Here is a 72,089-nt window from a genome sequence, read left to right as displayed (position 1 = left end):
AAAGTTGTAGATTTTGATCCAATGAACAACTTTGTCACATATAATTTTTTTTCATAAGATCAACCATTTAAGAGATATGGAGCTTCAAAGTTGGTATCTTTTGAAAACTTCACTTAAAACTTCATTTTCTTCAAAGTTCATGGATCTTTTTCACCCACTTCCTTAAGGATCTTGAAGAAACTTTCAACTAGGGTTTTGAAGTATGTAATATGAGCTTTCCAAAATGTCCAAGAGCATGAAAAAATATGGAGTGTAGCTATGGTTTTGAATTTTGACATTAGTGACCATTTCACTTGAAATTTCAAGCCATTTTTGCAAAGTTATGAACCAATTTGCCAAATAATGCAAGTAATGACACACCAAAGCAATGATTGAATGATATTTTTCTGATTTAAGATCAGATAGGAAAGAGATAAGAAGCTTGGCCAAAATAACCATGGTTTAGTTACTTTTAACCATTGCATTAAATGTGAAAGATTCCTTTCTATCCCTTAAGCCAAATCATCACTTCTTGAAGCAAGTTGCAAAGCTCTGAGTTCAGACTCTTTGGCCTATAAATAGAGGTCATTACCTCATTCAAAATCACACCAAAACCTCACAAAGCATAGGTTTTCTCTTTCTTTCTTGAATTGCAAGTTTCATGTTTCAAAGTGAGGTAGAAATCCCAACCTCCAAATCCTTGAAGCTATGGCCAAAGTGATGATTCTAGCAAACCATAAACATCATATGGGATGTGTTTGAATCATTCATGCACCCAAAAACACCTCAAATCTCAGAATCACTACCTCACTTCCACATGAACCAAAATTAAGCCTTATCATGCCAAAATCCATTCAAGATCATTTCTGTCCAAACTAACACTTCCAACACCTCATATATGTCACATATGAACTATCCCAACACTCATCATCAATCAAAAACTTCAGAATCATCAGGCTCGATTCACACTTGGTTCTACTGCAGATCGGGTTCCATGGAATGATCCAGATGTTTTTAATCCACTCCAAGCATCCAGACATGTTCTATAATCATCATTGAAGCTGTTCAGATCGAGCAACAACTTCTGTAACACCTCTACTGAAGAATTCAATCTCCACTTTGGCCGTTTTTGAAGGTAAGTCTCATGAACTTCAAACTCTATCATGCACGCATCATAAATGAAATATTGATATACCATCTTGTTTCTGCACACATGGGGATCATTAACCCTCAATCAATTGCATCATAACTTGCACATACATCATTTCACGATCAAATTCAGTTTTAGGGTTCTTCATGTTCATGTGAAAATTGATAACCTTAGAGCAAAAATAAATGAAATTAAACGCTACCATCATGTTCCTCGTCCAAAACCGAGCAAGATAGACCCTTCACTTGATCAATTTGGTTCAGTTTCAAAGAATTTCAAAATCCAGTTAGGGTGTGTTCTTGGCGCCAGATTTTGTTCAAAGTTTTCAAATATTTGTTTTAAAATATAATTGAATGGACGCGTGTGAATAACAAGCTGCACGCGCAGCTCAGTTGGTTGTTGTTTTGGCTGGTAAGTATAAGGGCGTGGGTTCAAACCCTTGTGAAGACAAACCATTTTTTTTAACACTATTTTCTTTCATTTTTCTTCACAACTTTAATTAATCATTTAACTAACCAAATCAATTCATTTTTGCTTCATTTTTTAAACACTATTCATTTAATATATATATATTTTAAGAATATCAAAAAAAATCATCAAAAAATATTTATTTGATACATTTTTAAATAGGTTTAAAATGACTTATTTTTAAGTATTTTTAATACTTTAAATATTGTTTTTTTCATTTAATTTTTAACCTAATCACTTGTAAATATTTTTTGAATAAACCCTAATCATCTAAGTGTTAATTGAACACAATCTTTTTGTTTATCTTGATTAATTTGACTCCTTTCAAAATTCAAATCGTTTTAAAACAAGCGATCACGATTCATTTCAAAGACAATAAACCATTTCTTTTTGAAAATATTGATTAAATCTTTTTAATTGATCAATTGATTTTCAAAATGATGTGGGGCCTCTCGAATATTAGAGAGTATAAGACCCACTCCTTTTTTCCTTTTTTACAGTTTTTCTTTATACAGAAAACTCTTTCAAAACAAAAACTTTCAAACAGTTTTTCAAACGACGCGTCTGTAAATAGAACAATCAACCATGTTTTATACCACGGGCCTCCATGTAGGTATAAGTCCCAAGCCCCTTTTGTATATACCTGTACATGAAATTAGGTATTTCATTGTACACACACATTTTTGTACATATCTCAATCTGTTTTTCTAAACTTTGAATAACAAACCAAAAATGAAGGTTTTCTTTAAATCTTCCCAAAAATATACCACGGGCCTCCATGTAGGTATAAGTCCCAAGCCCCTTTGTAAATACCTGTTTACATAGCTTTGAATAAACTCAAGTGGACTTCTCCCCGAGTATAAGTCCCGAGCCCTGTGTATACAAATGGATCATGCTTACAGGTATATTTCCTTCATAAACTCCATTATATACACACACTTTGTCATATATGTATAACTGTTCATATTTGTTCATGTACTTGTTCATGTTTGTTCGTACTTGTTCATACTTGTGATTGTGTTATATATACTTGTTCAACTTAGTACAACACTAGGTTCCCCATAGCCTCCTATTGGGCTTCGTGCAAAGAATCTCCCTAGTTTAGGTTAGGACATAGAGTATGGTTTCCCGGTGAAATCGCTCTAAGAGCTCAAACCAACTATACCACGCCTCCCCTTGGGCTTTGTACAAACGAGTGTCCCTCCCATAGCCTCCTCTTGGGCTTACAATGCAAGGACCCTGGATTGTCCCTCCCATAGCCTCCTCTTGGGCTTACAATGCAAGGACCCTCGGATAGCCTCCTCTTGGGCTTCGTACAAGGACCCACAGGCTTCTTATAAGCATCCCCAATATCCAAATCAAATACCCTAGGAGATTAGACATTTTTCATCTCTATGCTAGGAGTATCTCTTCTATATCATCACAAACAATCAATCAATCAAAATCAAACTTTTTTGCCACAAGGCTGGCTAATCAATCAAACTTCTTTTTGCCACAAGGCTGGCTAATCAATCAAACCGTTTCGCCACCATACTGGCTGATTAATCAAATTTTTTGTCACAAGGCTGACTTCATTGAAACTTTTGCCACGAGGCTGGCTGATTAATCAAAACTTTTTGTCACAAGGCTGACTTCATTGAAAGTTTTTGCCACAAGGCTGGTTAAACAAAAAAAAATCAAACAGATGTATGTGATGATATAGATTAGATACTGTCATACCCCAAAATTTGCCCATGCTATTTTTCATACACAAAACCAAATCAAAAGACAAAGCTCTAAAACACAGTCTCCCACACAGAAGTTCTAAACTAGGGTTTGAATAATTCAGAGGAAAATCATTGAATCAATGGCTCAAGGTGGCTCCATAGGGTCACCAACATCCCAAAGAATCTCTGTGCAAAGTTTCAAGTCAAACAGAGCAAATTTAGTCCCTCAAATCCTGATTAGGTCAACAGTCGACTCTCAAGGGCAAAACAGTCATTTCAAGTCAAAATACAGTCAAAGTTCAAGATATTTGGTCAACAACATCCTCATAACCCTAAAATCATCATTTGATCAAGGGTTGATCATGATGATGCAAGGAAAGATCAGAGAAGTCAAAAGTCAAAAGTTACTATTTTGGGCATGAACTAAAAAAGTCAACCAAACTTTGAAAATTCACCAAATATTCATACTTCATCAGAAAAATCCCCACCAAAGCTCATTTTGAAGGGAATTAATTCCTCTATCCAATGGTCCAAGAATCAGAGCCCATAGGTCGATGGTCTAAGAGATATGGCTTCATACATTACAGGTCCTTTTCGAGAGTCAACAAAAAGACATGTTTTTCAAAAGGTCATAAAATAAGAATGGAAAATGATTTTGATATGAGACCAAAGACACTGGTTAGAGGACTCCCTAAGGTTTCCAAAAAGTTCACAATCTTGAAAAAATATTGAGACATGGAGAAATGGCGTGGTATACAAGTTCACTTATTTTTCAGATGGGTACAAAGAGGAAAAAGCCTAAAATTCCAAATATTTCTAAATGGACCCATTTTATTTCCATCCAAACCTCATCTTAGGCCCATGCATGCCCCAAAATATATATTCTTATATTTTTATTGATATTTATGGTTTTTTATTTATTAAAAACTATAATTTAATCATGAAAATATTAAAAATAAAATATATGATTTGTTTCTTCAATTATGAGCCAAAGATTCAAGCAAATATTCTCCAAAAGTCAATCAATTTTCGTGCACATAATAATTGGGAAGATATTGGATCATTTAAGCCAAATTTGGAAGGATTCCATAAAAAAAATTTCAATCAAATTTCTCAAAAATTCAATCAAAGATTCAACAAAGATTTGTTTGGTTTTATAACCCTAAATCATTCTCCTATAAATACATAACAAGATCAGAGGGCAAGGGTTAGGTTTTTGCAGCCAGAGGATATCAAACCCGAGCCGAAAGTTTCACAAAAAAACTCAAGAGTCAAATTGGAATTCTGAGCCAATTCGAGCATTGCAATTGACCAAGATTTGTTCCTTGATCATCACTGAACAATTACAGACCATTATCGAGTCTCAAAACACCACCAATCTTCTCCTATTTGCCAAGGTATGAGTTTCTGAAAATCCCTTCGATTTGCATCATATGAGCATCCACACTTGAAATTAATTGCATATTATTATTTACTTTAGTGTGTTTATCGTTTCTGGATAACTTGGTACGTTATTATGCTGTTTCGAGCAAGATGCCATGGTTAGGGTTCTTGGCTCGATTTGGGGTTTTTGTACACAGGTAAAATCAGGCTTGACCAACACCATGGTTAAGATCGCAAGCATCAGACGAGTCTGTTGGTGGTGGTGCGCCAAATTTATGTAGTCATTTGGTCGTATTCGCTATTTTCTAGTTTTAGTATACAGGGCCTATTATAGCGCATCAAGCAAAAGAGCGCTGTAGAATGTATTTTGCAGGTAGCCTCTTGAAGAAGACGACTGCGTGGCGCAGTCTGATTGGCTAGGTTTGAATGAGTTTGCGCGCGCAAACACTTAGCCCCCTGGGAAATCCAGTGCGTTAAGAAACACAGCATACCGTGCGCCCTCATCATCATGATCGTCCATCTCATCAAGCTGCAGACCCAATGCGCCAGATCCTGCCAGTCCACCATGTTCTCACGCGCGCGTCCACACAGGATAAAAGTTAAGTATTTTCTAATTTTTTTTTTTATTGCACAACCATTTATTTTATTTATAATATACCTATATATATTGTTTTAAATCATTTTTTTCCCTTAATAATAATAAACTAAATATAATTTGTTATAAAAAAAAAACTTTTTTTTGTTATGTAAATAATATATTTATATTTATTTTAATTTATTTTAATTACATATTTATTTAATTATATATTTATTCCATTACTTAAATATTTTCAAAATTCATATATATATTATTTAATTCACAAAAATTCCTAAAAAATATATTTCACACTCGATTTATTTTTTTATCACGATTAAATTAATTAGGTCGCAAGACTAATAATTAATTAAATCAATTCATCATTATACTCTATTTGAATCTCAACCAGGATTGATAATACACTGAGTTGTTTTCTTTTCTGTGTTTGATCAGGGTTAGTAACATGATTCGTCCCGACTACGCGCCTGATTCGAAAACCCAAAGTTAAGTATTCTACTTAATTTAATTTTACTTCCTATTTGGTTTATTTTATATACGGATTTGTTTCGCCTTCATATTTTGTCTGCCTTGTTTCTTTTCAGGGTTAACCTTAAAGGGCGCCCTATCAACCATATCAGATCAAATACAAAGCTAAGTACCCTCATTTTTTTTTACTATTATTTTTATATTTGTTTATTCTTTATTTTAGGTTATTCTCGTTTGCCTCCGAACTGATAATGCACTCACCCATCTGTTTATTCTTTCTTTTCCAATTTTCAGGGTTTGTCGACTGCCAAAGCTACGTGTATTGGTAACCCTAAACCTTAACTCTAATATTTTCTGTTTTAATTTTTAATTATATCCCGCTGGTTTCAATTCCCCTCTCCTCCGCTGGTTACAATTTCCCTTCCCCATTACTATTGTTATATTATTGTGTGGTTAGTAATTTAGGGAGTGCAACTCGTTAATTGAATTAGAATAACTAATTAAAAGATAAATATCTGAATATGATCACGTGATTGTTGCACACACGCACGCTTTTGGGGTAACCTCTCTGTTGCCTTGTTGCCTTATTGCCTGTTGCCTTGTTGCCTTGTGTTTTTGCAGAATAAGCCCCGTCCCTCGAATATGAGGATACCTCAGCCATGTTGCCTCGAATACTAAAGGTCATACGACCCTAAATGATGCTGCCTTCGATACACAATATGACCTCGACCCTCGGAAGTTGCCTACGAAGAAAGGCTGAGGTATCTTCTGGTTGCCTAACGAAAATGGCTTATTCTGATCCTTGCCTTAGACTACCTGCCTCTCTATGGCATGGGACAGTCTTATGGCAAAGGATGCTTCGACGACCCTTCAACCTCCAAACGAAAGGCTTCCTGCCCTCTTATGGCAAGGATAGACCCTTTCATTCTGAAAGGCTAAAAAGAGACCTATCATCTGAGTTTAAGGTAATTGCCCCTAATTGCCTTGCAATGCTCAAACTTTTATTATATTCGTTCTCATAATTTTTCAAAAGGGGAATGCTTATTCACAAGCTAAAGTCCCTATCTCTTTCATCTACATTTTCTAAACAAATGAGCAAGCAAAGCAATTAAGAGCCCATGGAAAACCATGGATGCAAAGGGTGCCTTACACCTTCCCTTTGCATAAATTACCCCCCGAACTCAGATTTTCTTAAAAGGTTTTTTTTCTGTTTCTTTTTGCCTTTCTGAATTTGTTTGGATAAAATAAAAGTCGGTGGCGACTCATGCTTAACCGCGACATTTTCGATTATTAAAAAGTCAGTTCACCGTATTACAGATACATCTAGCATTTAGACGACATTTGTCTATTTTCCTTTGCTTCCACTAGCATAAGTGGGAACTACGATTGCTCTGACTTTCTCAACATCCCTTTGAGAATACGTAGGCACAAGGTCGATCCTTGGCGAGCAAAACAAAACAAAAAAAAACCATTCAAACCTTAGCACCCGTAGACCCCGAGCTACAGATGCTCTGATTCCCTCTAAGGGATATGTATGCAGAGGATCGCGATGATCTTTGCGAGCATAATCAAACAAACACCTTAGGTCCCACCTATTTCACAAGAACCTCTCAATAACATGGAATGAAAAACAAAGCAAAGAAACCTATAGAGTACTATAGATACGTTGGGTGCTAATACCTTCCCTTCGTATAACCAACCCTCTTACCCAAGATCTCTCCCCCCCACTTTTAGGTTATTGCAGCTTTTTTCCTTTTCCTCCTTTGGAAATAATAAAAAGTTTGGTCGAAACAAAGAAAAATCATTTTTATGAGCACTCGAGCCCAAAGAAGGCATCAGGTGTCTCATCCCACAAAAAGAGGAACAAAACGATTTTTCGCCCGCGACAGGGGCGTTTTGGGTACTTCCAACCAACCTAAGTGAGTCTGCACTATTTAGAAGAGTTTTAACGATGAATTGGAGGACTTTTTGGCTAGGAGAAGACACGATTGAAGATTGGAGAAAACAAGGGTTTGGGAGAGAAGAAGGTCTTCATGAACGGAAGCGATTGAAGATCAACTTTCATTTCAATTCTTGTAATGTATCTATTTTATAATTTGTTTTCTTTGAATAATATGAGTAATTAAACCCTAATGCTAGGGGGTGTCCCTGATTTGACTCTGTAATGATTTTGAATTCATGAGTTTATCAATAGATTTGTTTTCTTATTTAATTTAATTGTACAAGGTTTTTATGTTTTCTTTGTCGGACCAACAAGATTGATTTACGGTTAACAACCAGCTGGACAGCGGTTGTTAAGGTTTTTGTACGATTAGACTATAGTAGATATCACCTAGGACTAGGGATACCCTATAGCTACCGGTTAACTCTTGATAACATAAAGGCTTGATTTCATCATAATTCTCGAAGGACTTAGGAGTTAGGATGAATGTTCAAAGGTTTTCCCACTAAGGACTTAGGGGAAAATAATCTAAAGGGCGGTAATTAAAGGTTATGAACTTGTTGAAGAGATCTAAATCCAAGGTTATTACAGGAACAATCACACACTACACCCCTAGCATAATACTCATATTTGTCAAAAAGCCAATTTACTTTTCTGCTTATTTTAATTATTGTTTAGTGACAATTTGCAAACAAAACCCCAATATTAGTTTTTGTTTAATTGATCTATAATTTGAACTCGATATTACTACGCAGTCCTTGAGATCGACATTCGGGGAATTTCCCTATTATTACTACAGAGGCAAAATAGTACACTTGCTATTTTACCGATCAAGTTTTTGGCGCCGTTGTCGGGGACTGCCAAAATATAGAGTTTTGATTTTAGTTCAATTGAAATTTTGTTACTCGTTAACTAAAAATTTGTTTTCAGTTTTTGTTTATTTGGATTTGATTTTATTATAAAAAAAAAGAAAAAAAAAAGTCAGATTATTTTATCTTCATGAATTCTTCTATACTTTGCTACTAACAAATTGTCTGAGTTTTGTAGCTATGTATTGTTTTGATACATTGCCACCTGTATCTCCTGCATGTTGGTCCCCTGATTCGGGAGTCACCTTGGAAGAGGCGACTAAAATTTTTAAAGCATATAAGAAAGAGGTAAGAATCCTTATGAATGAATGTAAGGAAGCTAACTTTTATCCAGATAGGTTTATTTGGAGAAACTTAGAGTTGGAAGAAAAATATGTGGAACCAGAAGAAAAATGCATAACATCAGATGAAGAGGATGCAGTAAGAATAGAAGAATTTGAGGTAAAAAAGAAATATGGGGAAGAAGAAATAAGGAAACTTGAAGATGATCGAGTTTTGGATAAAACCACAAATTTAACAATTTGTGAAGATATGGACATCCCACAAGAAAATCTTCAACAAAAGAGTATCCCCAAAAACTATTTTTATAACAAGGCAGATGAAAGACAAGAAATTGACAAAGTATTGGAATACATTTATGCCTTGTTCAATAAAATCAAGCTAAAAAGGATTTTGCAGCAACATCATCAATACTTTAAGTTCATGGGATTGCTACCAAACAAAAGAAAGAAAAAATATGATTTGTTCTTTGTGTCATATATGCCACCCTAACAAGAGGAATTGACCGTCGAGCCATGCGACGTTAAACGGAGCGCTTAGTGGGAGGCAACCCATGCTTTTAATAACTTAGTTTTCTTTTTGTGTTTGTTTGTTTTTTTTCCAGGAAATAAAAAGGGGGCCTTTTTGGTGAATGCTAGGAAGCTGCAGTTAGAGTTGCACTACCCTCTGTGAGTCACCCCTCTCGGGCTTGTTCTGAAACATTGGGGCAATGTTTAGTTCAAGTTTGGGGGAGGATTTACTCTTGCATTTTTCTTTTTATGTTTTTGTTATGATGTGTAAAACCAAGCATTGAGTTTTTCCCAAATTTTGACCGAAATTTTAATTTTTGTTGAAGAGTTTTGATCTTAAAAAGCGATCGGGAATAGTATATAGAGATGAAGGGAGGATTGTTTGAGGACAGGAAGTTCGGAATAATGTGACAAGAAGAGGTTTGTTTAAACACCCTTGGTTCCCTAAAAGAAATACGAGTCTAACATGTAGATTTGCACCATAGTACTTGTCTCCTGAGAAGTACTCCTCGAGTAGTTTATTAATACAGTCTGGCATAATTCAGATTCACATGCATGATGACTGGTTGAGAAAAAAAATTGATAAAGTTGGCACCAGATGATGAAAAGGCGGTAAAAGGCAACCGGCTCGCTAAGTTGGGTAACCCTCACCCGGTTATTCAGCCCAAAGGAGGTTGATCCCCAAACGTCGTCCAAAAAGGACAATATATAACTGCAAAGTTTGAAAATTTCATCGGTAATTAAAAGTAGCAAATGTTGCTCGTTTGGTGCCAGAAAAAGAAAATAAAAAGCCTTGATTCGTCTTATGCATGTGATGATCATTATAAGAAATGCAGTGCCTTAATGTGATTGTCTGAATGAAAGAGGAGGAAAATCGGAAAGAGACTTAAGTGCAAAGCATAGTTGGAGAGGTATCCGAAAGGGGAGCTTAAGGTTTAATGTTCTAGCAGAAACTCGTCGCGTCATGTGAATACCAGACCAACTGTTTCTTGATCAATACAAACGAATATCTCACGTATGAACACCGGTGTGCCTGGAAGGTCATTTTCTCTTGTAATTGTCGCTTGAGGTCAAGCAACAGTTAAAGTTTGGGGGAGTTTGATCAGTGGTTTTTACACGCTTATTTACCGTTGATTTTAGTCATCTTTGCTTTATATTGTCAAGCGTTTTGCTTCATTCTTCTACATTTTATGCTTTGGTTGTGTATTGTACTGTTTGCAGGCTCAAAGGAATAAATCGAGAAAAATCAATGCAAAAAAGTACAAAAAGGGGAGTTTCGAAGGAAGTGAAAAATCATGCTACATGAAGCTTGACATGACCACTTGTGTCACCTAAAATAGACCGTGTTAGGATGAAGTGTGGCCAAGAAAATTCAACAGAGATGAAAGTCAGGGGGCTGATACGGCCCGTGTTAGCAAGCGTGAGATCTGGAAATTTTCAGCATGTTTTTCATCGTGACAGGTGTGTAGTATTTTGATCATAACTAGAGCTTCAAAACTCCGAATGACGCGGTTCCGGTGGCAAAAGTTCGCTTACGAAAAGGGCTACAACTTTGATGTTGAAGTCAAAGCCAAATTCTGAAGTTATGGTCTGACACGGGCCGTGTTACCTGACACGGGCACCCGTGTCAGGAGGCCTGGGAGAAAAAAATCAAGTTTTAAGATGACAGAAGTCTGACACGGGTGCCCGTGTTGTCTGACACGGCCCGTGTCAGCATGTGACACTGATTTTATGATTTTTTCATATTTTTTCCACGGGTTAAGTTGTTGGGGCGTTTTGGGTACTTCCAACCAACCTAAGTGAGTCTGCACTATTTAGAAGAGTTTTAACGATGAATTGGAGGACTTTTTGGCTAGGAGAAGACACGATTGAAGATTGGAGAAAACAAGGGTTTGGGAGAGAAGAAGGTCTTCATGAACGGAAGCGATTGAAGATCAACTTTCATTTCAATTCTTGTAATGTATCTATTTTATAATTTGTTTTCTTTGAATAATATGAGTAATTAAACCCTAATGCTAGGGGGTGTCCCTGATTTGACTCTGTAATGATTTTGAATTCATGAGTTTATCAATAGATTTGTTTTCTTATTTAATTTAATTGTACAAGGTTTTTATGTTTTCTTTGTCGGACCAACAAGATTGATTTACGGTTAACAACCAGCTGGACAGCGGTTGTTAAGGTTTTTGTACGATTAGACTATAGTAGATATCACCTAGGACTAGGGATACCCTATAGCTACCGGTTAACTCTTAATAACATAAAGGCTTGATTTCATCATAATTCTCGAAGGACTTAGGAGTTAGGATGAATGTTCAAAGGTTTTCCCACTAAGGACTTAGGGGAAAATAATCTAAAGGGCGGTAATTAAAGGTTATGAACTTGTTGAAGAGATCTAAATCCAAGGTTATTACAGGAACAATCACACACTACACCCCTAGCATAATACTCATATTTGTCAAAAAGCCAATTTACTTTTCTGCTTATTTTAATTATTGTTTAGTGACAATTTGCAAACAAAACCCCAATATTAGTTTTTGTTTAATTGATCTATAATTTGAACTCGATATTACTACGCAGTCCTTGAGATCGACATTCGGGGAATTTCCCTATTATTACTACAGAGGCAAAATAGTACACTTGCTATTTTACCGATCAAGTTTTTGGCGCCGTTGTCGGGGACTGCCAAAATATAGAGTTTTGATTTTAGTTCAATTGAAATTTTGTTACTCGTTAACTAAAAATTTGTTTTCAGTTTTTGTTTATTTGGATTTGATTTTATTATAAAAAAAAAGAAAAAAAAAAGTCAGATTATTTTATCTTCATGAATTCTTCTATACTTTGCTACTAACAAATTGTCTGAGTTTTGTAGCTATGTATTGTTTTGATACATTGCCACCTGTATCTCCTGCATGTTGGTCCCCTGATTCGGGAGTCACCTTGGAAGAGGCGACTAAAATTTTTAAAGCATATAAGAAAGAGGTAAGAATCCTTATGAATGAATGTAAGGAAGCTAACTTTTATCCAGATAGGTTTATTTGGAGAAACTTAGAGTTGGAAGAAAAATATGTGGAACCAGAAGAAAAATGCATAACATCAGATGAAGAGGATGCAGTAAGAATAGAAGAATTTGAGGTAAAAAAGAAATATGGGGAAGAAGAAATAAGGAAACTTGAAGATGATCGAGTTTTGGATAAAACCACAAATTTAACAATTTGTGAAGATATGGACATCCCACAAGAAAATCTTCAACAAAAGAGTATCCCCAAAAACTATTTTTATAACAAGGCAGATGAAAGACAAGAAATTGACAAAGTATTGGAATACATTTATGCCTTGTTCAATAAAATCAAGCTAAAAAGGATTTTGCAGCAACATCATCAATACTTTAAGTTCATGGGATTGCTACCAAACAAAAGAAAGAAAAAATATGATTTGTTCTTTGTGTCATATATGCCACCCTAACAAGAGGAATTGACCGTCGAGCCATGCGACGTTAAACGGAGCGCTTAGTGGGAGGCAACCCATGCTTTTAATAACTTAGTTTTCTTTTTGTGTTTGTTTGTTTTTTTTCCAGGAAATAAAAAGGGGGCCTTTTTGGTGAATGCTAGGAAGCTGCAGTTAGAGTTGCACTACCCTCTGTGAGTCACCCCTCTCGGGCTTGTTCTGAAACATTGGGGCAATGTTTAGTTCAAGTTTGGGGGAGGATTTACTCTTGCATTTTTCTTTTTATGTTTTTGTTATGATGTGTAAAACCAAGCATTGAGTTTTTCCCAAATTTTGACCGAAATTTTAATTTTTGTTGAAGAGTTTTGATCTTAAAAAGCGATCGGGAATAGTATATAGAGATGAAGGGAGGATTGTTTGAGGACAGGAAGTTCGGAATAATGTGACAAGAAGAGGTTTGTTTAAACACCCTTGGTTCCCTAAAAGAAATACGAGTCTAACATGTAGATTTGCACCATAGTACTTGTCTCCTGAGAAGTACTCCTCGAGTAGTTTATTAATACAGTCTGGCATAATTCAGATTCACATGCATGATGACTGGTTGAGAAAAAAAATTGATAAAGTTGGCACCAGATGATGAAAAGGCGGTAAAAGGCAACCGGCTCGCTAAGTTGGGTAACCCTCACCCGGTTATTCAGCCCAAAGGAGGTTGATCCCCAAACGTCGTCCAAAAAGGACAATATATAACTGCAAAGTTTGAAAATTTCATCGGTAATTAAAAGTAGCAAATGTTGCTCGTTTGGTGCCAGAAAAAGAAAATAAAAAGCCTTGATTCGTCTTATGCATGTGATGATCATTATAAGAAATGCAGTGCCTTAATGTGATTGTCTGAATGAAAGAGGAGGAAAATCGGAAAGAGACTTAAGTGCAAAGCATAGTTGGAGAGGTATCCGAAAGGGGAGCTTAAGGTTTAATGTTCTAGCAGAAACTCGTCGTGTCATGTGAATACCAGACCAACTGTTTCTTGATCAATACAAACGAATATCTCACGTATGAACACCGGTGTGCCTGGAAGGTCATTTTCTCTTGTAATTGTCGCTTGAGGTCAAGCAACAGTTAAAGTTTGGGGGAGTTTGATCAGTGGTTTTTACACGCTTATTTACCGTTGATTTTAGTCATCTTTGCTTTATATTGTCAAGCGTTTTGCTTCATTCTTCTACATTATATGCTTTGGTTGTGTATTGTACTGTTTGCAGGCTCAAAGGAATAAATCGAGAAAAATCAATGCAAAAAAGTACAAAAAGGGGAGTTTCGAAGGAAGTGAAAAATCATGCTACATGAAGCTTGACATGACCACTTGTGTCACCTAAAATAGACCGTGTTAGGATGAAGTGTGGCCAAGAAAATTCAACAGAGATGAAAGTCAGGGGGCTGATACGGCCCGTGTTAGCAAGTGTGAGATCTGGAAATTTTCAGCATGTTTTTCATCGTGACAGGTGTGTAGTATTTTGATCATAACTAGAGCTTCGTATCTCCGAATGATGCGGTTCCGGTGGCAAAATTTCGCTAACGAAAAGGGCTACAACTTTGATGTTGAAGTCAAAGCCAAATTCTGAAGTTATGGTCTGACACGGGCCGTGTTACCTGACACGGGCACCCGTGTCAGGAGGCCTGTGAGAAAAAATCAAGTTTTAAGATGACAGAAGTCTGACACGGGTGCCCGTGTTGTCTGAAACGGCCCGTGTCAGCATGTGACACTGATTTTATGATTTTTTTCATATTTTTTCCACGGGTTAAGCTGTGGGGGCGTTTTGGGTACTTCCAACCAACCTAAGTGAGTCTGCACTATTTAGAAGAGTTTTAACGATGAATTGGAGGACTTTTTGGCTAGGAGAAGACACGATTGAAGATTGGAGAAAACAAGGGTTTGGGAGAGAAGAAGGTCTTCATGAACGGAAGCGATTGAAGATCAACTTTCATCTCAATTCTTGTAATGTATCTATTTTATAATTTGTTTTCTTTGAATAATATGAGTAATTAAACCCTAATGCTAGGGGGTGTCCCTGATTTGACTCTGTAATGATTTTGAATTCCTGAGTTTATCAATAGATTTGTTTTCTTATTTAATTTAATTGTACAAGGTTTTTATGCTTTCTTTGTCGGACCAACAAGATTGATTTACGGTTAACAACCAGCTGGACAGCGGTTGTTAAGGTTTTTGTACGATTAGACTATAGTAGATATCATCTAGGACTAGGGATACCCTATAGTTACCGGTTAACTCTTGATAACATAAAGGCTTGATTTCATCATAATTCTCTAAGGACTTAGGAGTTAGGATGAATGTTCAAAGGTTTTCCCACTAAGGACTTAGGGGAAAATAATCTAAAGGGCGGTAATTAAAGGTTATGAACTTGTTGAAGAGATCTAAATCCAAGGTTATTACAGGAACAATCACACACTACACCCCTAGCATAATACTCATATTTGTCAAAAAGCCAATTTACTTTTCTGCTTATTTTAATTATTGTTTAGTGACAATTTGCAAACAAAACCCCAATATTAGTTTTTGTTTAATTGATCTATAATTTGAACTCGATATTACTACGCAATCCTTGAGATCGACATTCGGGGAATTTCCCTATTATTACTACAGAGGCAAAATAGTACACTTGCTATTTTACCGATCACTAACCTTTGTGCTTCAAAGACCATCAAACTTATGCCCAGAGAATCACCGTATTTGAAGCTAGAAGGTATACTTCTGCCTAAGTGAATAAGTACTACTCTTTGAACCTTATCCAAACCATCTTTGTTTCCGAGTGGAACATAACCAACACACCAAGGAATTTGATGTTTTGCAGCTATTTGAGAAGTCCAAGGAATACAAAAATAAGAGATAATGCAACTTGATCTTGGTGACAATTTGTCAAACAGTTCTTGTGCAGGTTTGTGGAGTAAGGCAACTCGGTGTGAACACAAACATTTTAAAACTGAAGTGATTGACAGAAGCTTCATATACCTGGAGAAACATTTCTGATTCTTCTTCAGCGTCATTAGTTTCGCAAAGGCTTCATAATCAGGAGGTGTTGGTGGAACTTTGTAATCAGTATCATCAGAGGGTGCAAGGTTGTGGGTAGCTGCGCAAATCTGAAGTTTGGAATCCGTTGAGATTAGCAGCGACCAATTGTCTGGAAGATCCCTTGTAGAAATCAGCTTTGTGGATGTGATTGGAGGTTTGGGTGGTGCTAGGTCATATGGTTCGGTGATAGCGATCAAGGCATCCGCCGTAGTGTTTGATTGTATTGCATTTGTCGGCAACAACAATAACTCGTCGTCAACTTCATAAGAGTTAAAGTGGACTGGTTTTGATGGCGGTGGCGAGGTGAAACATTGCTTCAACTCTGAATCTGACTGTGATCGGGGATGGGTTATTTTTATTGCATCGTGGGATTTCACGATCATCTTTGAAACGGATAGATCTGGAGGTTTTGGTGGAATCGTAAAATCTCCATTATCGTGATACTCGACGTCACTGAAGGGAGCCTCGATGTTGAGCAGTAATGAAGGATTGAAGTATGGTTGTTGGGTTTTGTTAACAGATCTTGGCAAAGAAAGGTATGGCGTGGAAAATGTTAATGAGGGATGTTGAAGGCAATTTGGGAAGGTAGGGTTTGGAACAGAAGAGGGTGGCTTGTGTAAAGTTTCATGTGTGAAATTGCTAATATTGGAAGAGACTATAGCTGAAGTATTTAACATTATAGGCAACTCACCTTTGTAACTTATATCAGCAACATGTTCTTCTTCCTCGTGTTCTGTATGTTCCGAATGTAAGAGTTGAAGTGCCAAGTTTATTTCCTCTTCTTCTTCATCTATCGGTAAAATTTCTCGCCATTCAGGTTTAAAATGCCAAAGGAACACACTGGTAAAAGTGTCCCAACAAGATGGTGGATGAAGCTGACACCTCCAAAGCCACCATTGTCGAGCAGGGCCTTGCAATCCGGTCACAGCTTCTGGCAGCTTCATTTTTTCTGGCGTTCTTTGTTCTTTGAAATATTTTTCAATAGATAGCACCCACCAATACGAATCTTCTTCTTCATTTCCATAAAACACTAGAATAGCCATATAATTTGGGAGAATGAGATCGAAATGAGAGCACCAATTGTTAGGATGCAAAATGCTAACCCTAACAAGACTTACAAAACTAAGAGAAACAAGTAAACAAACTAAGAAAATAGAATTAAAAGATAACTTTGATTTTCATTGATTGATTTTCAAGTGTCAAAGACACTACATATATATAATAATACTAATGGATAATAAACTAAAGGCCTAAACACTAAAAGCCCACTTAAATGATAATTGAAAAGTCCAACTAAAATATAATAAAAGTACCACTAATAAACTAACTTAAATCATACAATATAATAAAGCAAGATGAGTTCTTTGGGAAGTTTGTCAAGTGTCATCTTCTTAGAAGCTTTACCATTTTAAAACTTGCTATTAATAGTAATTTTACTATAATTAACTTTAATTATTTTATTATTATTTAATTAACTATTTCACTAATTTTTAATTATTTTATTACAATTTCAATTTTTATTGGGTCACGTTTTAGAATCAATTTTATCTTAGTATTTTGTAACAACCAATGCTATGTCGGTTCATATTCTCTCGAAAGATGCATAGTTGCTCAAAAAAAAAACAAAGACAACAAATTCATTTGGTTTCTTAATACAAACCCTTCAATTCTAATTTCTCTCCTCCCCAATCTAATTTTTCTTTTCCCAATCCCTTCTCATCAATGTTACTTCTTCTCCCAATTTATATACAATGGAACAAACAAGAGGACAGAGGAAGTCGAACCAGAACCGTCCCCTTCTTAACCCTAACCCCTAAACAGCAAAATACTAATTTCACAAAACTATTGTGCTCGTCTTCTTCGTCAGCTAATCTTCTAACTGGTTTGTTTTCAAACTCCAATTCTATCCTAATTTTTCTTAATTGAATCTATGCACCATCAATCTCATCCACTTAATTTCAAAGCATACAATTTAATGCATGTATTCGCTTCAATTTAGATTTCAGATTTCACGTCATGATTTTAGATTCAATCATCAATCTTATATACTAAATTGAATTTGATTTTTCACTGCAGAGTGAAATAATTGAAGGGGAATCGGTGGTGATGGAAGGTAACACTCAAGATTCGTCGCCTCAGTCTTTTGGAAAGGCTAATAGAGTTTTGTGGCGAGCGGTTATCATTTATGAGCAATTATTCAAATTTCGTCAAGCTTTATAAACCACTTACCTCCTGGTCTAACTGTGATGTTGAGGAATTCATCGCTTTTGATCCTGTTCATGGACTTGTGGTAACGATTCTTTTACTTTTTCATCTATGTTTCTGTCTTTTCATGTCATTTTGTGTGATTTGATTGATTCCCTTCAATGCATTTGGTTCTCCCTAATTGTCGCATTATATCCTGATCTTGATTTCATTTAAATTTTCCATTTATAATTGTATTTTCCATAAAAGAAATTCATTTTAACAAGTTCTAAACTATTGTTATCTATAATTACGACAACTTCAAAGTAATCAAAGAGTTGATTTTAAATAAAGGTTTTGGATGGCTGTTATGATAAGTTTTGCTCTTGGAGGTGTAAATGGTTTGCTTGGACTAATGAAGGTATCATCAATCAACACCCTACATCTATTTCATTAATCTTTATTGAATATTATTGTTGTTGATTTTGATTGATAAATTTGAACTATAAAGAAACTAAAATTTTAAGATGCTCTTAGGATTTCATTAGTTGGAAGAAAGATATGTGAATTATATTTATGCTAAGTGAATTATTTTCTGATTGTTTGAGGTAAGATATGTGAATGATGATGAAGATATTAGGAAATACTTTAATGCCTTCCATCTATTTGATAAATTTCCTGATGCAGTTATAATTAATGATTTCAATAAACATGTTTTGTTTGTTTTCTAATTCGTCTTTTGGTTTTGAATTCTGCTATGTAAAGGGTCTGTCAACAACGGTATTCTAATGCCCGCGGACGAGAGGACAAAATATAGTCACCACTAGGATCTTTGTCAACAGGATCCCTTGGAAGCTTGAACGACGATGATTCATCTGAGGTAGCTACGCTTCTTGAATTAGTTGAGGGAGCAATAAAGTAGAGGAAGAGAAATTAAAGGTTTCTCTGTTACATTTATGTATTATTTTATACATAAGCACTTATAAGATAAGCGGTTTTCCCATGTAATTGCATATTACAGAAGGAGTTAATAGTTCTCATGGTATGTCTCTCTTTGCTTTAATCGTCATCATCGTTGTCATCACTATCATTTGAATTCTTTCAAAAATGAATAAGGGTTGATTTGATTGTAAAATGTGTTACTTTTTTGCTGCAGATGAGTGGAGGAGATTTTAGAGTATCGGTTTTTCCCGTTGCGAAGAGTATTTTTACTTGGATAAAGGCTATACTGGTGTGTGTGATACATTCAAAATACATTTGGTTTCCTTATAATGTCAAAGAGCTTGCTCATGTTGTTCCATGTGCATTTAAAGTTTTAAACCATTATATAAATTGCTAGCTTTGGTATATTTGCTACCCCATTCTTTTGCTTTATCTCATGATTTAAAAATAGCCAAATTAGGCTTGCAATGCTAAGCGACTCCCAACTGTTGCATTAAACTTAATTTTTATAGTTTCTTCATTCTTCTGTTGCTTCGTAGTTATACTTTGCCATCATTTTGAGAGTTATACTGTTGCTTCGTAGTTATTCTTCTGTTTCTTCATTCTTTATAATGGCTTTATAATGGCTTTCACCATTTCAGTGGTGAATATAAAATTACCATTTCAGTGGTGAATATAAAGTTACCATTTCAATAATAGAAAACTCACTTGCTACTTAAAATTTTGCAGATGAATTTCATTGTGTTTGATAAGACAAGAACTCCTATTGTTGGAAAGCCAATGGTTGTAACTTCAAAAACATGTCAGTTAGAGATTTCTATAAATTTGTGGCTTCTGAGCAAAGGGTTAAGATAAAAACAATAACCAGAACTCTATGATATTTCTTTATTACATTTTATCTTCATTGAACTAATTTCTGATTTTTCTGATAGGTTGCTTCACTATTGAGTACTTGCTTCATTATATTTGTAACCTGACTTTGCTATATGTTGTGAATGATCTTTTAAACAATAATATGAATCTTTTACAACCATGTTTCCCAACATAACAATTGAGCTTTCGATTTCTTACTATTGTTTATTAATGTTCTAAATTTATGATCAACACAGAATTATATTTCTAACTAGAATTTGATCAAGCAAAAGTTCACTATAATTTGTTTTGTACAGTAGTAATTATTTTCAATAATCTAGGACACTACAATATATATTCACCACTGTCTAAACTTGAAAGTACTAAAAATTTTATACCTAAATTTTTTAATAATATTTAACCATTTAAAATTTTGAAAGGAAACCTAGACAGTCCACAAATCTTGACAATTTTAAGTTGATTGGTCTGCAACTTTTCCTCTTACAACGAGTTCTATAACTTTTCTACTACACACGGCAATAGATGTTAATCATTTTGGATATAAATAATGCATGTATCATTTTTGGATATAGACTTTTCATCTCATATTTCTAATCTCTAGAGTTTAATCAAACATGAGTTTTTTCTATTATAAAGGGTCACTGCTTTATTTTGCTAGATCAATTAATTTATACTCATTGGTTTATGTTAGTTATAAATTATTTAATCAATTCCTAATTACTATTTTTTATTGTTTATTACTATTACTTTCAATTCGTAGTCATTCTACTTGAACAAGTTTCCATTCTGTAATGTAGTTGTGATGAAAGCATATCAAAATAACACAATCTCCATCCCCCTCTTTTAATTTTCACTTTAATTTCAAATCAATTTTGATTATCAATTTTGTTATAATAGAATTTTGGCTTAATTGCAACTTTGATCCCCCTATTTTATATTTTCCTCGATTTTAGTCCCCTCTATTTTTAAAACCACGATTTTGATCCCTTTTTGAGTTTTCTATTAAAAAAAAGACAGGAATATGGACTAATTTTGCAGAAAAAAGCAAAATAGGGGGACGAAAATTGCACAGAAAACTTAAAAAGGACTAAAATAGTGATTTTTAAAATAGAGGGATCAAAATAAAAAATAGAAAAAGACAAAATAGGGGAAACTAAAGTTGCAATTAAGCCTAGAATTTAAAAATTAATAATTTATTCAAATTGTTCTGATTTTTTTAACAAAAATATTTATCTTCTTTATGTTGCAAGTAATTGGCAATCAAGGCTTGCGAGAATTTATCAATTGTATAGTAGTTAAAAATTGTAAAATAGATATATAATATATTGTATGAGTTAAGTTATTTTATTATTTACAAGTTTGTAAGTATTCTTTTGAATATAATGAATTGAATTGCACTACAATCATTTTATTGGTGAAAATGTATTCAATGTGTTTGTTATATGGGATAGTTTTATAATTCTTATTTTGCCTTTTAGAATATTTCATTTAAATTGATCTAAATATTATTAATGAAAACATAATACTCTTTTCATTATATTTAAATTTTTTTACAAAAGTTGTTCATTATATACATTAAATTCTAGCAGAAGAAAAAATTTAAAACAAGAACAAAATATGACTTTAATAATGAGAAAAAATTTATAATCATTTAATATAATAAAGCATAAGGAGTACTTTGGCAAGTTTGCAAGTGTCACTCCCTTATGCATTCTAACATTTTTTTCATTCTATTTATAGTAAATTTTATTACTTCTTTATTTATTTATTTTATTTTATTTATTTAATTATTTAATTATATTTACTTAATTATTTATATAACAAAAATTGTTTGAAACACGTGAAGTTGTTATTATTAGTTTCACTATTGGAAATCTCAACAATCCCTTATTAACTATACTTTGTTTTTATTTTTCACGTGAAATAAGGAGTGGTTGGACCATTGAAAAAATTAAACATCGCTCATTCTGTTTTGATTCTCACGTTTGGAATTTATTGGGCCAAAAATTAATCAATGCAAAGTTGCCCAAATTCACTAATTCCTCATGCTATAAAACCATACCTTCACTTCCTTGAAGTCATCTACCATTCTCATGACAAACCTCTGCCAAAATCCTCCATCAACCAATCCAAGTCCACTCAACCAATCACCATAAATCCTCTTTTTGTTGTTGCAGGAAACCTCACCACAACATCATCACAAAAACAACATCAAGAAGATAGAGAAATTAAGAAGACATAACTAAATTTTTTTTCTTTTTGTTTTCTTTGATTTTGTTGTTTTATTTTAAATTTTTTTCATCCACATCAAGCCATGTAATTGTAACAGTAAAATTTTATAATAGATTGGGGTTAGGGTTTATGTGGGTTGAGGGTATTTTACTTATGTTTTGATTGTTAAATCGTATAGAGAAAAAGGCAGAGAATCAGAGGAAATGGGCACGCGACACATTACAAACAGAGGATTTTTTTAAAATTGGTATAAAAGCAAAAAATTAATATTTATTTTATTATGTTGTTCCAATTAATTTAATTTAACAATTATTTTAATGGGAAATTGTCCATTATCAACTTAATGGGAAATTTATAAAATAAAATTGGATGGAAAATTTTAATTATTTGGAGGAAAACTATTTGTAATGATTTCCCTCTATTTTTTATCGGTAAAACAAACAAACTAATTTTTCAATGTATCTTTTTGGCATTCTATGAATTATGACAATATTTAAATATTAATGAAAGTTATAAAAATTAAAAGAATAATAAATAAAACAAGGGTAATATAACAAAAAGAAGTTCTATTTCTTCTTTTTATCACATTTTCGGATTGAATAATAAATAATTTTAATATTAAAGCAGCATATTAGTTATTTATTTAGTAAAATATTTTTCTATCATTTATTATTTACGTTAAAAAATTATAAGATAATTTAATTTCAAATTCATATAACTTATTAAAGTTTTTGCTATGGTAATAGAGGAAATAAACTTTTTTTGACTAACCATTTTTCGTGTAAAAGTCATTATTATTTGTCCGGTCATATAAAAAAAATTGTCTAAGGAAGTAATAATGATGAAGTCAATTTTATCTTTTTAATTTAAATAGTAGATAATAGAATGCAAAACATAAAAATAAATCAATATAGATTAAAAACAAATAATGCACTTATTTAAGAAAGTATATTATTAATTTTAACGTTAATGTTGTATTAAATTTGGCAATGGTAATTTTATAATTAGTATTAAACAAAAATGTATACTGATTAATAGAAACAAAAATATATGATACAAAAAGATCTCATTTTATTTAATACAAACTGAATAATTTTTTTTACGATTGTTTAAGATACACAAAAAATGACTAAAAAGTTGAGAAATTTTTAAACGAAAGTTTACCAGTTATTTATAAAAAGATCTGAATTTAATTTTGTTACACTGACAGATTAGCCCATAGATTTAATAAAATAAATATGATTGTAATAGTAAATTACTTTATTACCATTATTATATATTATTATTTATAATAAAATATAGTTAAAAAATCAAACTCAACGAGAAGAGATTTAAAAATAACGTGGATATTCTAAGATGCATGGGTCCTCTAAAATGGTAACATTTATAAGTTGATATAATATTCGTTTTAACAAAAAATGTAAGATAATATGATGTATAGAAATCACAACTTTTTCTTATGAAAAAAACAAATAGAGAATTATATATATAATTTATTTTATTATTTTATTATGTATTAAATATTTATAAGAAAGATGAATAAATGTAAATGTATAATATATGAATTTTATATTCGCATGATATTTTTGTTAATGTAAATTCATACTATATGAATCTTATGTATCTTTGTTAAAAACAATTCGTAATTTTAAAACTTGAGTCAATAAATAAAAATTATTTTTAATATTTGAAATTTTTTATCTCAAAAGTCAATATTTTCGAAAAATAAATGAATTATCAAATACTTTTTATTAAATGTTTAAAATGAGAGTAAATGTTTTTATTATGTATAAAGTTTTATTGAATCTTTTTATCTCGTGCCTTGCACGGAGACAATCAAAAGCCATGAATATACTAATCATTATATGGTTATTTTGAATTTCGTTATAGTCATACTAATCGAAATCAATCATACTAAATTTAAACCCGTGCCTCGCACGGGTAAACTAACTTAAATAATACTAATTATAATATTAAAATACTAACTAATATTTAATAACCACACACTATCAAGTTCGAACCATTTAGACTAGTTTTTTATTTAAATGAATTATTTTACAAAAATTGCCAAAATGTTTCAATAAATAAATGAACCGCTTGGTGTGCAGTCATCTAAATTGAATCAAATGCACTAACAACTATTGATGTGATGCCATTACAGGTTAATTAATCAAATCTTACAAGTCCATTTTTTGAATTATCATCAAAACAGTTGTGATGAAAAATAATAGTTATATGTTGTTTAATCATTATTTTTTATTTATAGAAATTTATATAGTTATATTTTATTTTTTAATAAAAATTTAAAAAATTACTAGTAAGTTTAGAATTATTTCTATTTAAGTTATTATTATAAATAGATAAGTAAATTATTAGGTTTAAAGTATTTTTAAACAATCTATCATGAATTAATCTAGCATATAGCATATTATTTATAATTTTTTTTAATTATTTTAAGTTTCTTGATGTTACTATACCAATTCTTATTACAATATTCAAACTATTAACACAATATAATAAAATTTTAAAGATGTCATAATTTTAAAAATATGAATCTTTTACTGTTTATATTTGTTATCAATATGAATTGACATTTGATCTAATGATTGTGAGAACTCAAAAAAAAAAAAGACAGAATACACATTTTGCAATTTTATTTTTTTTATTATTGTTTATTAAGTAAAAGAGTTCATTATTATTTTTGGTTGACCATTCAATGAACTACTTTTATTTTTACAAATGATAATAATTTCTCTTAAAATTAAAACAGAATTTCCAAATAATTTGAGACGAGTGCTCTTAGTTCCTTACACTTGTTTTTAAGTCTTTACTAGTTACAAACCCGTGCATACGTACGGATTCTGTTCGGTTACGCGAATTTGGATACATCATTTATTTTAAATAAAAATGTTAAAAAAGAAAAAAATAGATAAATAATTGATTATTTCATATATAAAAATATTTAGATCAATATTAGATATTTTCCCATATACTATTTTTGAATTAAAAATATTTAATCATAAATATCATTTCTCGTATATAAAAATATTTAAATCAATAATAGATTTGTTTTCCCGTATACAGACTTCATTTTTGTTTAGGTATCATTAACAAAAATATTTGGATCAATAGTAAATAAGGGTATTTTGGACTTTTGCACAACCATTAATTTTCTTATATTATAGATTGATAGATTTTTTTTGGAAGAAAGAAGTGAGAAAGTGATGAAAGATAAAAAAATAGAGAATAGAGAGAGATTTGATACGTTTGATAAAATATAAGAGTTGTATTATTTTTATAATAAAATTAAGGACTTTATGGTACAAAGACCAAAAAACCACAATTTTAATGTGGTGGCAAAAAATCAAATAACGGTATTTTGCACTTTTTCACAACCATTAATTATCTTATATTATAGATTGATAGATTTTTTTTGGAAGAAAGAAGTGAGAAAGTGATGAAAGAGAAAAAAAATAAAGAATAGAGAGAGATTTGATAAGTTTGATAAAATATAAGAGTTGTATTATTTTAATAATAAAATTAAGAACTTTATGGTAGAAAGACAAAAAAAAAACCACAATTTTAATGTGGTGGCAAAAAATCAAATAAGGGTATTTTGGACTTTTCCACAACTATTACTTTTCTTATATTATAGATTGATAGATTTTTTTTGAAAGAAAGAAGTGAGAAAGTGATGAAAGAGAAAAAAAATATAGAATAGAGAGAGATTTGATAAGTTTGATAAAATATATGAGTTGTATTATTTTAATAATAAAATTAAGAACTTTATGGTAGAAAAATAAAAAAACCACAATTTTAATGTGGTGGCAAAAAATCAAATAAAGATATTTTTGGACTTTTCCACAACTATTAATTTTCTTAAATTATAAATTTGTTTTACAGCTAGTTTACCTTTCTACTCTTCAATTAATTTTTAATATAAACTAGGCTCATTTTTTCTACTCATTCTTTGACACTACCTATTCTACTTCATCTATTTTTTTTCTTATCTCTTCTTTAATAATTATCTTAGCTCAAATCTTTTTTTTTTATAAGTGAAATTAACACAACCAATTTATTTTTCTTTCTCTACCTCTCACATATAAGTTTCTATATTTCTTAGTTCTTACAATCCAAAACTAAAAACCACATCCAAAAACAACAAAACAAACACTGAAAAAGAAAAAAAAATCATAGTCATAGAAAAAAGAAACACATATTATTTTTATTATTCTTGCAATATTGTTTAATCCATCACATTTTAAACTATATTCTTTCTTTAATTTTATAATTTTTTTAACAAAATTGAAAACAATGAAAGTATTCACAGAAAATAAATAATTTTAGTTTGAATTAACTTATCAATTACACGCACCGCCACATCATCAACGTACTACCAACCGTCGTCATTTTGTTTGGGATTTCTCGTATCATTTCGTTTTACGTTTCCTTTATTTTGCTTGGTCGTCGTTTCATTTGCCGTTACATTTATGATGAGGAAAAGGAACATATATTTTTTTTAAAGGTTTCATTTTAATTATATTAACAACTAAAAAAGATGGGTCCCAAAATTTTAGGGCCTAGAGCTATTGAGTCTGTTGCGCCTGTGAAAGGCTGCCCTAGTTACAACGGATTTAGGGATCTCTTTAAATAGTCTTCAATAGTCCATAGAATTTAAAACACTTTACTTTATCAACAAATCGAGAGTTGCAACAAATTTGCAGAGAATTTTTTTTAAATCTTGAAACTCTCAATCATCTAATTTTAGAAACTTTAATTCTGGATCTAATTTTAGAAACTTTAATTCTGATGGAGATTTGATTCCATTGTTCCAGAAATCTTCTTGATCTGCGTAAATCACTGAGATATATCCAAAGAAAGTATCACATAATCAATTTAAAATAAATCAAATTTGTTAAGATTTCAAATAGCCTATAAAATGTCACGACAGCAGTCAGGACTTCTATTTTTAATGTAAGCTCGTACTCAGTTGTATCAAGAGATCAAGATGTTATGACATCTTGCTTAACATCTTTCAAACACCATATTTTAACAAAATTCTGTCAATCCCAAAATCATGGATCTAACACTACGAAAAATTATAATTTAATTGTAGGAAAAAACCATTTTACACGTTTGTGTGTGCTGTAAAGTTTGTGTCTGAAAATATATTTCTGGAATCAAAAGGGCCTCTTCGATTTTGGATAGGGTTATTTTGCAATATAGGGTGCATTGAGAGATTGTCTAAAAAAGGTATTACAGAGTTTGAAAAAGTCACAAATTTGAGTAAAAAAATCTGAAAAAGTCACACAAATTTGAATAAAAAAAACCGGTACTTGTATTTCTTTTATCTAAAATTCATTTCATTGAAGAATTCAATAAAATTAATAGATTTATTATTGTTTTAAATTCCCGGCCTCAATTTCCAAGTAATATTTCCAACTAATGTGAAACTTATTTTTATAGATAGAATAGTTGTCTTCTAGTCGAGGTTAAGGGGCATGTTCTGTTGGAGAGATTTTTAAAATATTTATTTAAGGAATGATAATGATTAATTTTATTTAATGAATTTTTTTTATCATAATTTTAACCTTTGTCTTGATCATGTTTTGCACCAAAGCCCAAACACTAAATCTAACATATTCCAATTGAACTCAAGTTTATGGTGTAATGTCTGTTGTTATGTGAGAACCGTCATTAGAAATGATTCTTAAACAATGTATACAATTTTGGTCAACAGGAAACAATTATAACTACCATAACATTTATTTGAGTTTTATAAAATTTGTGATTGAATATCACATCTCTGTTATCAACAAAAAGTATTTTAAAATCTCAATCTAATATGCTATTTAAGTAATAAAATAAAATTGATTATTTTCAAAATTTAAAAACTAACAAATTGTTTTATATAAAAAAAAAAAACTAAATCTCTTATTCAACATGAATGAATTGGATGTGAGCTATTTTATGCCAATCCTCACCAGTGTTCTCTTTACATCGTTTCCCTAAGTCACTGCAGCCATGAATTTCCAAAGTTTTCAGACTAGTAAGGCGTTGAATGCTCATGGGAAGACATGTCAGCTTTAGACAATTAGAAACCTCCAATTTGTGAAGCAAGCCTAGGTTTCCTATCCAGTCAGGTATGGATGCTAGGTTTGGAAGATTACTCAATGATAGATATTGAAGTGCAGACCCATGTAACTAATACTTCATCTGGGAGCTGCTCCAGTTTGGAAAGGTCATAGATATCAAGATTCTTTAGACAAGTGAGGTCTCTTAGCATCCCATCTGGAAAGAAACTTAGCTCTTCATTATTGCTGAACCGAAGGATTTCAAGAGTATGATGTTTATGAATTGAACTTAGTAAATATTGGCTGCATTTCCCTCCTACATACAAATTAATGAGAGATGGAAGGCAAGGCAATTCCAACAGTATAGGACATTCGGTAATATAAAATATTGAAAGGCACGGAAACATGTTATCTCTATCCTCCCTTGATAACTTTACCAGGTTCGGCAACTCATGTAGTCTCAAGTATTTTAGTTTTGTGAAACCTCCTGCAACTCCACCATTGGATGATTCTTCATATAGGTATTTTACATGACTCATGTTAGATACACTTAGATTCTTTAGAGAAGAAAGTTTCCCCAAGTGTGGAAGGTGTAAACATCTTTTGCAATCAATGAGCTTTAGAGTACTTAAAAAAATTAGAGAAGAACTAGACATCCATCGTGGGAAATAGACACCTGTATATCCTACCACTTTCAGCCACTGAAGTTGTTTGGTTTGAGGTTGAAGCACTTCAAGAATCTCCTCAACATTTTCTTGTGATTGGGAATCTTCATTTATCTCCCATTCCAATTGCAATTTGTTCACATGCTTTCTCAACATATGAGCTTCTTTGGCATTCATCACACTTTTAACTCTCTCCAAGTGTGTAATGTAAAGACCTCCTTCAAGGTTCATTTGTCCTAGTTCTGCCAACAGAAACCCTTTTTTCTTGCCAACAACATACCTGGTTAAAGTTTTTAGGGAACCCAATTTCCTTATATGTGGAGGCAAGCTTGATAGTGAGTAACAACACTTCAAAGATAGATATAGTAGAGCTTTCAATTGTACCAGCCCATAAGGCAACCTTTGGAGGCTTCTACAATAATCTAACTTTAAAATCTGTAAGTTCCACAATGTACATAAAGATTCCGGAAGAGTTTTGAATTCTCCATTAGTAAGATTCAAGTATCTTAGATATTTTAAACGACAAATCGAAGATGGTAACACTTTCATATCTTGGAGGTCAAGTACTCGTAAAGAATAACATTTTAGTACTTGAGGTGGTGAACAATTGTATCGACGCATTAAAAAGGTCCTCAAGGTTTTGATTCCATGCAACTGTAATGAACCGACTACCACAGATGATCTGTCACCATAAGTTGAGAGGTGGCGGATTCTTTTAGATAGGTTTGGTTCTGTAATGCAACAATTAACCTCTTCCGTAACAGATTGAGCAAGATCATGAACAAGGTCGTGCATTTTAAAGTTTTCAATTTCGCCAATACTATTATTCTCAATATCTTGAAAAAATGATCTCCAATATAACTCATTCCACACCACATTGCCAATATCTTCTGCTTCCATCATTGCATTGGATGAAATAAAACCATTAGCCATCCAAAGAGTAATCAAAAACTTCTTGTTTATTATTTCATCTTTGGGAAACAGTGCACACAAGGCAAAACACGGTCTCAATTTTACTGGCAAATTCAAGTAGCTTAATCTTAAGGCAGACATGACATGATCTTCAACTTGTAAATTCCATAGCTGGCTTTCCTTGACATTGAGCCACTCTATTTCCTCTCTTTTGAAACGCAAGAGACTTCCTAATGCCATTTCCGCAAGAGGCACTCCCCCACACTTCTTTACTATCTCCTTTCCTATGACCACAAGTTCTTCCCTCTCTTCCTCATTTGGTCCAAAGGCTCTTTGTTTCAACAATTCCCAACAATTGGTGTCTGATAGCATTGATAAATCATGAGGGGGTATTGTTCCCATGATGGCTGCAACCTTTAGAAGACGAGTGGTGACCAAAATTGATGCGCCTTTTCCTCCACGTGCCAATACAGATTTCAACCTCTGCCAATTTTCTTGTTCATCATCCCATACATCATCCAACACAAGCAAATATTTTTTTCCTTTGAGCAAATCTAGAAGTTTTCTTTGTAATGGCTCTAGATCAAGTTCTGCACAAGCATGGCCAGTTGCTGATTCTATGATGGCTTTTGTCATTCTCTTCAAACTAAAATCTTCAGAAACACATACCCAAATTCTTAGCTCAAAGTGGTTGACAACTTTTTCATGATTGAAGACGAGTTGGGTAAGTGTTGTTTTTCCGAGTCCACCAAGACCAACTATTGGATAGACAGATAAATCCTCAAACTCTGAGCCATCGCCAACCAAAAAGTCTATAATTTTATCCTTATCTTCATCTCTTCCATAGATTTGAGGTTGAGTAAAGATTGAAGTTGTTTGGCGCCAGTCAAGGACCCCACTTCTCTTCTCTCTAGCAATCTCAGTCAAATGAAACTTGGTCCTTTCTTCAGCGATTTCATCTAACCCCTCTCTTATGCTCTTCATTTTCTTAGCAAGTTTGTAACGAAAAGTAATATGCCTAGGATGAAAAGAGGATAAGCAAGAGCTTTGTACCTTGTGAGATGGCCCACACTTGAATCCTCCTTGCTCCATCTCCAGCACATGAGTGGCACACTCGTCCAAGATTTCATCGAGGACGTGAACCGCGTCTTTGAGATTAAGCAGCCAAACCTTGATAGCTCTGTCAGTGAATTGTTTCTCCTCAGCATCTTCAAGCGTAGCCTTGATTGTAGTTAGCAAGCTGGAAAGACTATTAAAGTCTTGATTGAAACCAAGAAATAAGCCAAGCTCTTTTTGAATGAGTGAGTTCAAACTGTGAAGCACAAATTCAAGCACAGCCTCAGCCATCTTTCAAATTTCTCACTCAAAAGAATGTAAATGCAAAAAAAGGTTTGTTTGTGCTTGGTAGAGAAATGAAGATGCATTATGAGAAAACAAGATTATTAACTATGATTAAAGTTTTGGGATAGACTTTGTCAAGTCAACAACCCACCAATTATGATTAATGTGACTTTACACAGTTGAAGATGCATTATGAGAAAACAAGATTATTAACTATGATTAAAGTTTTGGGATAGACTTTGTCAAGTAAACAACCCACTTCTCTTTACACAGTTGTTTAATTTAAATTTCCGAGGAACAAACAACGAGAAGAAAATGACAGGTTAGAAAAAGAAACAGGTCGGAAACTTCAATCAAAAAAATGTTGTATATCATAAGAATTTTTACAATTTGTTCATCAAACATTTGGTATGTTTTTTATTAATTTATTGATAATTTTAAAATTATAGTTTTATCAATTAATCTATTTACTGAATATATTGTAAGTTATGAATAACTACTTTACATATTTCAAACATCTTCCAGAGATACATAATGTTTTCTCTCTCCATTTGTACTAGCAAAAAGTATTAAAATTAAATGCACATAATATTTTTTTTAAAGTTCTAGACAGTTCGGCGTCTAGAAAGCCTTTAATTATGCACAAAGTTGTTTGAGGTACGCAGATTACTTTCCCCTATACTATTCCATACGGGAATCAAGGAATTAGTTGTGTATAGATAAGAAATAAAGTGTAAAATGTCATGTGTGATTTATATTTCAAATTTCGGGACAATACAGCATCTAGAAATCCTTTAAATAAGATGAATGGTAAATCTACTCTTTTGCTATTCATATAACTCTAAAAATATACTAAAAGAATTTGTGATTCATGTTGGGTGAAGGATACTACTAATTGTGGAGGCCCTTTCATTAGACCCAAAAGATAAACATTACTGTAAGATAAAAGAAAAGAAGGGGGAATGTCAATGTTAATCTATCACGAGGCAGCAGTTAAAACTTGGAATCTCGTTTCATCATTTCCTCTCTGTCTATGAAACGCTCAAGCAGCTCCTTCTCTTGCAAAACCAGACAATCTTCAGCCTTGCCAAACCATTCATACCGGTTTTTTGCTATATAATCATATACAGCATCCCTTATTGGAGTTGGAATCACCCACAGCCAACTCAGAGAAGAGTAAGGTAATGGCAAGTACGACAGAACACGCAATGCAGCTGCACAATCATATGTCAAAATGAGATTGACATGGAAAACAGCAGAGTAATGAAAATATAATTAACATATGTTCATCTGTTACTTGAATGGTCTATATTTAGATTGAGAGCTCCTTCATTATTATACAATACAAAAGAATATGGAATACAAAAAAATTCACAGTTGGCCTACATAATCAATAAACCTCACCCAAGTAGAAAGGTCACGGAGTAAATATAGTCGCTCGAAAATGAAAAGCATTGTTAGGACACCAAATTGAGTATATGGGTTCAAATAGACAATTAACCAATTGGTTGCTCAAGCCCATCATGTGGAGTGTGGCGTTATCAAAATATAGGGAATGTGGAGGAACGAATGTGACTTGGCAAAGAGTGAGGGGTGAGAGACGAGTGATCAATTCTGTTATAAGAGGAAGTGAAGGCATAGAGAAGGGCGTCTTTTGATTATATTGTTCAGAAAGAACCTTAGGGTTAGGCAGAGGAAGAGCGTATCTTCTTTGAGGAGCTTGCTCTGGGATTATGGAGTTTATCTTTCGTAATATTTTTCTTTTTCAATCAATAATACAAGCTCACTTTCTCTCTTAATTTCGGGTTCTTAACCAAGATGCTCATCAATGAGTGGCATAGTACATTGGAAAGAAGATTGTGAGCAATGTTTTCTACCTAGATCTGTTATTTATGAAATAATAAGAAATGAACTAAGTTTTCTCTTCATCCAAATTACAGGACATAGAATTCTACTTATATTTCTTATGATTTTCTCTTCTTCCAAATAACATTTGTCGATATTGCTTCTCTCCATTGTCTTTCCTTTCATTTTCTCTCATCAACCAAACAGGGTGTAAAAAAACTTCTTGGTTCTTATATATCTGTTGTCAGGATATCACCTTTTCAGATTCGAGTGAACTCACTTATCCTATTTACTTGTTGCCTCTGTTTCCTTTTCCTCCAATTAAAAGTAAGCATCTCAGCAACAAAAAATCTCTATTAAACTAACACTCTTACTTATTATTTTGAAATGGACAAAGTTAATAATTAGTTGTTGTTGTTGTTATTGTTAGGTTAGTATTTTTTTTCGTCTTTTCCAGAGTAACGGCCAAAGTTAGTAATTAGTTGTTATTGTTAGGTTAGTATTTTTTTCACCTTTGCCAGAGTTTGAACCAGGACCTCCAACTCCTTTAACCCTTAGCTGAACTAGTTCAACCAATTGAGTTAGTAAAATTCAGAGGATTTGAGCTAGTTCAACCAATTGAGTTAGTAAAATTCAGGGGATTTTAAGTAAAGCGATAAGAGAAAGAATAATGGTTTGACATGATTGTTGATAATAAAACACTAAACACTAACCTTTATCTAACTAAACTCATAATTCTAGTTAAATAGGGAAACACAGTTATGATAATAACTAAGAGCTATGGAAACTACTCATTAATTACTATAACGATAATACAAAGATATTTCATACAGTTTAACACTATGCCATCCGTTGTACCCATAGTGAAACATTTCTAGTTTGGTTAATTCATCATAGTAAGAAATCCATGATTGCTAGATTGAGTTAGTACCTAAACACCCAAGCAAGATACAAAGCAAATCTTAAAACGGTCCTTCTCCTGTGTTACTATATATCTGAAGGATTTAATCTAAATATTGTATAAAGTAATGCACACACAAGCATGCTGAAACAAAATTTATACAGTAAAATAGTTTAAAGATAACGGCCGTCAAATTAAATTAAATAAGTGAGTGAATTCTAACCAGTAGATCCCTGAGAGAATACATTTAAGCCTTCAATAAATAAAAAGCGACGCAGAACATCCTCTCGTTCAAGACCGGATGCTCTCAAATAGGGCTCAGCAGCATTAGACTGAACGCAACAAAATTTGATCTTCCTATCCTTGTCTGCTCTGATTACCCATTTCACTCCTGCCAAACACAATTGTTAAAAATGTAATACAAAACATTAGGCCAGTGACTAAAATTGTATTCCACAATGAAATGTAATATAACCAAATGAACACAAACCTGCAACAATGCATAAGACAAGTAGACAACAGAATTTGGAACATTGACAGGGTAAACAGAATAAGGGCCTGTTTGGATTGGCTTATTTGAGCTTAAGCTTATCTTATGACACACAAGTTTTGTGATACTGTTTAGAAGAGCTTATTAAAACGGCTTATGACATTATTGATAAACTTTTTTAGGCTTATTTTTATAAGTTTTCAAAGATAACTTACTAAAACTACTTATAGAACATATAAACATAATTTAAATTTATTTTATCTTTTATAAGAAAAACAACTTATGTAAACTTTTTCTTAAGTGCTTATTTTGATAAGCCATTGTGCTATAAGCTTCAAATAAGCTGTTTATCCAAACAGCCCCCAAGTTATGACTTAAAATAGCTTATTCAATATTGAACTGAAAATAGCTTATTGAATATGAACTGAAAATAGCTTATTCAAAATTGATTATTTGATACTTAAAGTTCATAAATGAAATCTGCACAAGACATGATGACATTGTAAAACCTACAATCTTACCCTAATTATGAAATTCTTTCCAAAAAATAGCCATTATGTGTTCCTATTAACAATCCATAAAAGCACATGAATAGAAGAGTGTTAGCTAAGAGAGAGAGTGAAGAATAGTACCTCCGTGGCAGAGATGACAAACGCCGTCGTAAAGAACAACTCTGGGTTGAAGGAAAGTGGGAGTGACAAGCTTCGCGACGGAAGAAGCAGAGACGTCGACGTCGACGGTGGTGGTGGAAGCGGAAGACAATGAACGGAGGAACGAAAGTGAGGAGGATCGGACTGTTGACGTGTAGGTCAAGCTTCTAGTGACGCCTCTCTTCATTGTTATCATATTCAGCTTCTTCATTTTGGCGTTGGAGTGTGCAATTTGCAACAAAAAAGTGCTTAAATGTTAATAGAGCTTATTTTCTTTACTCTAGAGCTTTTAAAAACCGGGGTCTCAATAACATAATGGTAAAGATGTTGAATCGGGTTGTACTAGATGATTCTAAAAGTTCTAAAATATATAATATATCATCTAAAAGTTATAAAATCTATAATATAAGAAAATTGATGGTTATTGAAAAGTCAAAAATACTCTTATTTGATTTTTTTGTCACCACATTAAAATTGTGGTTTTTTTTTGCATCATAAAGTTTTTAATTTTATTATTAAAATAATACGACTCTTATATTTTATCAAACTTATCAAATCTCTCTCAATTCTCTATTTTTTTTTCTCTTTCATCACTTTCTCACTTCTTTTTTCCACAAAAAAAAATCTATTATTGATATATATTTTTTTATATACGAAAAATGATATTTATAATCGAAATATGTTTTAGTCAAAAATGATATACGGGAAAAATTTATTCAAAAAATCAATTATTGATCTAAATATTTTTATATACGAAAATTTAATATTGATCCAAATATTTTTGTAAATAATTCCTAAATAAAAATAATATTTATATACGGAAAAAATCTATTATTTACGAAAAATGATATTTATAATCCAAATATTTTTTATTCAAAAATGATATACATGAAAAAAATTTACTATCGATCTAAATACTTTTATATACGAAATTTACTATTGATCCAAATATTTTTGTAAATGAAACATAAACAAAAATGAAGTTTGTATACGGGAAAAACATCTATTATTGATCTAAATATTTTTATAAACGAAAAATTTTATTTATGATACAAATATTTTTTATTTAAAAATGGAATAGGCCAAAAAAACCTATTATTAATCTAAATATTTTTATATACGAAAGTTTGATATTGATCCAAATATTTTTGTAAATGACACCTAAACAAAAATAATATTTGAATATGGAAAAGAAATCTATTATTTACAAAAAAAATTGTATTTATGATCCAAATATTTTTATTTCAAAATGGTTATGGGAAAATAATCTACTATTGATCTAAATATTTTTATATACCAAATTTATTACAGATCCAAATATTTTGTAAATGATACCTAAACAAAAATGAGGTCTGTGTACGGGAAAAAAATCTATTATTGATCTAAATATTTTTATATATGAGAAATGGTATTTATAATCAAATATTTTTTATCCAAAGAGGTATACGGGAACAAATTTATTATTGAACTAAAAAAAAATTTATACAAAAATTTAATATTGATCCAAATATTTTTGTAAATGATACCTAAATAAAAATAACATTTGTATTATTATTTACGAAAAATGTTATTTATGATCCAAATATTTTTTATTCAAAAATGGTATATGGGAAAAAAATCTACTATTGATGTAAAAAAATTTATATACGAATTTACTATTGATCCAAATATTTTTGTAAATAATACCTAAACAAAAATGAAGTATGTATACAGGAAAAATCTATTATTGACCTAAATACTTTTATATACGAGAAATGATATTTATGATCAAATATTTTTTATCAAAAAATGGTATATGGGAAAAAATTTATTATTGATCTAAATATTTTTATATACGAAATTTACTATTGATCCAAATATTTTTGTAAATGATACGTAAACAAAAATGAAGTCGGTATATGGAAAAAAATCTATTATTGATCTAAATATTTTTATATACGAGAAATGGTATTTATGATTAAATATTTTTAATCCAAAAATGGTATATGAGAAAAATCTATTATTGATCTAAATATTTTTATATACAAAATAATCAATTATTTATTTTTTTAAATATTATTATTTAAAATAAATGATGTATCTAAATTCGCGTAACCGAACAGAACCTGTGCGTATGCACGGGTTTGTTACTAGTTCATGACAAAAAAAATTAAGACTATCATAGGTTAAATTGATATTATGCGTCTATTATTTTTAATTTTAGTTTTCTTTTGTGAAGGGGAAATATACTAATTCAGATTGATAAGATTTCTATTATTTTTACTACTTTTAAAATTTGTTTTTTATTTGAAGTTTTGTTTGTTTAATGTAATTAAAAAATATATAAATAGCATATTTTTATTTTTTTAAAAGAAAAAAAAAACAAGTATTAATTCTATTGATTTGTAAAAACCCTCACTAAGGGCGATAACTATTCGAGTTGATATAGATTTTCTTCAATTCAGTTCCACTTAAGAAGAATTGACTCGACTTGATTTCTTGTTTTTTATAACTCAATGAAGGTTCGAGGAAATTCAAATAATGGGGTGTTTGAATTGAATTTGTAGAACAAAACTTTTTTGTTCACCCAAATACACAAACAACAAAGATGCAACAATGATAAAAAAAACACAAGGATTTTATCATGGTTCGCTGTTAACTAAGTTACCTCCAGTCCACCCGCCAAGGTGATTTTGCCTTCTCAATAAGGACTTAATCCACTAATCAAAACTTTGATTACAAACTCAATGACATACAGTCAAAGACTTCTCAAGAATTCTAACTATGCTCTAGTCCCTCAAGGAAGACTACTCGTCAATGACTTCATTAGTATTTTGACTAACACTTAGTCACTCAAGGAAATTAATCAAAGGTTGAATACAAAGATTCTGTGTTTATATATTTGCTTCTACAATAAGAAGATTACACAAATGAAGATCAAAAGATTACTGTTCAATGATTTGAAATATAATGCTCTAAGTATTTCTCTCTATTTTTTCTTTTTCTCTTGGTGTGAATCACTTCATGATTTTCTCCCAATCCTCTTGTTGTTCGTTAACGTCTCCAAGCTTCCAAATCCTCTTTATAAAGGCAAAGAAATAGATTCGTTGGTGGGTGAAGTTGAAATATCTACGAAAATATAGTTGTTGGAGATGCTTGGTAGTACCATAGGAATTGTGCTTGCAGCATGTAGTGGATGAGGGAATGAAATGAGAGAAAACATGTTGGTACAATAGTATTATCCTTTTTTCAGATTTTCAGAGTAGTGAAAAGAATATTTGATCTTGTACAGGTTGTACTCAGTGGCGAAGCCAGAAAAATTATAAAGCCTGGGCAAAAATTTAAATACTGCAAATTTATTGTATATAATATATAAATAGTCATCAAACAAAATAAAAGAGATGAAAGGTAACCTTACAATAGGATGTTAAATAAAATCACGAGGCAGATGTCCTTTCCGAGACTTCTTTGCGGTGAATGTCCGAATAATGTCAATATCATCAAGTGACTTGAATATCTCCTGCTCAGTGTAACATACCATCAAATCATTGAACCACACATCGTTGATCTTATTGCGCAATTTAGACTTGATAATCTTCATTGCTGAAAAGGCTCTTTCAACGGATGCTGTCGACACCGGTAATATCAAAGCTAACTCAATAAGTTTGTAGACCAATGGAAATACCAAATGTTTCTCAGTTTGAACCATATTTATAGCCAAACTTTGAACATCTTCACAAGTAAAAAATGAAGCATTTCTTTCCATTTGAAGAACATAAGTTTCAAGTTGATCCCTTATTGTTCCACGGTCATCATCAGAAAAGTCTTCATGATAAATATCAGCAAGACGGGCAAGCTTATCAACATCAAATTAGAGAAGGAGTTCTTGGGGTCAAGACATGAGAAGCAATCAAGGATAATGTTACTTCCTTCACTAAAGTGGTGATCCATCTCGACACATATTTTGTCAATAGCTACATAAAAAATCTCTGCACGGTAATGATGAAGATTAGTGATAGTCCTCCCTTCTGCCCTTGACCGACCCCGAACTGGTATTTCATCATCCATATTAGGCACCGGAATACATTTAGAAACACAAAATTCTTGTACATCGGCAAATAAATTATCCCAACCACTATCTCTCATTGTGGCCAGCCGAGCTTTGACAACATCAACTAATTCCATGGCATTCACAATATTAAGATCTTTTCTTTGCAAGACATTTGAAAGCTCATTTGTGATACCAAACAACTTTAACATTAACTTCAAAATAAAAGAAAATTTAAAACTCTCCATTTTTTCTATCAAACCTGCTGCTTGAGATGCTACACGTCCATCTCCATCAACCATACTAAGTACCTTTAACACAGATGGCCACATTTGATCCAAACGAAGCAATGTAGTATGATGTGAACCCCATCTAGTATCCCCGGGTCTAGTGAGACTAGATGATTGGTGCAATCCCCTTCCTTTAGATATCTCACCCCTCTCAAGTTGATTTAAAATATCTTGGTGTTGAGCCTCCGTCAAGGCATCTCTCCTCTTACAAGATGCACTTGTTGTGTTCACAATTAAGGATATGTACTCAAAGAAATCATGAATAGATGAGCAACTACTAGCAACAGACACAACAACCAATTGCAAACGGTGAGCATAACAATGGATATAGAAAGCATAAGGGTTTTCATCTAGAATCTTTCTTTGCAAACCATTAAATTCACCTCTCATATTTGAAGCTCCATCATATCCCTGCCCCCATATCCTTGAAATAGATAACGTGTACTTATCAAGAATACCATAAAGAGCATCCTTTAATGCCTCAGATTTAGTATCTTTAACATGATGTAGAGCAATGAATCGTTCCACAATATGCCCTTTGTCGTTAACAAACCTAAAACAAATTCAACAAGTTTACTTGGTGGCATAGTAATTAATGAAAAATGAAAATTGGAAATTAAAAACAAATACAACTACTAACCTTAACATCACCGCCATTTGCTCTTTGATAGATATATCACGTGACTCGTTAATAAGCACAGAAAATTATCTATCACCAAGCTCTTCCATAATCACCTTGGTAACTTCATGTGCACAACACATTGCAAGCTCCTTTTGAATGTCACTAGAAATCATTGTGCAATTTTTTCCACCACGATTAAAAGCATCGCTCACTTGTTCATCCTTAGCTTTTACCCAATCTACCATCTCTCTAAAATTTCCCTTATTTAGAGAAATAGAGGATTCATCATGGCCACGAAAAGCCATGCCTTGTGCAATTAGATATCTTGAACAATCTACAGAACAAGTCAAATGAATCTTATATAATTCTTCTGATTCCTTGGTTGCTCTAGCAAACTTACTAGCCACACTTTGTCTTTGATTATTATAATCATCGTAGTGCTTGACACATGAGTTATGCAAACTATTATGACTACCAACGTGATCTTTCAAGCCTTGAGATGCATGTTTCCAATCTTTATATCCACTTTTAGTGAAGACTTCAAAACCAAAGTGCTCGGCCTAGGTTCCATGAACATGCATTTCAGAGCTCTAGGTTCGACCTTGTCTTGCCTAATGTGAGCATAGGCTACGCAGCCAAATACTCTCAATTTGTCGAGATCTGGTGGATGTCCCGACCAAACTTCTTCAGGTGCCTTCATATCTAACGCTGTCGAAGGACATCTGTTTATCAAATATGTTGCTGTCGAAACAGCCTTAGCCTAGAACACCTTCTTTAACCCCGCACTAGTCAACATGCATCTAACTCTCTCCAAAATAGTTCGATTAAACCTTTCAGCCAAACCATTTTGCTGTGGAGTACTTGCAGTAGTTCAGTGCCTTGCAATACCAGAGCCCACACAAAAACATTCGAACGCCTCATTGCAAAATTCAAGGCCATTATCGATTCTCAACCTCTTGACCTTCCTGTCAGTCTGATTTTCGACCAGAGTCTTCCAACTTTTGAAATTCTCAAAAGTTTCATTCTTAGTCTTCTGGATGAATACTCATAACTTCCTGGAATAATCATCAACTATGGATAGAAAATACCTTGCTCTCGAATGTGATGGATACCTTGCAGGCCCCCAAAGATCAGCATGGATGTAATCAAGGGATCCATGTGTTCTTTGTTTTCCTTTGTTGAACTTCACTCTGCAAGATTTTCCAAATACACAGGGTTCACAAAAATTCAGGTTTTCGACTTTGTCTCCACCAAGCAGATTTTGTTTCTCTAATTCGACCAGTCCCCTTTCACTGACATGGCCCAATCTCATGTGCCAGATTTCTGTCTTCGACAAAGGTTTCGTGGATGCAACATTTGTCGAACCACTTACAACTTCAGCCTCAAGGGTATACAAGAATTGTTTCTTCACGCCTCTCAAGACTTCTTTCTACCCCTTCATGACTCTTAGGATACTTTTCTCTCCTTGGAAAACATATCCTTTCTTGTCGAATTCACCAAGAGAAAGCAGATTTCTCTTCAAATCAGGAACATACCAGACTTCAGTCAACAACTTTATTGTCTCATCATGGAGCTTGAATCTCACAGATCCAACACCTGCAATTTTGAAAGCCTTGTTGTTTCCCAGCAATACTGATCCACCATCTTGATCACATAATTCCTCGAACAAGTCTTTGTTTGGAGTCATGTGCCAAGTGCAACCTGAATCCATTATCCACTCTCTTCTTGAGTCATTGCTTGAAGCCACAAAAATATCAGATGATTCGAAATCATCTTGAACAATGGTTGCATTGCCATTATCCTTACCTCCATGATCTTTCAGGCGTTCAGGACACACCTTTCTCATGTGACCTCCTTCTTATAATGATAGCATCGAATACCAGATGCTTCGCCACTGTAAGACTTCGACTGGCTTTTGACCTTCTTCTTGTCGAACTTACCATCCTTTCGTAAGAATTTTCCTTTAACGGCCAAACCTTCACCAACAGTCGAAGGTTTATGCTCCTTTCGTTCATCCAAGTCCTTAGAATACAAGGTTGGTTGAACTTCTTCAAACATCAGGGACTCCCTTCCATACAAGAGAGTTTCTTTGAAGTGAGCATGTGATCGAGGCAAAGAGCACAATAGTAATAGCGCTTGATCTTCATCATCGATCTTCACATCAATATTTTCAAGATCAAGAATCAGCTTGTTGAACATATCCAACTGCTCAGCCAACACTTTGTCTTCAATCATCTTGAATGAATTCAAAGCTTGCTTCGGGTAGAGTCGATTTACCAGCGAATTGGTCATATACAAACTTTCAAGTTTCACCCATAACCCTGATGTCGTCGTCTCCTTTAATACCTGCTGGAGAACCTTATCACCAAGGCTCAACAAAATTGCGCTGTGTGCTTTCTCGATCATATTCGTCTTCTCCGCTGCCGTCAATTCTGCATTCATGGCTGTCTCTCCCTTCAACGCTTCCAAGCAACCCTGCTGAACCAGTAGGGATTTCATCTTCAAGCGCCACAGACCGAAATCATTCACTCCGGTGAACTTTTCAATCTCATACTTTGTTGAAGGCATCTTCTCTGAAGGATAGAAAAACACTTAGAAAGGGGGGGTTTGAATAAGTGTATCTTAAAAACTCTTAAGATAAAAACAACTTGCACAATTATTTTTATCCTGGTTCGTTGTTAACCAAACTACTCCAGTCCACCCTAGACAAGGTGATTTACCTCAACTGAGGATTTAATCCACTAATGACACAAGATTACAATGGTTTTCCACTTAGATAACTTCTAAGTCTTCTAAAGTATACTGATCACAACCTGATCACTCTAGGAACAAACTGCTTAGATACCCTCTAAGACTTTCTAGAGTATTCTGATCACAACCTGATCACTCTAGTCCTTACAAATTAATGTAAACAAATTCTTATAAGAGTTACAATGCTTCTTAATAAGCTATTATCACAACTGTGATTTTTCTCTTAAGTTTAAGCTTAATCTCACTAAGATATTACAACAGCAATGTAGTGAGGTTGAAGATGAAGTTTGAGAGCTTTTGATTTTGACAGTGTTTCTGCAAGTTTGCGCAAAATGTTATATTTAGCTTCTCATCAGAACTTCTATTTATAGGCGTTTGAGAAGATGACCGTTGGGAGCATTTAATGCTTTGCGTATTCCGTACAGCATTGCATTTAATGTTTCACTCTTTTGTCAACTACCTCGAGCCTTGCTTTTGCTGTGACTACTGACGTTGCCGTTAATAGCTTCTAACGTTCCTTTTGTCAGTCAGCGTAGCCTGCCATCTTGTACTTGATTCTGATTTGATCCTTTTTAGATACAACATTTGAATCTTCAGAGTCAATATAGCTAGGTGCAGAGCATCTTCTTGTCTTTTAACCTTGAAGTGCTTCTGAGCGTGATACCATGAACTTCAGTGCTTCTGCTTCTGAACTCATGTTCTTCTGATGCTTCAAAAGACCATGTTCTGATTCTGCTTGACCATCTTCTGATGTCTTGCGAGAGCATGCTCTTATGTTGCATTCTGAACTTCTTGAGTCAAAGCTTCTGAGCGCTGATTTGTGCATACTCTTTGTATATTTCCTGTAATGGAAATTGTATAGGATTAGAGTACCACATTATCTCAAGCAAAATTCATATACATTGTTATCATCAAAACTAAGAATATTGATTAGAACAAATCTTGTTCTAACAATCTCCCCCTTTTTGATGATGACAAAAACATATATAATTGATATGAATTTGCCATCAGAATATCAGACGGCTAAAGACAATTACACAATTATAGCATAAGCATATAATTAAAGAGTGTGAATGTGTCTCCCCCTGAGATTAACAATCTCCCCCTGAAATAAATACCGGAAGAAATTTATAAATAGAGGACTTCCCTGAGTATTTTTCATTTCAGTTGAGACGTTCACATAAGCTTAAGACTTCAGAGTATTCAGAGCTTCTGCTTCTTGCTTCCATTGGACAGCTTCAGAGCTTTGAATTTCTTCTTGAGTCATTGCATGCTTGATTGTATCAGAACATTTTTGAATGTACCAGAGCGTCATCAGAGCATCTATACATCCTGAAATGTTTCAAAACAAACTAGACAACAAGAGTCAAAGCATGAATGAATCAGAACATATAATATGTTTCAGAGCATACAGAATGCATCAGAACATAAGATATGTATTAGAGCACATAAAACAAATGTATCAGAACATATAAGAAGTGAGAATGTGTTAGAGCATATTCTGTCACAAGAATATCAGAATATTCTTCCTTCTTGCTTCTGATCTTGAAGCTTCACAGCACTCAACTTGCTTCAATTTCCATGAGCTTGTTTCTTTACAGAATTGCTTTTCCCATGGTTTTGCTTCTCATGTTGAGCTTTTTCAGAATATCTTCAATCCTACAAAAAATCTCAAGAACATAGAGCTTGAAAATTCTGTTAGAAATGTGGAGCCTTACTCCCAGCAACTGATATAATAAATCAAATCAATTATCACATATTCTCCCCCTTTTTGCCATAACATCAAAAAGCATAAAAGATTCAGATGAAATAACAAACAAAATATGAGAAGAAAGAAGATTTCATTAATTGAAAGATCCAGAAGTTACAAAAAAACATGCAGAAGATACATGAAAAATGCATAGAAAGCAGATGCAAGAAAAAGAAAGAGACAACTAAGACACACAAGACTATGACTGGCCTAGTTTAGACATAATCTTTGCCAGAAGGTCATGAATCCCAGCATTGCTCTCAGCCTGCTGCACCATGAATGAGCGAAACTCATTGTTGGTATCTTCTTGCCTGTCCATTCGAGAACCAAGTTCAGCTTGATTCTTTTGAATAGCCTCCAAGGTCTTCACCATAATAGAGGGTTCTCCAGAAGAAGCTTCACTACTTCTGTTCAGAGGGACAGCATCCACCACAGCATTTTCCACATGGAGATCATCATTATGATTTTCCTCAGCAGGAATATCTTCAGCATGATGAATCTCAACAGCTGCATCTTCCATTTCAACATCTGAGTCTGGCTCAGAAGCAGCTTCAGCATATTCTGGATCAGGAATCTCAGAATCTTCATTCTCCAAAGCTTGAAGAATGGCAGCCAGATTGGTTGGAGGAGTTGAACCAGCAACTTCTGCAGGATAAACAACTTCTGGAATGACCAAATTTGGTGCGCCCTCAGAAGGATTCATTCTGAACCAGTTGAAGAGCCATTGAAAATCTCCAGTAAGCACAGAATATCTTGGTCTCCAAACCACAATCGCTCTGCAAGGATTGCCGACCAGCTCATCTACAGGCATTCTTTCCTCAAGAATTCTCCTTGTTCTGATGGGGTGATAGTATACACCAGGGTATTCCAAGAAGCATCCAGGGGCACCAGGTGCATCAGCCATGAATCTTCTTTGGATTTCCATAGCTTCAACCTGAAATGCCTGACGAAAAGCTCTCCAAAGGTTTCTAGTCGAATTCTCATCCAGATTATTGAAGTAGGCATCTGCTAGGATCTCCATCCAGCTGGTGAATTCACACTTGAATAGATCAAAGTAGATATGAGCAGGATGTTCAGGAGGGTTAAAGGTGAATCTGTAGTCAGGGTAGAGAAGACTGTATGGATTGGATGTTCTGGAGGGTAGAGGATGTGAAAGAGATGGTGTGGATTCTGTGGTACAGGTGGAGGAGGATGGAATATCTAAAAGAGTTGGGGGAATGATATTTAGTGGTTGGGGATTGAGAATAATAGGAGAAGGAGATGGTTGAATAGTCTCAGGGATGATGAGAGTGTTGTGTGGTTCAGAAGAAGGAGGTTGGGTACTGTTTGGAATGGGAAGAGAAGTTTGAGGTTCAGAAGATGGAGGTACATATACCTGCCTAGATGAAGTACCAGTTCTTGAAGTACGGAAGGACTCCCTGATGCGCTGCTCTTGATATTCCTTGGAATTTACTTTGACAGGATCAAAAGTAACCCTCTGCTTCTTAGCTTGCTTGGCTTCTTCTTCTTGAGCCTTTCTCTTCAGCCTAGCTTCTTTCTTCTTCTGATCCTTCTTCTGTAAATCAGTCAGAGAAGGAAGGACTCTTCCACGAATCCATGCAGAGTCAACAGAAGATTGTGCTCTTATAGAGTCTTCCAAATAACGCTTAACAGTCCTGTTAAGTTCTTCTCTAAACAAGGAAGCAAAGCCTTCAATAGGAACTCTTCTGGTCAGAATATCCGGAAAGAATACTGGAGCAGGGGTTGCTTGCTTAATGAGTTCCAACTTTTGTAGATCAGAACTATTTATAACATGCCCTTGAATGACGCCAAAGAACTTGGACGTCCCAAAAGTTTTCAGGGAATCCAGCAAGTCACTTTCTATCAGAATGTCTGAAATCATTCTGGCAAAGGGAACAGCATTTCTGATGATGTTAGGATACTTCGCGCATTCTTCATCCCTTGACTCTTCAATAGACGTTTTCAAATTCTGAAAAAGAATATTGGAGATGTTGACTTCAATTCCTCTTCCGATGCAAAAGAGAGTATACTTATGATCAGGATTAATATATGTTGAACGCCTTCTATGATGAAGAGATCCGAGAATAATCTCAGCCCAGACTTGGTAAAATGGCCTCAACACACTAGTTTGATGAGATGAGATACCAGTAGCAATAGATATCTGTCCATCAACCTGTGCCCAACTAACTCTGCCAGCAATAGGACCAGTACATCCTTCTTCATCATTCAGATTGTACAACTTCTTAATCAGTTTTTCAGTTATCACAACTTCATGCCCTAACACGAAGGAGATGATAGCAGTTGGAGTAACCGTTGCATGAGCCCAGAAGTCTTTCACTAAGGCAGGATAAATTGGTCCAACCAATCTATCAAGGTAGTTTGACCAACCTTGCGCCATTGTAGAGTTTTTGTTGTAGAAACCATGTAGTCTCAAATCGTCAAAGTCCACCGAAGATTCACATAGAACTTCCATTTCTGAAGAAGGAATGGAACAGGTCTTCAATGGAGCGTAGCCACGCTTGCTGAGAACAAGTTGAGTAGAAGACATTTCTGCTTGACTTGAGGAACTTGAAGAGGGATTCATGGTGAAAAACTGGGATTCGGTTACGAAATAGGGTTTATGCAAAGGAAACGAAGAAGAGGGATGAATGAAGAGAGAGAAAGCGAAAAGATGAAATGAATGTGAAGATGGGTATATAAAAGGATGGAAAAAAATGCATTATGTTTTAAACGAAATGATTACAAAAAAAACATGACATCAATTTGCATTTAATGAGAAATGACGTTAGGAGAGATAAAGTGAAAAATTGACATGATTTGCACAGTTACCTAGGGCGGCTCTCCTCAACTGCACGCATGCTTGTCCAAAAATAGTGAACACGTGTTCATTTTCTGGAAAGCTGGTGACAGCTGTTTTATTTTCAAAGAGATTCTGAATCAACTTAGATAATGAAACGTTAGTAATAACAGGATCAGAACTTCTAATTGATCATTATCAGAACTTCTTATAAAAACATAATCCCAATACATTTCAGAACTTAACCATACATAAGAACTTCTCATCTTCTCATTCTGGGCATAAATCCATACTGATATTCTTCAGAATAAACTTAAACCTATCTTCAGCAAGGGGTTTTGTAAAGATATCAGCCCATTGATGGTCTGTATCCACAAAGTTTAAAGACAGAACACCCTTCTGAACATAGTCCCTAATGAAATGATGTTTAATCTCAATATGTTTAATTTTGGAATGTAAAATAGGATTTTTAGATAAACAAATAGAAGAAGTATTGTCACCGAAAATAGGAATGTTACTCTCATATATTTGATAGTCTTCTAGTTGACTCTTCATCTAGAGCATTTGTGTGCTACAACCAGCAGCAGCAACATATTCTGCTTCTATTGTTGAGAGGGCAATGGTAGCTTGCTTCTTGCTGTACCAGGAGATTAGGTGACTTCCAAGAAATTGACAACTTCCAGAAGTACTCTTCCTTTCAATTTTATCTCCAGCATAGTCAGCATCACAGAATCCTACTAAGTTGTATTCTTTAGATCTTCTGTAGACTAAACCAACATTATTAGTACCTTTCAGATACCTCAGAATTCTCTTAACAACAGTTAAGTGAGATTCTCTAGGATCTGATTGGAATCTAGCACACAAACAAACACTGAACAAAATATCAGGTCTAGAAGCAATTAAATATAGAAGAGATCCAATCATACCTCTGTACAACTTCTGATCAACCTTCTTACTTACCTCATCCTTACATAGGACACACGTTGGATGCATAGGAGTTTTGGCTTCTTTGCTTTCAGAAAGATTAAACTTCTTCAGAAGTTCTTTCACATACTTTGTTTGATGAACATAAGTTCCTTCTGATGTTTGATTAATTTGAATCCCAAGAAAGTACTTGAGTTCTCCCATCATACTCATCTCAAATTCAGCCTGCATAGACTTAGCAAACTCCTCTCCAAGTGTAGCATTAGATGTTCCAAAGATAATATCATCAACATATATTTGACACATTAAAATGTCCTTCTTAGATGTTTTACAGAAGAGAGTCGTATCCACTTGTCCTCTAGTGAAACCATTGTTCAAAAGGAAAGAACTTAATCTTTCATACCAAGCTCTAGGAGCTTGCTTCAACCCATACAATGATTTCTTTAGTTTGAAAACATGTTCTGGAGACTTGGAGTCTTCAAAACCAGGAGGTTGGTGGACATAGACTTCCTCATCTATATATTCATTTAAGAAGGCACTCTTAACATCCATCTGATACAGAGTGATGTTATGTTGAGTGGCAAAAGAAATTAATAAGCGAATAGATTCTAACTTGGCCACTGGTGCAAAGGTTTCTGTATAGTCAATCCCTTCTTGCTGACTATATCCCTGAGCCACCAGTCTGGCTTTGTTTCTTACCACTTCTCCTTTTTCACTAATCTTGTTTCTGAAGACCCACTTTGTACCTATGATGTTAAATCCTTTAGGTCTAGGAACAAGATCCCAAACATCATTCCTTGTAAACTGATTTAGCTCTTCTTGCATGGCAATTATCCAGTCTGCATCTTCTAGAGCTTGATCAACAGAAGTTGGCTCGATCAAAGAGACAAGACCTAATTGACATTCAGCATTGTTCTTAAGGAATGCTCTTGTTCTGATAGGATCATCCTTCTTTCCAAGAATTACATCTTCTGAGTGAGCAGACGTAAGTCTAGAAGATCTTCTGACAGTTGGTTCTTCAGAAATTCTTAAATTCTCTAAAAATGCTGCAACTTGATCTTCTGATTCTTTTCTTTTGAGATTCTCAGATTCTGATGCTTTGCTTCTTGTTTCTTCAGCTTCTGATATATCAATATCTAAATCTGCAAAATTTTCAAACTGCTTTGGCTTTTCATGACCAAGCTTATCATCAAACCTGATATTGATTGATTCTTCTACAACCAATGTTTCAGTATTGTATACTCTGTAGCCTTTAGAGCGTTCAGAATATCCAAGAAGGAAACACTTTTGTGCCTTAGAATCTAACTTACCAAGATGATCTTTAGTATTCAAAATAAAACAAACACATCCAAAAGGATGAAAATATGAAATGTTGGGCTTTCTGTTCTTCCACAATTCATAAGGAGTCTTATTTAGAATAGGTCTTATAGAGATTCTATTCTGAATATAACATGCAGTGTTTATTGCTTCTTCTCAGAAATGCTTAGCCATATTGGTTTCATTGATCATGGTTCTGGCCATTTCTTGTAGAGTCCTATTCTTTCGTTCTACAACTCCATTTTGTTGTGGAGTTCTAGGACACGAGAAATCATGGGCAATACCATTTTCTTTGAAGAACTCCTCAAAGAATCTGTTCTCAAATTCACCACCATGATCACTTCTGACCTTTATGATTTTGCATTCCTTCTCAGATTGAATCTGAGTGCAGAATTCAAAGAACACTGAATGAGACTCATCCTTGTGTTTTAAGAACTTTACCCATGTCCAGCGGCTATAATCATCAACGATGACTAATCCATGTTTCTTCCCTCTGACAGATGCTGTTTTGACTGGGCCAAACAGATCAATGTGCAGAAGTTCTAACGGCCTTGAGGAAGAAACAACATTCTTAGACTTGAATGCAGGTTTGGAGAACTTGCCCTTTTGACATGCTTCACAAAGAGCATCTGATTTGTATTTCAGATTTGGGAGTCCTCTGACAAGATTTAGGTTGTTAATCTGAGAAATCTTTCTCAAACTAGCATGTCCTAATCTTCTGTGCCAGACCCATTGCTCTTCAGAAACAGACATAAGACAGGTTACCTTCTGATTCTTAAGATCTTGAAGATCAGTCTTATAAATGGTATTCTTTCTCTTGCCTGTAAATAGGATAGAGCCATCCTTCTGACTTACAGCCTTCAAGACTTTTGATTAAAGATTATGTCATAACCATTGTCACTTAATTGACTTATGGACAACAAGTTATGAGCTAATCCATCTACCAGAAGAACATTAGTTATAGAAGGAGAGTTACCAGACTTTATGGTTCCTGAGCCAATAATTTTGCCCTTCTGATCTCCTCCGAACTTAACTTCTCCAGCAGATTTAAGCACCAGGTCTTGGAACATAGACCTTCTTCCTATCATGTGTCGCAAGCATCCAGAGTCCAGGTACCATGACATGTTGTGCTTTGTCTTCTTTGCAGCCAAGGATATCTGCAATAGGAATAATCTTTTCCTTAGGTACCCACATTTTCTTGGGTCCTTTCTTGTTAGTTCTCCTCAAGTTCTGATTGAACTTGGGTTTAGCATTATAAATAATAGGAGGAACAACATGATAATTTTTATTCTGAGTTTCATGATATTTCCTAGGTTGTGTCACATGCTTCTTAGTGTGTGTTATGTGAAAGCTTTTGGCATGTGATGTGAGCCTAATATCATGGGAGTGGCCATACTTGAACTGATCATACAATGGCTTGTATGTGATTTTCATATCATCAACAGGTTCAAGTTTGTATGGGGTTTCACCCTCATAACCAATGCCAACTCTCTTGTTTCCAGAAACAACATATATCATAGAAGCAAGTTGACTTCTGCCAATACTTCTAGATAAGAACTTCCTAAAACTCAAGTCATATTCTTTCAGAATATGATTCATGCTAGGAATGGACTTTTCTGATTCAGAAGGAGATCCACTATCTTTGGATAATTTTAATACTTTTTCCTTCAGTTCAGAATTTTCCACTTCCAGCTTCTTAGTTTCAAATTCAAATTTCTTTTTCATCTTTTTGTATTTGATACTAAGATGAGCCTTTAGTTCCAGAAGTTCTGTTAGACTGGAAACTAACTCATCTCTAGTTAGTTCAGAAAATACCTCTTCAGAGTCTGATTCTGATGTAGATTCTGATCCGTCATCAACAGTGGCCATTAGTGCAAGGTTTGCCTGCTCGCCTTCAGAGTCTGATTCTGATTCTGATTCTGAATCATCCCATGTTGCCATAAGACCTTTCTTCTTATGAAACTTTTTCTTAGGATTCTCCTTCTGAAGTTTTGGACATTCATTCTTGAAGTGTCCAGGCTCATTGCACTCATAACAAATGACCTTCTACTTGTCAGATCTTCTGCCTCCAGAAGATTCTCCTCTTTCAGGCTTCTTTGAACTTCTGAAGTTCTTGAACTTCCTTTGCTTGTTCTTCTAGAGTTGGTTTACCCTTCTGGAGATCATGGACAGTTCATCTTCTTCTTCTGATTCTGATTCTTCAGAATCTTCTTCTTCAGCCTGAAAAGCGTTAGTGCATTTTTTATAATTAGATTTTAATGCAATAGACTTACCTTTCTTCTGAGGTTCATTTGCGTCAAGCTCAATTTCATGACTCCTCAGGGCGCTGATCAGCTCTTCCAAACAGACTTCATTCAGATTCTTTGCTATCTTGAATGCAGTCACCATTGGGCCCTATCTTCTGGGCAAGCTTCTGATGATCTTTATGACATGATCAGCCCTTGTGTATCCCTTGTCAAGAACTCTTAATCCAGAAGTTAGCGTTTGAAATCTTGAGAACATCTTCTCAATATTTTCATCATCCTCCATCTTGAAGGCTTCATATTTCTGGATCAAGGCAAGAGCTTTAGTCTCCTTGACTTGGGCATTTCCCTCATGAGTCATTTTCAATGATTCATATATGTCATAGGCAGTTTCCCTGTTAGATATCTTCTCATATTCAGCATGAGAGATAGCATTTAGCAAAACAGTCCTACACTTGTGATGATTTTTGAATTGCTTCTTTTGATCATCATTCATCTCTTGTCTTGTGAGCTTTACACCACTAGCTTTTACTGGATGTTTGTAACCATCCATTAGAAGATCCCATAAGTCTCCATCTAGACCAAGAAAGTAACTTTCAAGTTTATCTTTCCAATATTCAAAGTTTTCACCATCAAATACTGGTGGTCTAGTATAACCATTGTTACCATTGTGTTGCTCAGTGGAAGTAGATGTAGATGTAGGTGTTGGATCTTCACCAGCCATCTAAGCTTTGTGTTTTTCTCTTCCTGAATCTTTTCTAACACGGTTAAGTGCTTGCACCTAGAACCAGCGCTTTGATGCCAATTGAAGGATAGAAAAACACTTAGAAAGGGGGGGGGGTTTGAATAAGTGTATCTTAAAAACTCTTAAGATAAAAACAACTTGCACAATTATTTTTATCCTGGTTCGTTGTTAACCAAACTACTCCAGTCCACCCTAGACAATGTGATTTACCTCAACTGAGGATTTAATCCACTAATCACACAAGATTACAATGGTTTTCCACTTAGATAACTTCTAAGTCTTCTAGAGTATATTGATCACAACCTGATCACTCTAGGAACAAACTGCTTAGATACCCTCTAAGACTTTCTAGAGTATTCTGATCACAACCTGATCACTCTAGTCCTTACAAAATTAATGTAAACAAATTCTTATAAGAGTTACAATGCTTCTTAATAAGCTATTATCACAACTGTGATTTTTCTCTTAAGTTTAAGCTTAATCTCACTATGATATTACAACAACAATGTAGTGAGGTTGAAGATGAAGTTTGAGAGATTTTGAATTTGACAGCGTTTCTGCAAGTTTGCGCAAAATGTTATATTTAGCTTCTCATCAGAACTTCTATTTATAGGCGTTTGAGAAGATGACAGTTGGGAGCATTTAATGCTTTGCGTATTCCGTACAGCATTGCATTTAATGTTTCACTCTTTTGTCAACTACCTTGAGCCTTGCTTTTGTTGTGACTACTGACGTTACCGTTAATAGCTTCTAACGTTCCTTTTGTCAGTCAGCGTAGCCTGCCATCTTGTACTTGATTCTGATTTGATCTTTTTTAGATACAACGTTTGAATCTTCAGAGTCAATACAGCTAGGTGCATAGCATCTTCTTGTCTTCTGACCTTGAAGTGCTTCTGAGCGTGATACCATGAACTTCAGTGCTTTTGCTTCTGAACTCATGTTCTTCTGATGCTTCAAAAGACCATGTTCTGATTCTGCTTGACCATCTTCTGATGTCTTGCGAGAGCATGTTCTTATGTTGCATTCTGAACTTCTTGAGTCAAAGCTTCTGAGCGCTGATTTGTGCATACTCTTTGTATATTTCCTGTAATGGAAATTGTATAGGATTAGAGTACCACATTATCTCAAGCAAAATTCATATACATTGTTATCATCAAAACTAAGAATATTGATTAGAACAAATCTTGTTCTAACATTCTCCACGCTCACCGCACCAATTTGTTGTGAAAAACGATGTCAAGAACAAAATATAATAGGGAATTAGGGAAGATAAGAAGAACACAAGAATTGGTTATAACTGCTATTCTTTTACTTTCTCTTTAATACAAGATTGCAAGTTTACAAGAATAACAAATAACCTCTCTCACCCTAAATTAGGATTTGCAGTTTAGCAATGATGAGAGACTAGTATGCTATTTATAATAAAACCTAACATGTTAACTAATGGGCTTTTCCATAAGGCCCATTACACAAGCCAACTTAATAAACAAGCTAACTTAACAAATTAGGGTTTAAACACTAAAACCTAATTTAACATGCTAACAACCCTAGCATCTTCGACACAAGCATGTGAACAACCTTCGACTTCATGCTTAATCCTGTCGAACCAAGAAGTTACCCTTCGACCATACTAGAGTTCGATCCAATATCTCACAATATTTTTTTACTAAGTGTGAGTCCTTTATGTTAACTAACGCCTGTACCGTTGATCTTTTTCCCAAATCCTTTCCAAAAATGTTGAAGTGACACTAATGGTATTGATATTCACTTAACATAGTCCAGAGACCATCATAGGATCATATAATAAAATTTTCAGAATTTTTTAGTGCATAAAAGTATTTTTAAACTAATTAAAATACACGCAAAAGAATAAATTAAAAAAAAAAATAGTAAAACAAAAAATAAAATTCTCACAAAATTATACCAAGTGTAAAATGAGAATAAATATTTTTAGAAATTTTTTCATAATTTTTTGACCAAAAACGAATTTAATATGAATTATGAATTTTAAAAGTTAAAAGAAAATTAATAGAACAAAATAAAGCAGGAAAAAGGTCAACAGTGAAGGCGTTATTTAACACAAAGGACCCACATGTAGCGAAAAAAATATAAAGGACTAACTTATTATAATTAAAATAACTTAAAGGACCCAGGAGGTAATTTAACTGTTATTTTATATTTAAGATTTGAGACTTAGTTGTTTTATGTTTGTTTTATGATTTTAAAATTTTGAGTACTTTTATATTTAAGATTTGAGACTTGGTTGTTATATGATTTTAAACTTAAAGTTTTATGAGTTGAATCCATCAATTTTGGTTGCGATTTTTTATTATGCGATTTTGATTTCCCCTTTCAATTCAACAAAACGATTTTAATATAATCCACCGATTCAAAGTAAACTCTTGATTCTGACAACCTTGACAGAAACATCCTTCCCACCCTAAGCCTTGAGACATGGAAATAGAATGTTTTGATATTCATAACAATTAATAATACAGGATCATCCATTTATAGTACAACAATACTGCACTAAGCCACTACTACATTTTCCACTAAACAAAAATTGGCTTTCATGGCTAACTAAAAATCTCTTAGTATACTGGGTGATGGTTTAGACTGGTCACTAACAAATTACTAATTATCCTTTGAAGCCAGGGCAGTTTTTGATCCGTACTTGGAGAAAACGTCACTCAATGAAGCCTTTTCCTTGATCTTTAACCTGCACCAGAGTCAACAATTCATGAGAAATGAACACAGAATTGAATCCATGCTAAAAACAACTATGATGCACAGGGAAATCACCTTTTCGCAGATCCAGAAACATCTAAAACCTTTTTTGCGTTCTCTTTTGTACTTGGTTTTTTCTTAGGGGCGTTCTTTTTTCCAACTTTGACCGGTGCTTTCTTCTTTCCATCAACCTGTTTCGAGGGAAGTGACTTGTTTTCCGAATTATTTATCATTCCTACTCTGTCATCACTATCCAACTTCAAAGCAGTGGCAAACTCTTCACTCTCCCCATCACTTTCCCGTTGCTCATCTGCATTATCTAATTCTAAATCGGTTTCTTCCCAGGTACCTAGGGCAGAATCATCCATATTAGAATCCTCATTTGAATCTTCTTCAAAGGATGGCAAGAGAGGCAGAGCAGTCTTGTGATTTTTTCTTAATTCAAGAGAAGAAGAGGAAGACTGTTCATTTACAAACTCGCATTTTATCTGCTTCTGAATTTTGCCAAAAGTAATAGTTTTTCCGGTGTATAACTCTACAAACCTTTAGAAGAGAGAGCAATTGAGTTAGTAATTATGTTAAGAGACTAGTACAGCAAAAACAATTTGGAAAAAGCAATACAAGAAGCAAAGTCTTGCAATGACACAAGTACAATTATCAAAATTGAACAGATCCAGATGCTAGATACATGCCCTCACTTCATTTAAGTCAAGTAAAGCAACACAAAGAAACTCGAATAAACTAGCCAAGAAAAGCAAACCATCTTTTACTGATTTCAAATATTTTTCATGATGATAAATCCAATGTATCTGATAAAACACTTTTAAAATTGTCAAGAAAACTCGTGAAGAAATCACCAGTTATATATTTTTCATTACCATAATTTCATGCATTATATGGATTAAATTTAAACATACTATTCCTTTATTTTCCATTATTATTATTACAAGGTTGAGGTCAGAACACACCTAACTGCATCTTCTTCATGCGTGAAATCAACAAAAGCAAAACCCTTGCAGATAGGATCCCTTGTCTTCTTGTTTCCAATAACAGCAGGGACTATTTGTGTTATCCCCCGAATCCCTTGAAAAGCTGATTTCAAATCCCTATCGATTTTCCTTTTCTTTGGTAGATTCACCAAACGCACTCGGCTTAGGATAGGAACAACTTTTTCATCTGTAAAGTGCAATTTCAAATTGAAAGCTCAAGAGGAATAAAAAGACAGTCTTGGACAATACCAAAGCATTTTTCTACAAGTTTTCAAATTCTTTCCAGTCACCATTAACATAACAGCTGTGCAGTTAAGTACAAGTCGAATTACAAAAATGTGAGGGGATAACAAAACAGAAGTCTAGAGACAAATATTTTTTGAGAAATTTCTTTACAACTAAGCACTAGGGCACGGGTTATGTATTGATTGTACCAACCAATAAGCATTGAAGCCACTTACACTTACATACTTTTTTATGCCTTTAACAGTGCTGACATACTTAAGTCGATGGATTGGTTGGTGGTAGAAAGAAAATCTTTGGCACAACAATAAGGTTGCTACCAGCCTCTTCGGTTTCACATGGAAGACTAAGTGCATCTACCATCCCCACCCCCCCTGCGGGTCAGAGCCTTGTGCACTGAGTTTTCCTTTAATGGTATAACTGTTAGACTTCTATACTAACCAAATGACCTAAACTTAAGGAGTCTTGATACACCGACAAAAAGTGGGTGTGCCACAAGTTGCCCACAAGCATTATCCTCTAAGACAAATTAAATTTGCACTTCTCAATGAAATAAGGAATAATCAATCAAGCTTGTATCATCGAAAATGAAAAATCACTTGAACATGGATATACTCAAATAGTTAAGAACTTGAGATTACTTGCTTTACCATAAAGAGTGAATTGCTCATTTTAGATGAACCAACAATCATGGAAAAATGCTTTATACACACATTGTCAATAAAATCAAGGAAATGAACAGAACCTCATCATCAAAAACATAATGATTTCACCAAACAAATCATAAAAGCTAACAGGAGCCAAAATTTAATAAATAAAATTTAAAACAGTGAATTTCATCTGCAAAGTTGAATTTCAAGTTGTAAGCTTGAGAGGCATAAGATGATGGGGTCTTGGACTAGACCCCATCATTTTTCTACAAGCCTTCAAATTCTTTCCAGTCAGCATTAACATAACAGCTGTGCAGTTTAGTACAAATCGAATTACAAAAATGTTGGTGCTACAGGATATTAAAAAAATACAAAATGTTTAGAAAATAAAAAGCAGATGTCTAAAGACAACTATATTTTTAGAAACTCCTTTACAACTAAGCACTGGTGCACAAGCTATGTATTGATTGTACCAACCAATAAGCATTGATGCCACTTACACTATATGTAATTTTTTACTCCTTTAACCATGCTCCACATACTTAAGGTTGCTGCCAGCAATAAGGTGCTAGAATGAAAATCTTTGGCACAACAATAAGCATTGGTGGTAGAATGAAAATCTTTGGCACAACAATAAGGTTGCTGCCAGCCTCGACTAAGTACATCTACCACCCCCAACCCCTGCAGGGTCAGCGCCTTGTGCACTGAGTTCTCTTTTATTATTGGTATAATTGTTGGACTTCTATACTAAACCTACTGACCTAAACATAAGGAGTCTTAATACACCGATAAAAATTGGGTGTGCCACAAGTTTCCCACAAGCTTTATTCTAAAAGACAAACTACAATGTGCATTTCTCAATGAATTAAGGAATAAGTAAGCAGTCTTGTATATCATTAAAAATGAGAAATTACTTGGTCATTGATACTCAAATAGTTAAGAACTTGAGATTACTTGCTTGACCTTAAAGAGTGAATTCCTCATTTTAGATGAACCAACTCCCATGGAAAAATACTTTATGCTCACATTGTCAACAATCACAATACAAAATCAAGGAAATGAACAAAACCCCATCATCAAAATTCAAAAGCATAGTAATTTCACCAAACAAATCATATGCTAACAGGAGCCAAAATTTCATAAACAAAATTTAAAAAAAGCAAATTTTGATGGGTTACCTATCTTATTCTGGGCATCATTTTTGGAGGCAGTTTTGATAGGATTTGTTTTAAGCCTTTTCAAATTAGCAGCTTGTGCTCGTTTACTTTGCTGCAATTCTTCAAACAGCTTATCTTCGATTTTAGTGTCATACACTTTCCCTTCACCAAACCCCTTCGGCTTGTTCTCAAACCATTTTCTCCTCACATCAGACGAAACTATCTCTTCTTCATCCTCATCCTCATCCTCATCATCAGCAACCTCCTCTTCGTCTTCTTCATCGTATTCGTAACTAACATCCTCGTCAGTTTCGTCGTTGAAATCTCCCTCAATTTCAACTAGGTTCACGCTTCCACTTCCTCGCTTCTTCGCCACCGGGACGAATCCACCACCGCCGCGTACGGCGCGGGGACACTTGACGTGGAGTTGCCGGAAATGTAGGAGGTTGAACCTCGAAATGAAAGAAGAGCGAGGATAAATGACACGTGTGGTTTCAAGATAAGGACACGTGTTGTTTCCAGAGAGAACCGCCACGGAATTGTTCGGTGCCGGAAATGCAGTTGCTCGGAGCATTGTTTTATTTGTTAGTGTTCACTTCACCCTTTACAGATAAAATGTTTATAAGAAGTTTTTTAACAACTATCCTAATTGAGAAAACAACAATTAGTAAAAACAATTAGCAAATGAAAATCAGTAAGCTTTCGTGGTGGTGTAGTTGGTTATCATTTTTAGTCTAACACACTAGCGTAGCCATATATTGTTATTCATGAAAAAATAAAATCCTTACTTAGAACCTTCCGAGTAAAAGACATTCTGAATGTTTCATTTACAAAATTTTCGAATATGTTTTTTTTATTATATATAAATTACGAATAATTTTATAAATTTCTTTGGACATTTTGTAATATTAAAAATTATGAATTTTCTCAGTTTAAAAGCTTCAAAATATTATGATTGGGATAATTCAATCATAAAAAAATCCGAGTATATATAATCATCTATGAATTTTAATAAAACTATTAATATTTTTTATTTTCAAAACCTTTGTAATAAAAGATATTTCGAATATGTTTATATATATATATATATATATATATATATATATATATATATATATATATATATATATATATATATATATAATCAGATGACATTAAAGTGTCAAAATTTAATTTGACATCAAATCTCAATCGTTAATAGAATGGATCAAACGGTGATATTAATTGAAATAAAATAATTAAAAATATATTTCTCCTAAAAATTACACTACTTATATGAACCGTTTGATTGAGTACTATTAATGGTTGAGATTTGGTGTCAAATTAAACTTTGACACCTCGGTATTTGGAAGCCTAAGACAAAATTTAAATATTTTTTTTAAAAAAAAAACATAATATAGTCTATTTGAAAGTATAATATTTATGATTAATGATAATTTTTGTTGTAAATAAACAATAGAGTTTTAATAATTTAAGAAAAAAGCAATGTATTAAAATTATATATTGTTTTAATAATTTATTTTTTACATAATTATAATGATTATAGAAGCATTGATGCATATGTTTAGTCTTATGTTGAATTAAATTCATTCTATATATTTTTACTTTTGAAAATGTTTAATTGTAAATAAAAAACTTACCTTTTTATTAAAATTTAAAATTAAATAAATTTGAATTTTATTAGAAATTAAATATATAATTGTCAAAACACTGTATATATTAAATTAAACAAAATAGGATATTAGTGTGAGGTATTACATAATTATAATGATTATAAAAGCATTGATGGATATGTTTAGTCTTAGGTTGAATTAGAATCATACTATTTTTACTTTTGAAAATGTTCAATTGTAAATAAAAAACATATTTTTTATTAAAATTTAAAACAAAATAAATTTGAATTTTATTAGAAATTAAATATATAATTTTCAAAACACTGTATATATTAAATTAAACAAAATAGAATTATTAGTGTGAGGTAGTGCAAGTATACAACATGTAATGTGTAAAAATATATAGGATCTGTACCGAACCATAGAAATATTTAGGATCTGAAAAGTATTTCCTCATAATATCGAACCATAGAAATATCGCCCCATGAAAAATTACAATACCACTTCGCTAACTTGTATCTTAATACTTCTACAAGGATCATTTACAAATTATTTTAAAAATAGGCCTATTTTTTTAAGCATGTGAGGCCTAAATAAAAGCTTAAAATTATGAGGCCTAAGGTCATTGCCTTACTCGCCTAGGCCTTGGCCGGGCCATATATATATATATATATATATATATATATATATATATATATATATATATATATATATATATATATATATATATATATATATATATATATATATATATATATATATGAGACGTATCAAATGAGAACTTTAGTTATAATGAGAATTGAGAACTTTTAATAATAACTATACGGTTTAAAATAAATGTCTCAGATTTCACTCAAATTTTAAGAGACAATAATTAATAGATAGATTCTGGTTTAAATAGATATCACATAAATGCATATCTGAGCATTGATTTTAAATCGTATGGTTATTATTAAAAGTTCTCAGTTCTCATTATAGCCAAAGTTCTCATTTGATCGTATGGTTTAAATTGTATGGTTATATATATATATATATATATATATATATATATATATATATATATATATATATATATATATATATATATATATATATATATATATATATATATATATATATATATATATATATATATATATCATGAATTATTTATGTTATGGTGCATACAATTGGATTCTTTGTAACATCGGAGATAAATGTCGAATAGTTTCTTCCACTGCATCTAAGTGGAGATCTATGTGGAGGTTTTACAATGTTAATCATGACAATTCCTCTTTATGTGCTTGCAGGTGTGGTCGGTGATCAAGTAATTTAAATGGAAAAGGTTGAAACAAAAGTAGAGAATGATAAAACGGAACTCTATCACAAGAAAATGTGAGGGGATTGTCTTTAGTGTCATAACCTTCCTGCGGAATCTCAGCCATTCGTAAGAAAGAAAAAGATGAGTAAGAGAAAAAAAATATAATTTAATGGTGAAGATTAAAACTAGATAAAAATCCATTAAAATCCACTAGAGGGGATCCATCCCCCAAGGAAATAAACATAGAGAGGTGGAAGAGTAAGAGCATGTCCAAATGCATGAGCCGCAGTTGGAAAAGCATAACGATGACATGCAGCACCATTATTATAAATAATATATTTTGTGACCGATTTCATTTGTCGAACAAAATATTGAGGTATAATTATTAGACGCTCATGTTTTTTTCTTCAAAAAGTATCATTTATTATGTCGGTTGTAGAAGATAAATGAGGGTTAAACTAATTCATGGTACGTGCTTCGAATCCCAACAACTACGGTTTATGTTTTTATTTCATTAAAAGTGATGTCTTCCTTCATATTTTTCAAAATCCAGAAATAAGCCATTTTTCACCTCGACTATGTTTGTCAACCGATATGAAATAGTTCATTCTTAGTATATGTAGCTTAACTTGTAGCTTACAATTTCACTTGCCTAAAGCAACACATACAGAACGCTAACGAAGAGCCATAAACAATTAAAGCTCTAAACACATATCATCCTCCAGAATTATGATATGCGTTTAGGGCTCTCGTTTTATACTTGCCCGAATGAAAGATTAAAACTATTTCTTTCACTTATTCACATATCTTGTACGTCAAACATCATTACTCATGTTATATTGTTGTTGTTGAGACCCTAAATTCTAGAGGTTTAATATTTTTGTTGTTGTCTAAACTGAGATTGGATGTTATACTTTGTAGTTTTTATTGAGATAAGTATGTTATAAGTTTATTATTGTTGTTAATATATTCTTGTTGAGAGATTGTTTTTTTAGTTGTTGTATAATGTTGTTATTGTTTAGATTGAGATTTGTGAGATATTGGGTCGAACTCTAGTATGATCGAAGGGTAGCTTCTTGGTTCGACAGTTCGACAGGGTTAAGCATGACGTCGAAGGTTGCTCACATGCTGGTGTCGAAGTGTGCATGCTGTAGTCGAAGATGGGTCGAGCATGCAGGTGTCGAAGATGCTAGGGTTGTTAGCATGTTAAATTAGGTTTAGTGTTTAAACCCTAATTTTTTAAGTTAGCTTATTTATTAAGCTGGCTTATGTAATGGGCCTTGCTGAAAAAGCCCATTAGTTAGTATGTTAGGTTTTATTATAAATAGCATACTAGTCTCTCATCATTGCTAAGCTGAAAATCCTAATTTAGGGTGAGAGAGGTTATTTGTTATTCTTGTAAACTTGTAATCTTGTTTTATAAGAGAAAGTAAAAGAATAGAAGTTATAACCAATTATTGTGTTCTTATTATCTTCCCTAATTCCCTATTATACTTTGTTATTGGTATCGTTTTTCACAACAAATTGGTGCGGTGAGCGTGGAGAAGATGCCGTCAACAAAGTATGAGATTGAAAAGTTCACCGGAGTGAATGATTTCGGTCTGTGGCGCTTGAAGATGAAAGCCCTACTGGTTCAGCAGGGTTGTTTGGAAGCGTTGAAGGGAGAGGCAGCCATGAATGCTGCATTAACGGCAGCGGAGAAGACAAATATGATCGAGAAAGCACACAGCGCAATTTTGTTAAGCCTTGGTGATAAGGTTCTCAGACAGGTATCAAAGGAGACGACGGCATCAGGGTTATGGGTGAAACTTGAAAGTTTGTATATGACCAAATCGCTGGTAAATCGACTCTACCTGAAGCAAGCTTTGTATTCATTCAAGATGGTTGAAGACAAAGTGTTGGCTGAGCAGTTGGATATGTTCAACAAGCTGATTCTTGATCTTGAAAATATTGATGTGAAGATCGATGATGAAGATCAAGCGCTGTTACTATTGTGCGCTTTGCCTCGATCACATGCTCACTTCAAAGAAACTCTCTTGTATGGAAGGGAGTCCCTGACGTTTGAAGAAGTTCAATCAGCCTTGTATTCTAAGGACTTGAATGAACGAAAGGAGCATAAACCTTCGACTATTGGTGAAGGTTTGGCCGTTAAAGGAAAATTCTTGCGAAAGAATGGTAAGTTCGACAAGAAGGGCAAAAGCCAGTCGAAGTCTTACAGTGGCGAAGCATCTGGCATTCGATGCTATCATTGTAAGAAGGAGGGTCACACAAGAAAGGTGTGCCCTGAACGCCTGAAAGATCATGGAGGTAAGGATAATGGCAATGCAGCCATTGTTCAAGATGATTTTGAATCATCTGATGTTCTTGTGGTTTCAAGCAGTGACTCGAGAAGATAGTGGATTATGGATTCAGGTTGCACTTGGCACATGACTCCAAACAAAGACTTGTTCGAGGAATTATGTGATCAAGATGGTGGATCAGTATTGATGGGAAACAACAAGGCTTGCAAGATTGCAGGTGTTGGATCTGTGAGATTCAAGCTCCATGATGAGTCAATAAGGTTGTTGACTAAAGTCAAAGCTTATAGGCTATGGTGCCTAGAGCCAGGTCACAGGAGGTGTATCACCAGTCGAGATGTAGTTTTCAATGAAGCTGAAATGGCTTTTAAGAAAATTGATGATGTTGGTCGAAGTACAGAAACATCTGACGAAGAGCTGGAACAGGTAGAGATTCCTGTTGAGGTGGAGCATGTTGATGCTGAATTGTATATTCCAGATGAAGTCAAAGAAGAAGCAGAAGATGCTGAGGATGAGGAAACTGTCGATGACTACCTATTGTCGAGAGATAGGTCTAGAAGAGTCATCAAGGCACCTCAGAGACTTAGGTATGCAGATCTTATAGTTTATGCCTTAATCTCTGCAAGTGAGGTCCTAGACGAAGAACCTATAGACTATAAGAAAGTTATGAGGAGTCGAAATAAGACTGAATGGCTGAAGGCCATGGATGGTGAGATGAAATCTCTTCATGATAATCACACTTGGGAACTGATCAAGAAACCTGTTGGGGCAAGGTTAGTCAGCTGTAAATGGATTTTCAAAGTTAAGGAAGGAATTGAAAGAGTGACGTCGAAAAGATACAAGGCAAGGTTAGTTGCAAGGGGTTTCACTCAGAAAGAAGGTGTCGACTTCAATGATGTGTTTTCTCCTGTTGTGAAGCATAGGTCCATTCAAATGTTGCTTGTCATGGTGGCACAGTTCGACCTTGAACTGGAACAAATGGATGTGAAGACTGCGTTCTTGTATGGTGATCTAGATGAAACGATCCTGATGAGGCAACCTGAAGGGTATGTCGAAAAGGGGAAAGAAGATTATGTGTGCAAGTTAAAGAGATCTTTGTATGGGCTGAAACAATCTCCTCGACAATGGAATAGGAGATTCGACAAGTTCATGACACGCATAAGTTTCATTAGAAGTCAGTTCGACCACTGCGTTTACTTCAGATTTCGACCTGGTAATTCATTTGTTATTTTGTTGCTTTATGTGGATGATATTCTCATAGCAAGCAAAAATGTTAAAGATGTGATGAGGGTGAAGGCTGAACTCAATAAGGAGTTCGATATGAAGGATCTGGGAGCTGCTTCCAGGATTCTTGGAATTGACATTCGAAGAGATAGAAAGAAGTCGAAGTTATGCTTATCTCAAGAGGCATATCTACGCAAGATTCTCGAAAAGTTTGGAATGTCGAATTCGAAGCCAGTTGTGACTCCAACAAACCCTTAATTCAAGTTGAGTATTGATCAGTGTCCCAGTACTGATGTCGAAAGAGCCTATATGAATAGCATCCCATATGCTAATATAGTTGGTTCTTTGATGTATGCTATGGTCTGTACTATACCCGACATAGCATATGCAATAAGTCTTATAAGCAGGTACATGGCGAATCCTGGAAAAGCTCACTGGCAAGCATTAAAGTGGATTTTAAGGTACATAAATGGGTCTCTGAATAGAGTCCTAATTTATGGTGGAGCCTTAGGTGAAGATAGTAAAGCAGTAATAGAAGGATATGTCTACTCTGATTATGCAGGTTGTATGGATTCCAGAAAATCTATCTCTGGATATGTTTTCACTATGTTTGGCACAACAATTAGTTGGAAAGCAACACTTCAGAAGGTTGTTGCTCTATCAACCACTGAAGCGGAATATATTGCCTTAACTGAAGCTATGAAAGAAGCATTGTGGCTTGAAGGTTTCGCAAAGGAGCTGAAACTTCAAGGTCGAGGTATCACTGTTAAATGTGATAGTCAAAGTGCAATACACATGTCGAAGAATTCAGCCTATCATGAGCGAACTAAGCACATTGATGTGAGGCTGCATTTCATCAGAGGAGTAATCGAGCGTGGAGAAGTCCAAGTGCTGAAGGTTTCGACTGAAGACAATGCTGCTGATATGATCACCAAGACATTACCGAGTTGCAAGTTTTTCCACTGTATGCAGTTGATAAAGCTGCATGAAGAAAGCTAGTTTGTTCCCTTGATGTTGTAGAGTTAGATCCAAGGTGGAGATTTGTGAGATATTGGGTCGAACTCTAGTATGGTCGAAGGGTAGCTTCTTGGTTTGACAGTTCGACAGGGTTAAGCATGACGTCGAAGGTTGCTCACATGCTGGTGTCGAAGTGTGCATGCTGTAGTCGAAGATGGGTCGAGCATGCAGGTGTCGAAGATGCTAGGGTTGTTAGCATGTTAAATTAGGTTTAGTGTTTAAACCCTAATTTGTTAAGTTAGCTTGTTTATTAAGCTGGCTTGTGTAATGGGCCTTGCCGAAAAAGCCCATTAGTTAGTATGTTAGGTTTTATTATAAATAGCATACTAGTCTCTCATCATTGCTAAGCTGAAAATCCTAATTTAGGGTGAGAGAGGTTATTTGTTATTCTTGTAAACTTGTAATCTTGTTTTATAAGAGAAAGTAAAAGAATAGCAGTTATAACCAATTATTGTGTTCTTATTATCTTCCCTAATTCCCTATTGTACTTTGTTATTGGTATCGTTTTTCACAACAAGATTGAATGTTAATATTGTTATTTTTTATATTGAGATTGAATGTTAATGTTGTTCTTTAGTTGTTGACGTTGTTATTGTTTAGTTTATCTACTTAACAATATTTTGAGTTGTTATTAATTATTGTAGCTTATAGGTTATAAGCTAGTGTTGTTGCAAACTTTTTCGAAGTCAAATAGCGAAATATGCTAAGGTTTTAGCATGTTGAATTGGGCAAGTCTCTTAGCCCTAATTATTTAGTATGTTAGTTGAAAGTCATAATTTAGTTTTCTTATAAGTAGCATACTAGTTCTCACTTCTACATAATCCTGATTAGAGGAGAAAGTGGTGTGGTTCAGATTCAGTTGTAAACATTGTTCCATAATGTGTAATTGAATAAAGAATCCATGGTTTTATACCACTTTGAATCGTTTTTCTCTTCTCTCTATTCTCACTTTGTAGTTTTCTTGTTGATAAAGAAACTGATCGTATTCTGTTTTTTGGGCATCATTTTCACAACAAAGTTTGAGATTGAGAAATTCACTGAAGTGAAAGATTTCAGTCTATGGTACTTGAAGATGCAAGTCCTTCTTGTTTAATAGGGTTTATTAGAAGTGTTGAAAGGATCGGTGTTAGAACAAGATTTGTTCTGATCAATATTCTTAGTTTTGATGATAACAAGGATATGAATTTTGTATGAGATAATGTGGTACTCTAATACTATGCAATTTCCGTTTCAGGAATTATACAAAGAGTATGCACAAAATCAGCGCAAGAAGCACTGACTCAGAAGGTTCAGCATGCAAAATCAGAATGTGGTCTGGCAAGACATCAGAAGATGGTCAAGCAGAATCAGAACATGGGTCTATGGAAGCATCAGAAGAACTTGAGTTCAGAAGTAGAAGCACTGAAGTTCTCATGGTATCACACTCAGAAGCACTTCAAGGTCAGAAGACAAGAAGATGCTCTGCACCAAGCTGTTTGACTCTGATGATATTCAAACGTTGTTTACACAAACATCAGACCAGAAGCAAGTACTAGATGGCAGGCTACGCTGACTGACAAAAGGAACGTTAGAAACTATTAAAGGCAACGTCAGTAGACACAGCAGAAACAAGGCTCGAGGTAGTTGACAAAAGAGTGAAACATTAAATGCAATGCTGTACAGATTACACAAAGCATTAAATGCTCCCAACGGTCATCTTCTCAAGTGCCTATATATATGAAGTTCTGATGAGAAGCAAGGTTACCAATTCCGACGCAGTGACGAATCTTTATACAAACTTACAGAAACGTTGTTCAAATCAAAAGCTCTCAAACTTCATCATCAAGCTCACTACATTGCTGTTGTAATATATTAGTGAGATTAAGCTTAAACTTTAAGAGAAATATCATAGTTGTGATTATAGCTTTTAAGAAGCATTGTAATACTCTTAGAGTTTGTTTACATTAAGTTGTAAGTTCTAGAGTGATTAGGTTGTTGATCAGTATAGTCTAGCAAGTCTTAGAAGTTGTCTAAGCAGTTTGTTTCTAGAGTGATCAGGTTGTTGATCAGTATACTCTAGCAAGTCTTAGAAGTTGTCTAAGCAGTTTGTTCCTAGAGTGATCAGGCTGTGATCAGGATACTCTAGAAGACTTAGAGTGTTTCTAAGTGGAAAACCATTGTAATCAAGTGTGATTAGTGGATTAAATCTTCAGGTGAGGTAAATCACTCCAAGGGGGTGGACTGGAGTAGTTTAGTTAACAACGAACCAGGATAAAAATCTTTGTGCAAATTGTTTTTATGTTACAAGTTTTAAAGCTACACTTATTCAAACCCCCCCCCCCCCCCTTTCTAAGTGTTTTTCTATCCTTCAATTGGCATCAGAGCGCCGGTTCTAAGGTGCAAGCACTTAACCGTGTTTAGAAAAGATTCAGGAAGAGAAAACGCTTCAGTAAAAGATGGTTGGTGAAATTCCAACAAACACATCTACATCTACATCTTGCTCTGCTGAGCAATACAATGGTAACAATAGTTACACTAGACCACCAGTATTTGATGGTGAAAACTTTGAATACTGGAAAGATAAACTGGAAAGTTATTTCCTTGGTCTAGATGGTGAACTATGGGATCTTCTGATGGATGGTTAAAAACATCCAGTAAAAGCTACATGCGTAAGGCTTACCAGACAAGAAATGGATGATGAACAAAAGAAGCTTTTCAAGAATCATCATAAATGTAGGACTGTTTTGCTGAATGCTATCTCTCATGCTGAGTATGAGAAGATATCTAACAGGGAAACTGCCTATGATATATATATGAGTCATTGAAAATGACCCATGAGGGAAATGCTCAAGTCAAGGAGACTAAAGCTCTTGCTCTAATCCAAAAATATGAAGCCTTCAAGATGGAGGATGATGAAGATATTGAGAAGATGTTCTCAAGATTTCAAATGCTAACTGCTAGATTGAGAGTTCTGGATAAAGGCTACACCAAGGCTGATCATGTAAAGAAGAACATCAGAAGCTTACCCAGAAGATGGGGTCCAATGGTGACTGCATTCAAGATTGCCAAGAATCTGAATGAGGTTTCTTTGGAAGAGCTAATCAGTGCCTTGAGAAGCCATGAGATAGAGCTGGATGCAAACGAGCCCCAAAAGAAATGTAAGTCTATTGCATTAAAATCTAATTTTAAAAAATGCACTAACGCTTTTCAGGCAGAAGAAGTAGATTCTGAGGAATCAGAATCAGAAGAAGAAGATGAATTGTCCATGATCTCCAGAAGGGTAAACCAACTCTGGAAGAGCAAGCAAAGGAAGTTCAAGAGCTTCAGAGGTTCGAAGAAATTTAAACGAGGAGAATCTTCTGGTGCCAGAAGATCTGACAAGAAGAAAGTTGTCTGCTATGAGTGCAATGAGCCTGGACACTTCAAGAATGAATGTCCAAAACTTCAGAAGGAGAATCCCAAGAAGAAGTTTCATAAGAAGAAAGGTCTTATGGAAACATGGGATGATTCTGAATCTGAATCAGAATCAGACTCTGAAGGAGAGCAAGCCAACTTTGCACTGATGGCCACAGTGGATGATGGATCAGAATCTACATCAAAATCAGATTCTGAAGAGGTATTTTCTGAACTATCTAGAGATGAATTAGTTTCCAGCTTGACTGAACTTCTGGAACTCAAGGCTCACCTTAGTATCAAATACAAAAAGCTGAAAAAGCAATTTGAATTTGATACTAAGAAGTTGGAATCGGAAAATTCTGAACTGAAGGAAAAAGTTTTAAAATTATCCAAAAATAGTGGATCTCCTTCTGAATCAGAAAAATCCATTCCTAGTCTAAATCATATTCTGAAAGAATATGACTCGAGCTTCAGAAAGTTCCTATCTAGAAGTATTGGCAGGAGTCATCTTGCTTCTATGATATATGGTGTTTCTGGAAATAGAAGGTTTGGCTTTGGCTATGAGGGTGATACCTCACATAAATTTGAACCTGTTGATGATATGAAAATCACATACAAGCCATTGTATGATCAGTTCAAATATGGCCATGCACATGATATTAGGCTCACTTCACATGCACAGAGTTTTAACACTATACACACCAAGAAGCATGTGACACAACCTAAGAAATATCATGCTGTCAAACCTAAAGAATATCATGTTGTTCCTCCTGTTAACTATTATGCTAAACCCAAGTTCAATCAGAACTTGAGGAAAACTAACAAGAAAGGACCCAAGAAATTGTGGGTACCTAAGGAGAAGATAATTTCTGTTGCAGATATCCTTAGCTGCAAAGAGGACAAAGCACAAAATGTCATGGTACCTGGACTCTAGGTGCTCGCGACACATGACGGGAAGAAGGTTTACATTCCAAGACCTGGTGCTTAAACCAGGTGGAGAAGTCAAGTTTGGAGGAGATCAGAAGGGCAAAATCATTGGCTCTGGAACCATAAGTTTTGGTAACTCTCCTTCCATAACTAATGTACTTCTTGTAGAAGGATTAACGCATAACTTATTATCCATAAGTCAATTAAGTGACAATGGTTATGATATAATCTTCAATCAAAAGTCTTGCAAGGCTGTAAGTCAGAAGGATGGCTCAATCCTATTTACAGGCAAGAGAAAGAACAACATCTATAAGATTGATCTTTCAGATCTTGAGAAGCAGAAGGTGACTTGCCTTATGTCTGTTTCTGAAGAGCAATGGGTCTGGCACAGAAGATTAGGACATGCTACTTTGAGAAAGATTTCTCAGATTTTAACAAACTAAATCTGGTCAGAGGTCTCCCAAATCTTAAATATAAATCAGATGCTCTTTGTGAAGCATGTCAGAAGGGCAAGTTCTCCAAACCTGCATTCAAATCTAAGAATGTTGTCTCTTCCTCAAGGCCGTTAGAACTTCTGCATATTGATCTGTTTGGACCAGTCAAAATAGCATCTATCAGAGGGAAGAAATATGGATTAGTCATCGTAGATGATTATAGCCGCTGACATGGGTAAAGTTCTTAAAACATAAGGATGAGTCTCATTCAGTGTTCTTTGAATTCTGCACTCAGATCCAATATGAGAAGGAGTGTAAAATCATAAAGTTCAGAAGTGATCATGGTGGCGAATTTGAGAACATATTCTTTGAGGAGTTCTTCAAAGAAAATGGTATTGCCCATGATTTCTCTTGCCCTAGAACTCCACAGCAAAATGGAGTTGTAGAGCAAAAGAATAGGACTCTGCAAGAAATGGCCAGAACCATGATCAATGAGACAAATATGGCTAAGCACTTCTGGGCAGAAGCAATAAACACTGCATGTTATATTCAGAATAGAATCTCTATAAGACCTATTCTAAATAAGACTCCTTATGAATTTTGGAAGAACAGTAAACCCAACATTTCATATTTTCATCCTTTTGGATGTGTGTGTTTTATTCTAAATACTAAAGATCATCTTGGTAAGTTTGATTCTAAGGCACAAAAATGTTTTCTTCTTGGATATTCTGAATTCTCTAAAGGCTACAGAGTATACAATACTGAAACATTGGTTGTAGAAGAATCAATCAATATCAGGTTTGATGATAAGCTTGGTCTTGAAAAACCAAAGCAGTTTGAGAATTTTGCAGATATAGATATTGACATATCAGAAGCTGTAGAACCAAGAAGCAAAGCTCCAGAAGCTGAAAGTCTCAGAAGCAATGGATCAGAAGATCAAGTTGCTGCATCTTTATAGAATCTTAGGATTTCTGAAGAGCCAACAGTCAAAAGATCATCTAGACTTTCATCAGCTCACTCACAAGATGTGATCCTTGGAAAGAAAGACGATCCCATCAGAACAAGAGCATTCCTTAAGAACAATGCAGACGGTCAAATAGGTCTTGTTTCCTTGATCGAGCCAACTTTTGTTGATCAAGCTCTAGAGGATTCAGACTGGATAATTGCCATGCAAGAAGAACTGAATCAGTTTACAAGGAATGACGTATGGGATTTGGTTCCTAGACCAAAAGGATTCAACATCATTGGTACTAAGTGGGTGTTCAGAAACAAGCTTAGTGAAAAGGGAGAAGTGGTAAGAAACAAAGCCAGACTGGTGGCTCAGGGATATAGTCAGCAAGAAGGGATTGACTATACAGAAACCTTTGCACCAGTGGCCAGGTTAGAATCTATTGCTTATTAATCTCTTTTGCCACTCAACATAACATCACTCTGTATCAGATGGATGTTAAGAGTGCCTTCTTAAATGGTTATATAGATGAGGAAGTCTATGTCCACCAACCTCCTGGTTTTGAAGACTCTAAGTCTCCGGAACATGTTTTCAAACTTAAGAAATCATTGTATGGATTGAAGCAAGCTCCCAGAGCTTGGTATGAAAGATTAAGTTCTTTCCTTCTGGACAATGGTTTCACTAGAGGACAAGTGGACACAACTCTCTTCTGTAAAACATCTAAGAAGGACATTTTAA

The 72,089-nt window shown here is 34.0% G+C and overlaps 4 protein-coding genes and 1 long non-coding RNA gene across 7 annotated transcripts; 1 reads left to right on the top strand and 4 right to left on the bottom strand.

Moving 5' to 3' along the window:
• The first annotated feature begins 17,515 nt into the window (after positions 1-17,515).
• On the top strand, positions 17,516-19,862 carry LOC131646256 (uncharacterized). 2 transcript variants are annotated; one of them, XR_009297379.1, is made up of 6 exons: positions 17,516-17,756; positions 17,951-18,164; positions 18,413-18,479; positions 18,824-19,100; positions 19,215-19,289; positions 19,730-19,862. It is a non-coding gene; the product is annotated as an uncharacterized LOC131646256 (long non-coding RNA). The 2 variants fall into 2 exon arrangements; XR_009297380.1 differs by lacking the exon at positions 18,413-18,479.
• Positions 19,863-28,104: 8,242 nt separating this feature from the next.
• LOC131651201 (putative disease resistance protein RGA3) lies at positions 28,105-31,678 on the bottom strand. The gene has a single exon (XM_058920869.1). The coding sequence runs from the start codon at positions 31,101-31,103 to the stop codon at positions 28,272-28,274; it is 2,832 nt and encodes a 943-aa protein (XP_058776852.1). The 5' UTR covers positions 31,104-31,678; the 3' UTR covers positions 28,105-28,271.
• A 146-nt stretch (positions 31,679-31,824) lies between these two features.
• On the bottom strand, positions 31,825-35,304 carry LOC131651202 (uncharacterized). Its single transcript, XM_058920870.1, has 3 exons — positions 34,966-35,304; positions 34,067-34,234; positions 31,825-32,311 (listed from the first exon to the last, which is right to left on the bottom strand). Exons 1-3 carry the CDS (start codon positions 35,192-35,194, stop codon positions 32,091-32,093), a joined length of 618 nt encoding a protein of 205 aa, XP_058776853.1. The 5' UTR covers positions 35,195-35,304; the 3' UTR covers positions 31,825-32,090.
• Positions 35,305-38,389: 3,085 nt separating this feature from the next.
• On the bottom strand, positions 38,390-39,957 carry LOC131649300 (uncharacterized). The gene is made up of 4 exons (XM_058919069.1): positions 39,941-39,957; positions 39,322-39,853; positions 38,941-39,213; positions 38,390-38,482 (listed from the first exon to the last, which is right to left on the bottom strand). Exons 1-4 carry the CDS (start codon positions 39,955-39,957, stop codon positions 38,390-38,392), a joined length of 915 nt encoding a protein of 304 aa, XP_058775052.1.
• A 14,947-nt stretch (positions 39,958-54,904) lies between these two features.
• LOC131651200 (stress response protein NST1) lies at positions 54,905-58,933 on the bottom strand. Of its 2 annotated transcripts, XM_058920868.1 has the most exons (5): positions 58,237-58,933; positions 56,145-56,352; positions 55,463-55,719; positions 55,252-55,357; positions 54,905-55,168 (listed from the first exon to the last, which is right to left on the bottom strand). In XM_058920868.1, the coding sequence occupies exons 1-5, from the start codon at positions 58,787-58,789 to the stop codon at positions 55,084-55,086; spliced, it is 1,209 nt and encodes a 402-aa protein (XP_058776851.1). In that variant the 5' UTR covers positions 58,790-58,933; the 3' UTR covers positions 54,905-55,083. The 2 variants fall into 2 exon arrangements, with proteins under 2 accessions (XP_058776851.1, XP_058776850.1); XM_058920867.1 differs by having other exon boundaries at positions 55,252-55,719; positions 58,237-58,932.
• Positions 58,934-72,089: the final 13,156 nt, after the last annotated feature.

This window comes from Vicia villosa, linkage group LG2 (genome assembly GCF_029867415.1).
Source record: "Vicia villosa cultivar HV-30 ecotype Madison, WI linkage group LG2, Vvil1.0, whole genome shotgun sequence".
NCBI lineage: Eukaryota > Viridiplantae > Streptophyta > Magnoliopsida > Fabales > Fabaceae > Vicia > Vicia villosa.
The sequence above is the reverse complement of the archived record's forward strand: the minus strand, read 5'-3'. Positions and strand labels throughout refer to the sequence as shown.

Bases quoted from the DNA above. Each gene is read 5' to 3' on its own strand.
- LOC131651201 (XM_058920869.1), bottom strand. From the start codon at position 31,103: ATGGCTGAGGCTGTGCTTGAATTTGTGCTTCACAGTTTGAACTCACTC.
- LOC131651202 (XM_058920870.1), bottom strand. From the start codon at position 35,194: ATGAAGAAGCTGAATATGATAACAATGAAGAGAGGCGTCACTAGAAGC. The intron at 34,235-34,965 runs GTACTATTCTTC...TGTGTTTGGCAG, and splicing joins TTGTCATCTCTGCCACGGAG to GAGTGAAATGGGTAATCAGA. The intron at 32,312-34,066 runs GTTAGAATTCAC...ATGATTGTGCAG, and splicing joins ATTCTCTCAGGGATCTACTG to CTGCATTGCGTGTTCTGTCG.
- LOC131649300 (XM_058919069.1), bottom strand. The intron at 39,214-39,321 runs GTACTTAGTATG...TTAATGTTAAAG, and splicing joins TGTGGCCATCTGTGTTAAAG to TTGTTTGGTATCACAAATGA. The intron at 38,483-38,940 runs GTAGCTATTGAC...TACACTGAGCAG, and splicing joins ACCGTGCAGAGATTTTTTAT to GAGATATTCAAGTCACTTGA.
- LOC131651200 (XM_058920867.1), bottom strand. From the start codon at position 58,789: ATGCTCCGAGCAACTGCATTTCCGGCACCGAACAATTCCGTGGCGGTT. The intron at 56,353-58,236 runs GTAACCCATCAA...TGCACTTTACAG, and splicing joins TGATGCCCAGAATAAGATAG to ATGAAAAAGTTGTTCCTATC. The intron at 55,169-55,251 runs GTGATTTCCCTG...ACTCTGGTGCAG, and splicing joins GTTTCTGGATCTGCGAAAAG to GTTAAAGATCAAGGAAAAGG.